Source organism: Salmo salar, chromosome 04, assembly GCF_965601325.2.
Source record: "Salmo salar chromosome 04, fSalSal1, whole genome shotgun sequence".
In the NCBI taxonomy this organism is placed as follows: Eukaryota; Metazoa; Chordata; class Actinopteri; order Salmoniformes; family Salmonidae; genus Salmo; species Salmo salar.
In genome coordinates, this window is record NC_138294.1 from 25,154,370 (window position 1) to 25,212,206 (window position 57,837).

At 42.0% G+C, this 57,837-nt stretch overlaps 3 protein-coding genes and 1 long non-coding RNA gene across 9 annotated transcripts; 3 read left to right on the plus strand and 1 right to left on the minus strand.

The window, feature by feature from the left end:
* The first annotated feature begins 11,105 nt into the window (after nt 1-11,105).
* Nucleotides 11,106-37,380, plus strand: LOC106602423 (uncharacterized). 5 transcript variants are annotated; one of them, XR_014391973.1, is made up of 5 exons: nt 11,106-13,022; nt 16,567-16,697; nt 16,901-19,616; nt 20,177-20,328; nt 20,525-23,630. XR_014391973.1 is itself a non-coding variant. In XM_082973876.1 (5 exons), exons 1-5 carry the CDS (start codon nt 11,336-11,338, stop codon nt 26,340-26,342), a joined length of 816 nt encoding a protein of 271 aa, XP_082830002.1. In that variant the 5' UTR covers nt 11,108-11,335; the 3' UTR covers nt 26,343-37,380. The 5 variants fall into 5 exon arrangements, 2 of the variants coding, with proteins under 2 accessions (XP_082830001.1, XP_082830002.1); XR_014391972.1 differs by having other exon boundaries at nt 11,106-11,609; XM_082973876.1 differs by lacking the exons at nt 20,177-20,328; nt 20,525-23,630 and adding exons at nt 24,713-24,865; nt 26,253-37,380 and having other exon boundaries at nt 11,108-11,609; nt 16,901-17,068.
* Nucleotides 37,381-41,581: 4,201 nt separating this feature from the next.
* On the minus strand, nt 41,582-43,243 carry LOC123742535 (uncharacterized). The gene is made up of 2 exons (XR_006769713.2): nt 42,980-43,243; nt 41,582-42,250 (listed from the first exon to the last, which is right to left on the minus strand). It is a non-coding gene; the product is annotated as an uncharacterized LOC123742535 (long non-coding RNA).
* LOC106602454 (uncharacterized) lies at nt 43,072-55,799 on the plus strand. Its single transcript, XM_014195116.3, has 3 exons — nt 43,072-43,357; nt 44,180-44,310; nt 46,176-55,799. The coding sequence occupies exons 1-3, from the start codon at nt 43,072-43,074 to the stop codon at nt 47,337-47,339; spliced, it is 1,581 nt and encodes a 526-aa protein (XP_014050591.2). The 3' UTR covers nt 47,340-55,799.
* Nucleotides 52,060-55,799, plus strand: LOC123742529 (uncharacterized). Of its 2 annotated transcripts, XM_045717588.2 has the most exons (4): nt 52,264-52,551; nt 53,814-53,944; nt 54,148-54,276; nt 54,353-55,799. In XM_045717588.2, the coding sequence occupies exons 1-4, from the start codon at nt 52,284-52,286 to the stop codon at nt 54,473-54,475; spliced, it is 651 nt and encodes a 216-aa protein (XP_045573544.1). In that variant the 5' UTR covers nt 52,264-52,283; the 3' UTR covers nt 54,476-55,799. The 2 variants fall into 2 exon arrangements, with proteins under 2 accessions (XP_045573543.1, XP_045573544.1); XM_045717587.2 differs by having other exon boundaries at nt 52,060-52,551; nt 54,148-55,799.
* Nucleotides 55,800-57,837: the final 2,038 nt, after the last annotated feature.

Sequence of the window (57,837 nt, forward strand, 5' to 3'; positions counted from 1 at the left end):
CCAAATACTTTACTAAATTAAACAAATGGTTTGAACAACAATGTGCAGAAAGTGTGGTGTCAAAACAATACTCACCGGGATTCAAATAAAATAAAATAAAATGTTATTGGTCACATACACATGATTAGCAGATGTTATTGCAGGTGTAGCGAAATGCTTGTGTTTCTAGCTCCAACAGTGCAGTAATATTTAACAAGTAATATCTAACAATTTCACAACAATACACACAAATATAAAGTAAAGGAATGGAATTAAGAATATATAAATATTTGGACGAGCAATGTCGGAGCAGCATAAAATACAATAGAATATATACTGTAGCAGGCTCAAGGGTGTGGGTTTTCCACGTCACCAAGTTCAATAACAAAATATGAACCAGTAGTACAACTAGAATGCAAATGGAGAGTTTATTAGGGATTTTGGTACACTGGGGGAGAAGGGGGAATTCACCAATTACTTTACAGTCCACAAGCTGTTCTCATTGTCCATTCCGTTCTCCAGGGGTAATCCTCACACTCGGGTCCTCAGCCAATCCGGTTCGGTACACAAAGGGGGTAATCCGACAGTCCAGTCCGGGTAATCTCACAGATCTTGTTGTATAAGATTTCAAACATGAAATCTTTAAAAAGACTTGCATCAACAAATTTCCTTTTTAGGCATTAATAACAAGGTCTGATGTGTTTGTGAGCATTAATTTAAAAACATTTACTGACAATTTAACACCTTTTTGAACATATTTTCCAAAACAAGTCCTTAAAATTCTCATTACCGCAACGGTCTGAAAACGTCAAGACGATTAGGAAAGTTAATACATTTTTTTTAAATGTTAAATTGATTATTAACAGTCATGCACAGTTACTTGAAACTCTGAAATAGTATATTTTTTAATTAACATTTGTATGTTATTTTGACTGATTTCTCTCATTACCGCAACACCTTCCGCAATCTACAACCTAATATTTTTGATATTTCATTGAAACCTGACATATTTTCAAAAGGATGTGGCAAGCCTGAAAGAACGTAACGTATAGATTATGCACATGCATTTAAAAGCAAACCACTATTTTTCCATTCATAAAATTAACATTAAATGAACACCTGTTGTGGTAATGATACATAGGTTTCGAAAATGAGGTTGATGATTTCGGTAATGATAATAAGACTGAGATATGGTTAAAAACATAACATTTTATGTAGAAAATAAATGACACAATATTGGCACGATCATGGATTCAAGTTCAATCAATTTCATTTTACAGTGCTTCAAAAGTATATAACATACATAGGCTAAAAACAGAGAAGACAAAAACAGCACGTACAAAAACATTAGAACAGCACATGTCATCGTCACTACACACACTGGCCTGTACAGTGTCCCTTGGGGATGATGTTTCTATGACCCCAAGCTGATGCAGCTTCTTTATCTTCAAGCCAAAGTTTTCATGCGTTTTGCAAGCACATGTTTCTCTGTCTGTGACTCTTCGCTGGCCAATCCAAAATGGCTTAAGTTTAAAGAATTGAGCCTAAGAAAGGTTGTGCCTTGGATTCTCAGACAGAAATCTTCTATGAAGATTTGCCATAGTGTCCGTTAAGGCTCTCTTACGGAATATCTGGCCCTTTTTCCGAATGTCTCCGGATTTCCCATTTATTACAGTGGAGACTTCATCTGACGAAGGAAGTGGCTAACAAGTTTGCGCATTAGTCTTCTCTGGCTGTTATTGGGTAATGTTCTCTGATGACCTATCTTTGTAGTTTTATTCTGGACCTCTCTACATTCAATGTTGACAATTACCTGCTTCCTCTTGGCCATCATCTCAAGTCTTTTCAGTCTTTTCTTTAGGTTGACCATCTCTTTGGTCCTCTCCAGCAAGTTCTCTTCTGTGTAGCGCAACTTTGACCTCAATTTTGATAGTGTTTTCTTTCTTCTGTTCCTCTTTTGGGGTGATTCCTTTGGGGTAGATGTCTTCATTGGTCCTGGTGTCTGTAGAGATGTCGCTCTTCTTTTAGGAGTTGAGTTGATGGCAGGGACATTTACCTGCTGAGGTGAGAATGGCTGTTCTGTTGGGGGAGGCTGTGTCTTCTTGAAGATTTTGAATAACTTCTTCATTTTGCTTCTTGAACATGTTGAAGTGTATCATCTTCCTGGCTTGCTGTTATGTCCAATACGGCTTTTAGCTGTTTCTTTCTTCTGTAATACCTTTTTGAGTTTTCCCACCACTGTTTTTTCTCCTTTTCCTGTTGCTTTTTTGTCAAATCTTGAGTTTTGATTTTACAATTTTGCTTTTGTTTTTGATATCTGGAAATGGAAAGGAAGCATGACATGAAATGAACATGTCTCAAAACATGGGAAAAATCTTACTGTTATGGACACGTCATCCAATAGTAGAGACTGAATGGCTTATTGACTGTGTGTGCGCATCCTATAGAAGGGACTGAATGGCTTACAGACTGTGTGTGCGTGCATCCTACAGTAGGGATTGAATGGCTTACAGACTGTGTGTGTGTGTGTGTGTGTTCACATCCTATAGTAGGGACTGAATGGCTTACAGACTGTGTGTGGACATCCTGTAGTATAAACTACATGTCTTACTGATTGTGTGTGTGTGGTGGATGTGTGCGCGCGCATGTGTAGACTTCCTAACACTGTTGGGTATTGACTTCCTTTAGACACTGTATGAGGGCATAGGCTTCCTATAGACTATATGTATGCTAATTACTCTTGCTGTAACCTCTCCAACCCCTAACCTCTCTCTCTCCTTCCTTCTGTACACTTCCAGCAGTTCTGGGTTGGTGTAAACCTTTTCTCTGAATTTTGTCAGCCTTCGCTAAAGCATTCTTTTTGTTACTTGCTGACTGTCTGCAATTAAACAGGACATAAAGCCAAATATCAACAGTTAGTAAATAATATTTAAATTAATAGTTCATTATATATATTTAAAAATATAGTCTGTATGATTAAATTCTCATTACCAAAACAGAAGTTATTTTATTTAACCTTTATTTAACTAGGCAAGTCAGTTAAGAACACATTTTTATTAACAATGACGGCCTACCAAAAGGCAAAAGGACCTCCTGCGGGGACAGGGACTGGGATTAAAAATAATGTTTTTAAATAACATATAAATATAGGACAAAACACACATCACGACAAGAGAGACAACACAACACTACATAAAGACAGACCTAAGACAACATAGCAAGGCAGCAACACATGACAACACAGCATGGTAGCAACACAACATGGTAGCAGCACAAAACATGGTACAAACATTATTGGGCACAGACAACAGCACAAAGGGCAAGAAGGTAGAGACAACAATACATCACGCAAAGCAGCCACAACTGTCAGTAAGAGTGTCCATGATAGAGTCTTTGAATGAAGAGATTGAGATAAAACAGTCCAGTTTGAGTGTTTGTTGCAGCTCGTTCCAGTCGCTAGCTGCAGCGAACTGAAAAGACAAGCGACCCAGGGATGTGTGTGCTTTGGGGACCTTTAACAGAATGTGACTGACAAACGGGTGTTGTATGTGGAGGATCAGGGCTGCAGTAGATATCTCAGATAGGGGGAGTGAGGCCTAAGAGGGTTTTATAAATAAGCATCAACCAGTGGGTCTTGCGACGGGTATACAGAGATGACCAGTTTACAGAGGAGTATAGAGTGCAGTGATGTGTCCTATAAGGAGCATTGGTGGCAAATCTGATGGCCGAATGGTTAAGAACATCTAGCCGCTCGAGAACACCCTTACCTGCCGATCTGTAAATCATGTCTCCGTAATCTAGCATTGGTAGGATGGTCATCTGAATCAAGGTTAGTTTGGCAGCTGGGGTGAAAGAGGAGTGATTACGATAGAGTCTAGATTTAAACCAAGTCTAGATTCAAAGCCTGCAGCTTTGATATGTGCTGAGAGAAGGACAGTGTACCGTCTAGACATACTCCCAAGTACTTGTATGAGGTGACTACCTCAAGCGGTAAACCCTCAGAGGTAGTAATCACACCTGTTGGGAGAGGGGCATTCTTCTTACAAAACCAAATTACCTTTGTTTTGGAGGTGTTCAGAATAAGGTTAAGGGCAGAGAAAGCTTGTTGGACACTAAGAAAGCTTTGTTGTAGAGCGTTTAACACTAAATCTGGGGAGGGGCCAGCTGAGTATAAGTCTGTATCATCTGCATATAAATGGATGAGAGCTTCCTACTGCATGAGCTATGTTGTTGATGTAAATTGAGAAGAGCGTGGGGCCTAGGATCGAGCCTTGGGGTACTCCTTTGGTAACAGGCAGTGAGTGAGACAGCAGATGTTCTGACTTTATACACTGCACTCTTTGAGAGAGGTAGTTAGCAAACCAGGCCAAAGACCCCTCAGAGACACCAATATTCCTTAGCCGGCCCACAAGAATGGAATGGTCTACCATATCAAAAGCGTTGGCCAATCAATAAAAATAGCAGCACAACATTGCTTAGAATCAAGGGCAATGGTGACATCATTGAGGACCTTTAAGGTTGCAGTGACACATCCATAACCAGAGCGGAAACCAGATTCCATACTAGAGTGAACACTATAGACATCAAGAAAGCCAATCAAGTTTTTTCAACACTTTTGATAAACAGGGCAAAATAGAAATTGCCCTATGACAGTTAGGATCAGATTGATCTTCCCCTTTAAATAAAAGGACAAATCGTGGCTGCCTTCCAAGCAACTGGAACCTCCCCAGAGAGTAGAGACAGGTTAAAAAGGTCAGAGATAGGCTTGGCGATGATAGGGGCAGCAACCTTAAAGAATGAAAGGGTCTAGAGCAGGCCTGGGAAAAGGCCGTCTTGGGGACCATATACGGCCTTCGACCTGATTCAATACGGCCCGCGGAATCATGCTCAGATTACACAAAGAATTTGCAATAGTAAAGTTTTGAAAAACGTATTGTTATTCAAATTAAGAGCCCAATGAATATTCGCTTTTGTGTAATGATTTAACTCCCACCGCTTGTGGGACATATATTTTGAAGTCACGTATAAATAACAACTTGCACGAGGACAGACAGTGACTGACAGGCAACTGACTGACAGGCAACTGCCTTAGAATTATGGATTCTCAATGAAAACCCATTGAAAAGAGAGTGACCTAAAAAAAAAGAATCCTGGATGGTTTGTCCTTGGGGTTTCGCCTGCCAAATAAGTTCTGTTATACTCACAGACATCATTCAAACAGTTTTAGAAGCCTTAGAGTGTTTCCTTCCAAATCTACCAATTATATGCATATCCTAGCTTCTGGACCTGAGTAGCAGGCAGTATACTTTGGGCACACTTTTCATCCGGACGTGAAAATAGCGCCCTCAAGCCATAAGAAGGTAAAGGTCTTATTCACGTCGGCTGCGGAGAGCGTGATCACACAGTCTTCCGGAACAGCTGGTGCTCTCATGCATTTTTCAGTGTTAATTGCCTCGAAGCGAGCATAGAAGTAGTTTAGCTCGTCTGGTAGGCTCGTGTCACTGGGCAGCTCTCGGCTGTGCTTCCCTTTGTAGTCTGTAATGGTTTACAAGCCCTACCACATCCGACGAGCGTCAGAGCCAGTGTAGTACGATTCGATCTTAGTCCTGTATTGACGCTTTGCCTGTTTGATGGTTCGTCGGAGGGCATAGCGGGATTTCTTATAAGCTTCCAGGTTAGAGTCCCGCTCCTTGAAAGCGGCAGCTCTAGCCTTTAGCTCAGTGCGGATGTTGCCTGTAATCCATGGTTTTTGGTATGTGCGTACGGTCACTGTGGGGACGACGTCATCGATGCACTTATTGACGAAGCCAATGACTGATGTGGTGTACTCCTCAATGCCGTCGGAGGAATCCCGGAACATATTCCGGTCTGTGCTAGCAAAAGAGTCCTGTAGCTTAGCATCTGCTTCACCTGACCACTTTTTTATTGATCGAGTCACTGGTGCTTCCTGTTTTAATTTTTGCTTGTAAGCAGGAATCAGGAGGATAGAAATATGGTCAGATTTGCCAAATGGAGGGTGAGGGAGAGCTTTGTATGCGTCTCTGTGTGTGGAGTAAAGGTGGTTCGGAGTTTTTTTCCCTCTGGTTGCACATTTAACATGGTAATAGAAATTTGGTAAGACGGATTTAAGTTTCCCTGCATTAAAGTCCCCGGCTAGTAGGAGCGCCGTCCCTGGGTGATCGTTTTCCTGTTTGCTTATGGCGGAATACAGCTCATTCAGTGCGGTCTTAGTGCCAGCATCAGTCTGTGGTGGTATGTAGACAGCTACGAAAAATACAGATGAAAACTCTCTAGGTAGATAGTGTGGTCTACAGTTTATCATGAGATGAGATCATGAGATAGCCTCCCTACACTGACTTCTGTTAAGGCAAGGGCTGATTTCAAGGTTTTACTGCTAACCTACAAAGCATTAGATGGGCTTGCTCCTACCTATCTTTCCGATTTGGTCCTGCCGTCCATACCTACACGTACGCTACGGTCACAAGACGCAGGCCTCCTAATTGTCCCTAGAATTTCTAAGCAAACAGCTGGAGGCAGGGCTTTCTCCTATAGAGCTCCATTTTTATGGAATAGTCTGCCTACCCATGTGAGAGACGCAGACTCGGTCTCAACCTTTAATTCTTTATTGAAGACTCATCTCTTCAGTAGGTCATATGATTGAGTTGCGTCTGGCCCAGGAGTGTGAAGGTGAACGGAAAGGCTCTGAAGCAACGAACCGCCCTTGCTATCTCTGCCTGGCCGGTTCCCCTCTCCACTGGGATTCTCTGCCTCTAACCCTATTACAGGGGCTGAGTCACTGGCTTACTGGTGCTCTTCCATGCCGTCCCTAGGAGGGGTGCGTCACGTGAGTGGGTTGAGTCACTCACGTGGGTGGGTTGGCACCCCCCCTTGGGTTGTGCCGTGGCGGAGATCTTTGTGGGCTATACTCGGCCTTGTCTCAGGATGGTAAGTTGGTGGTTGAAGATATCCCTCTAGTGATGTGGGGGCTGTGCTTTGGCAAAGTGGGTGGGGTTATATCCTGCCTGTTTGGCCCTGTCCGTGGGTGTCATCGGATGGGGCCACAGTGTCTCCTGACCCCTCTTGTCTCAGCCTCCAGTATTTATGCTGCAGTAGTTTATGTGTCGGGGGGCTAGGGTCAGTCTGTTATATCTGGAGTATTTCTCCTGTCTTATCCGATGTCCTGTGTGAATTTAAGTATGCTCTCTCTAAATCTCTCTTTCTTTCTTCATCTCTCTCTTAGGACCTGAGCCCAAGGACCATGCCTCAGGACTACCTGGCATGATGACTCCTTGCTGTCCCCAGTCCACCTGGCCGTGCTGCTGCTCCAGTTTCAACTGTTCTGCCTGCGGCTATGGAACCCTGACCTGTTCACCGGACATGCTACCTGTCCCAGACCTGCTGTTTTCAACTCTCTAGAGACAGCAGGAGCGGTAGAGATACTCTCAATGATCGGCTATGAAAAGCCAACTGACATTTACTCCTGAGGTGCTGACTTGTTGCACCCTCGACAACAACTGTGATTATTATTATTTGACCATGCTGGTCATTTATGAACATTTGAACATCTTGGCCATGTTCTGTTATAATCTCCACCCGGCACAGCCAGAAGAGGACTGGCCACCCCTCATAGCCTGGTTCCTCTCTAGGTTTCTTCCTAGGTTTTGGCCTTTCTAGGGAGTTTTTCCTAGCCACCGTGCTTCTACACCTGCATTGCTTGCTGTTTGGGGTTTTAGGCTGGGTTTGTGTACAGCACTTTGATATATCAACTGATGTAAGAAGGGCTATATAAATACATTTGATTTGATGGTTTTGCTCGCCTGAGGTAGAGTAAAACCTCAAGAATTGCAGTGATGCACGTGACACGGCGCAGTTGTTGATATTCTTACGAGGCATAACCCCAGACTTTGAAATAACAGAGGAGCTTGCTTTAGTGCAGTCAATGAAGAGCACAACCTCAGGGAAATATTTATTGGATGAGGTTAATAAGCTTGTGGAGTTTTGAAAAGTTATCCAGTGTGACCACTGATGGGTGCCCAAACTTGACAGGAAAACATGTTGGCCTTTTGAAAAGGATACAAGATCAGGTAGCTACGCTGAACCCAGATCAAAAAAAATATTTTCCTGCATTGCATTATTCATCAGGAGGTGCTCTGTAAATGTGTTCTGAAAATGAGCCATGTTGCAGATACAGTCACTAAAGTGGTAAACTTCATAAGAGCAAAATCTTTCTTCAATTTTCACGTAAAATGACATACCCAAATCTAACTGCCTGTAGCAAGGATATGCATATTCTTGGTACCATTTGAAAGGAAACACTTTGAAGTTTGTGGAAATGTGAAGGGAATGTAGGAGAATTTAACACATTAGATCTTGTAAAATAATATATATATATTTTTTTATACCGTCATCTATGAAATGCAAGAGAAAGGTCATAATGTATTGTCTCACTGTGAGATGGCCGAGTTTGGGTAAGGTGCTTAAAAGGGTGTGGGACCTGAATTCGGAGATTGCTGAGTTTTTGCAAATGAAAGGAAAATATGTGGATTTCCCTCAACTGCAAGATAAAGAATGGTTGGCTGATTTTGCCTTCACCGTGGGCATCATGGCCCTCATGAATTAACTGAATTCCAGACTACAAGGGAAGGACCTTTTTGCACATCAGATGTATAGCCTTGTCAAAGACTTTAAGGGAAAATGACTCCTCCTGACCCAACAAGTAGAAGCCAACAATCTCACCCACCTTCCGACACTAATAGTCTGTTCCCTATCAGATGACCAGTGGGGGAAGTATACATCGCTACTGCGTGCTTTGAACGGTGAGTTTTCTTGTTGTTTTGTGGCTCAGTTGGTAGAGCATGGTGTTTGCAACGCCAGGGTTGTGGGTTCGATTCCCACGGGGGACCAGTACGGAGAACAAAATGTATGAAATGTATGCATTCACTACTGTAAGTCGCTCTGGATAAGAGCGTCTGCTAAATGACTAAAATGTAAATGTAAAATGATTTCAAAGTTTTGAAAAATGACATGTTGGTGTCCTTTCCTTTCACCTTCAATGTGGATAACGCTCTCACTGACCTGCCACTTGAGCTTATCGATCTTCAGTCTGATGCAGTGATTGGAGAACTATTCAAAAGAATGTCACTGACGAGGTTCTATGCATCTCTCAATGAACAAAACTTTCCAAAGATTGGGAGTCATGCTCAGAAGATGTTTGTACTGTTTGGGTCAACCTATGTATGTGAACAGACATTTTCAGTGATGAAATATAACAAGTCAAGGCACAGATACTCTCTTACTGACTCTCATTTCTCAGCAATCCTGCACATAGCGACGTCAAAAACTATACCTGACTTCACTGCTCTAGTCAATGCCCATCAGAGACTTCACTCCTTACACTGATTGAGTAGTTTAAATGTAATGTTGAGCTCTCTCTTTCTTGTGTTTTGTGCATACCCATTAACAAGAGTTCTGTCCGTGGTGCTGAATGCACAGTGTACTTTTCCCTCTGTGTAGTTCATTATATGCTTAATAATGAAAATACCTACCAAAAGGAGAACATGGATGTGGTTGATTTTTGTGCATGTTAAGAAGTAAAATATGTAGCATATCTGGACGTGATTTACAGTAGATATATCTGTCAACACAGTCATACACATGATGTATAATCCTGTAATATGATTCTGGCCTGCGATGGCAAAAATATATATATATTCTAACTAAGGTAGGTTTTCTGTGGGTCTCAGCTCATGTTGGGGTAGGGAGAAATGAGGCAGCGGATAAGGTAGCTCTGAAAAGGGAGGAGGTAGATGTGGTGGTCCCGTTAGAGGGGATGGAATGTAGGAGCATCATAGCAGAGGGGTAAACCCAGGAGGAAGATCAGTAAGTATCTGGGGAGTGAAAGGAGGGATGGGGTGCTGTTGACAAGGCTGAGGTTGGATCATTATGGATTGGGAAGTGGGTTATTGTTAGTGGGGAAACACCCAGATGGGAAGTATGAGGAATGTGGGAAGGTAGAGACTGTAAAGCATGTCCTGTTATACTGCAAGCAGTATGCTGAGGGTAGCAGGATATCTTTCTGTGAGCTAGCCGAGTTGGGTGTAACCTCATTTTCGCTTGTAACTACACTACATGACTAAAAGTATGTGGACGCCTGCTCGTCGAACATCTCATTCCAAAATCATGGGCATTATATAGTTTTGGTCCCCCCTATAACAGCCTCCTCTCTTCTGGGAAGACTTTCCACTAGATGTTGGAACATTGTTGCGGGGACTTGCTTCCATTCAGCCACAAGAGCATTAGTCAGGTTGGGCACTGATGTTGGGCGATTAGGCCTGGCTTGCAGTCGACGTTCCAATTCATCCCAAAGGTGTTTTGATGGGGTTGAGGTCAGGGCTCAGTGCAAGCCAGTCAAGTTCTTCCATACCAATCTCGACAAACCATTTCTGTATAGACCTCGCTTTATGCACAGGGGGCACTGTCATGCTAAAACTGTTGCAACAAAGTTGGAAGCTCTGAATCGTCTATGTCATTCTATGCTGTAACGTTGAGATTTCCCTTCACCGAAACTAAGGGGCCTATCCTGAACCATGAAAAACAGCCCCAGACCATTATTCCTCTTCGACCAAACTTTACAGTTGTCACTACACATTGGGGCAGGTAGCGTTCTCCTGGCATCCACCAAACCCAGATTTGTCCGTCAGACTGCAAGATGGTGAAGTGTGATTCATCACTCCAGCTACGCGCTTCAGCACTCGGCGGTCCCGTTCTGTGAGCTTTGTGTGGCCTACCACTTCGCGGCTGAGCCGCTGTCGCTCCTAGATGTTTCCACTTCACAATAAAAGCACTTACAGTTGACTTGGGCAGCTCTAGTAGGGTAGAAATTTGACGAACTGACTTGTTGGAAAGGTGGAATCCCAGGACGGTGCCACATTGAAAGTTAGAGTTCTTCAGTAAGGGCATTCTACTGCCAATTTTTGTCTATGGAGATTGCATGGCAGTGTCCACATACTTTTGTATATATAGTGTATATTGGATTATCTAGTCCACCGGGCCTGCACCAATGGGTGTGAGGCTATTGGATATTTAACTGTGTGTTTCACAATCTGACCAGAGAATGGCAACAATACGCAATACAGCGTGTAGTCTGACGGAAACGGACAAGAAGAAGAAGTAAACGGAAGAGAACCATGACGAAAAACAACTTCCACGTTAGCGTTTTTATTTAGACGTTTTAACGTCCTGGAACTCAACATATGATTAATTTAAATGCACATCATCATCCCATGTTGTGTTTATTTCGAGTTGGAAACAGGATTTGTTTGATAGCTAACTAGCTTGCTGCTAAAGTTAGCCAACAATGGCTAACTGTATGATTTTTCACACTCAAATAGCCTCCATCATGGAGGTTCTAGCGAATGCAGCCGTGGCAGAGATCTGTAAACTCGTAGACGACGACTATGCAGTGTTTCGTTTGGAAATAACTCAAAGCCAGAAAGAAAACAGGGCATTGCGGAGAAAACTACTGGAAACGAAGGTGGCACGGGAGCGCGCAGAAAGGACAGCGCGAGAGCGCGTCCTCGCCAGTCCCAGTAGTGTCAAGATCCTCGACCGATACAGAGGAATGGCAAGAGGTACATTTAGACGAAGGACGAGGATGCACGGCCTTTCGCCGTTCATAGCGTAACGTTAGTGCCTGTCAACCCGTTCATCAATGCACATATGTTCAGATGTGTTACCCAGAATTAGGTCTGTATATAGCGCTTTTAATTACAAGTAGAATCGCACAGTCCCTTTAAAAACAATTCAACAAACAAATGTCGGGATCTGGCTGTTCTTGGGCGATGGTGTTCCACAGCTTTGATTATAGGACCAAGTGAAAACAGGTTTTTCATATATTTTGCAAATGTATAAAAATAAAACAGATACCTTATTTATTCAGACCCTTTGCTATGAGACTCGACATTGAGCTGAGGTGTTTCCTGTTTCCAATGGTCATCCTTGAGATGTTTCCACAATTTGATTGGAGCCTACCTGTGGTAAATTCAATTGATTTGACATGATTTGGAAAGGCACACACTTGTATATAAGGTACCACTTGACAGTGCATGTCACAGCAAAAACCAAGCCATGAGGTCGAAGGAATTGTCCGTAGAGCCCCAAGACAGGATTGTGTCGAGACACAGATCTGAGGAAGGGTGCCCAAAAGAATTCTGCAGCGTTGAAGGTCCCAGGAACACAGTGGCCTCCATCATTCTTAAATGGAAGAAGTTTGGAACCACCAAGACTCTTCCTAGAGCTCACCACACGGCCAAACGGAGCAATCAGGGGAGAAAGGCCTTGGTCAGGGAGGTGACCAAGAACCCAATAATCACTCTGACAAAGCTCCAAAGTTCCTCTGTGGAGATGGGAGAACCTCCCAGAAGGACAACCATCTCTGCAGCACTCCATCAATCAGGCCTTTATGGTAGAGTGGCCAGATGGGAGCCACTCCTCAGTAAAAGGCACATGACAGCCTGCTTGGCGTTTTCCAAAAGGCACCTAAAGTCTCTCAGATCATGAGAAACAAGATTCTCTGGTCTGATGAAACCAAGATTGAACTCTTTGGCCTGAATGCCAAGCGTCACTTCTCGAGGAAACCTGGCACGCTCCCTACGGTGAAGCATGGCGGTGGCAGCATTATGCAGTGGGGATGTTTTTCAGCGGCAGGGACTGGGAGACTCGTCAGGATCGAGGGAAAGATGAACGGAGTAAAGTACAGAGAGATCCTTGATGAAAACCTGCTCCAGAGCGTTCAGGACCTCAGACTGGGACGAAGGTCCTGTTGGAAGGTGAACAACGATCCTAAACACTCAGCCAAGACAACGCAGGAGTTGCTTCGGGACAAGTCTCTGAATGTCCTTGAGTGGCCCAGCCAGAGCCCGGACTTAAACCTGATCTAACAACTCTGGAGAGACCTGAAAATAGCTGTGCAGAGATGCTCCCCATCCAACCTGACAGATCTTTAGGATCTGCGGAGAAGAATGGGAGAAACTCCCCAAATACAGGTGTGCCAAGGTTGTAGCGTCATACCCAAGAAGACTCGGGGCTCTAATCACTGCCAAAGGTGCTTCAAAGTACTGAGTAAAGGGTGTGAATACTTATGTTGTAATATTTCAGTTATTTTTTTTTAATATATTTGCAAAAACTTCCCTAAAAATGTTTTGCTTTGTCATTATGGGGTTTTGTGTGTAGATTGATGAGGGGAAAAAACTATTTTATCAATTTTAGAATGTCTGTAAAGTAACAATGTGGAAAAAGTCAAGGGGTCTGAATACTTTCTGAATTTACTGTACTGTAGGTAGTACAGCCAGGCTGGGCAGAGAGGCAGAGACATTGACAGACAGGCCACGGAACTCTTCATCTGGCACCTCGTCTTCAATTGTCACAGCTCCTCCTCCTCCTACTCAATAGGTAGGCTGGATCATCCTACACTGAAATGTAGCACCCACCTGGGTGATGGTTCGGTGACTGTAAATGCGCCAGTAAGACCACCACACCCCCTACAAAGGGAGCCTCTGCATCCCCTCACACGGCTAGGAATGGGGGCAGGGGGCCAAAAAGCGATGCTGTTGATCTGGTGTTGCGGCATCATTCAAATCATATCAATGAGCTAGCTAGCCAAGACAAATACAAACTGACTTGCCATAATCAGTTCTGCAATTCCGTGGGTTACCACCAGATATTTCAGTTAATTTATCAACACATTATCAAAACCAAAAGTTGATTAAAAAAATGCAATAAAAAAACACTTAAACAATACAATATTTACAGAGATCTCTGCCTAGAATGGTCTCAGTTGGAAGGGTTACCTACAGTGCCTTCAAAAAGTATTCAAACCCTTTGACTTATTCCACAATTTGTTGTGTTAAAGGGCGGATTCAAAATTGATTTTAATAACTTTTTTCTCAACCATCTACACACAATACCCAGTAATGATAAAGTGAAAATATGTTCTTTGAAATGTTTTGCTAATTTATTGATAATGAAATACAGACATTTCTAATTTACATAAGTATTCACACCTCTGAGTCACCTTTGGTCGCGATTACAGCTGTGGGTCTTTCTAGGTACACTACCGTTCAAAAGTTTGGGGTCACTTAGAAATGTCCTTGTTTTTGAAAGAAAAACACATTTTTTGTCCATTAAAATAACATCAAATTGATCAGAAATACAATGTAGGCATTGTTAATGTTGTAAATGACTATTGTAGCTGGAAACTACTGATTTTTAATCGAATATCTACATAGGTGTACAAGGCCCATTATCAGCAACCATCACTCCTGTGTTCCAATGGCACGTTGTGTTAGCTAATCCAAGTTTATCATTTAAAAAGGCTAATTTATCATTAGAAAACCCTTTAGTTATTATGTTAGCACAGCTGACAACTGTTGTTCTAAAACTGGCCTTCTTTAGACTAGTTGAGTATCTGGAGCATCAGCATTTGTGGGTTTGATTACAGGCTCAAAATGTCCAGAAACAAAGAATTTTATTCTGAAACTCGTCAGTCTATTCTTGTTCTGAGAAATGAAGGCTATTCCATGCGAAAAATTGCCAAGAAACTGAAGATCTTGTAAAACGCGGTGTACTACACCCTTCACAGAACAGCGCAAACTGGCTCTAACCAGAATAGAAAGAGGACTGGGAGGCCCCGGTGCACAACTGAGCAAGAGAGATATTCAATGTCTGCTTTTTAAATGTTTTACCTATATACCAATAGGTGCTCTTAGCGAGGCATTGGAATACCTCTCTGGTCTTTGTGGTTGAATCTGTGTTTGAAATTCACTGCTCGACTTATGGACCTTACAGATAATTTTATGGGTACAAAGATGAGGTAGTCATTCAAAAATCATGTTAAATACTATTATTGCACACAAAGTGAGTCATTTCAACTCATTGTGACTTGTTAAGCAAATCTTTACTCCAGAACTTATTTAGGCTTGCCATAAGAGGGGTTGAATACATTGACTCAAGACATTTCAGCTTTTAATTTTAATTTATTTGTAAAAAAAAAAAATAAAAAAAAAATAACATAATTCCAATTTAACATTATGATACACTATGTGTAGGCCAGTGACCCAAAAAAATGTATTTTATAAATTTTAAATACAGGCTGTAACACAATGTGAAAAAAGACCATGGGTGTGAACGCTTGCTTATCAGGCCGTGAAAATACTGCCCCCATCCCTAACAGGTTAAGGCGCTTGTAGGTTACCCCATTGACTCACAGCAAAAACCTGACCCTTTTCAAACACAATTTTCTTGTCTGCAGTTTTAGTAAATTACAAAACTACATTAAAGAAAAGTGCATTTAATTTTTTTTTTTTTTTACATTGCCTGCTTCAGAGTGTTCTCACTATGTAATGTTGTAGGGCTTCCATCATGCCCCTTTTCATGACGGCGCTTGCAGCTACGTCAGTGGAGTGAGCGCTAGCTAGTTACCGACCGGAACATTAAGCTAGCCAAGACCAACAACACAAGAAAATGTACTATACAGCTACAAGTCGTGAGTGGAGTTACAAATGGACTATACTAAACAAGTTAAATGTCTTACATGTGATTAAATGTTTTCCACACAAATAGCTACCACGTGTAACCCTACTTGAGCACCGGGTCCCCACATTTCCCACGCCGAATAGCCTGAAGCCACAGGGTTCTTTTCGCAGGCTCTATTTTCCTACGTGGCGATCCGTAAGTCAGGATTTTTTTAACCTGTTTACATGTGTATTGAACAACACAGAAGCTTTTCGGCATGTTTTGTTATTTCTGTATAACAAAAAAATCGACTACGAAGTTTTCTCTTTTACAATAAAGGTGAATGGGAAAGAATGTTTGTTTTCTCAAATTTGTGGGCGTGGTCGAGGGGAATTCCTTAATACGTGAATATCGACTTTGAGTATACCTCACAGCGCCATGGCAATTACGGAGCAGTATTCGTATGCAGTAACTCCCCCGATTAGATTACTTACTTAACTAGCTAGCTATCTTGTAGCCTGGTTGCTGTCTCTGTTCATCTACTTAATTCCACTCCTTGGGCTCCATAGATGTGACAAGGAGTGTAATGTTAGCTAAAACAACTGGTACGCAGACTAACTCTCTTGCACAAAGAAACAATATCATATTCTAACCAGATTCTTGATTTACTGCATTTTCTGTTATTTACTAAATGAAAACAATATGATACATGGAACATAATACAGAAATCAATAAATAGTATAGCAAGAAGTTATGAGAATCCTTGCTAATTGTTGCTAATTGTAGACAGTGTCAATAGTGTACAATATACCGTTGACAGTGCTTGACTTAAATAGGTACCAGTACTCATTTTGGGTGCAGGTACTGTTTTATATATATATGTATGTATGTATGTGTGTGTGTGTGTGTGTGTGTGCAGGATTTCCACAATACTTTTGAGCTAATATTCTATAAGAGGAACAGGAGTTCAAGCAGTAGAAAATTTGATGTGCCGGTTCTCAGCTCCGGTCAAGCACTGATGTTGAGCATTGACAGTAGTTAACCTAACCACCGCTTTTCCCCCAATCACTCTCTCAGGTGAAGGACATCTCACTGGAGGCTACAGGACCTTTGTGAAGCCAGTGGGACACAATGAATGGAGAGATGACCAACCAATCACTGTTGATGAGGGGAGTAGAACCTCATCCCAGCACGTTATTGTAACAGAGGTTAGTATAATAGTGTTGCATAAAAAATGTGTTACTTTGTAAATTAAATGTGGCCCGTTTATTTCAGAACGCTCTCCTCAGCTATTCACTTGCTTACATGTACAGTATATCCTCATTTATCTGCCATAGGTGAGCTTTGTGAGACTTCACATTGTTATCCAATTCAACTAATGTACCGGTAATAACCTCTCTTCTTGTGTCAGTCTGCAGAGACTGCTGGTCCTGGTGTCAAGCTAGAGAGGTCTGAAGGAGAGGAGGACCCACGGCACAGCAGAGACATCCAGACTGGAACGGCTGACGCGCCTTCTGTAGCCAGAGAGGACCCCACCACCGCCCAAGCACAGCCAAGGAACCGTCGCAGCATCACGGAGGTCAGTGGAATGCGGAACACCGTCCTCAAGTCAGAGACAGACACCAAGACTTTAACTGTAACACACAGTCTCTTACAAACAGGATCTGACCACAGATCAGACCCAAAGAGACTGGGGCCGGGGAGACTGGGCTGTCTTCCTGCTCCCGGCTCAGAGTACTTACCAGTATTTCACCAGAGCCAGAGAACGGTTAATTCCCGTGGGGATGGTGATGGTAATGCTTTAGACACTGGCGGTGATGATTCATCTTGTTCTTACGCTACAGAGATGGACCCTGGCAACATATCCTTGGGTTTAGAGACACAAACTGATCTATCTAGAGGGGACTGGAACCAGTACAGTAGTAGTGTATACTCTGAAGGGTGCCTAGATAAGAAAGGGGAGGGTCTGGTCGTAGATGAAGTGACTGTGAAAGTGGAGGGCGATGTTCCTCCCACATGGAATGCAAATAGTCACGTAGGAGACGGAAACTCACAGGGCAGAGATGTCTTAGATTACAGGGAAAGCTTAGAGACAAATCTAAATGTCACGACCCACTCCCCTTTACACACATTCAGGGATTGTGACCCAGTGTCCACATTGATGGGGCCTTCCGATTTACACAGCCGTGTCCTTTTCGATCAGGTATTGAACTCAAACGACAGGGCTAGAGCCCAGGCTCAGGGAGGGGGAGCCACATCAGGCAATATTAAAGAGAAACGGTTCCTCTGCATGTTCTGTAAGAAAGGCTTCAGCTGCCTCCAAAAGGTGGAGGTCCACCAGAGGATCCACACAGGGGTGAAACCCTTCAGCTGTACCCAGTGTCACATGCGCTTTGCCCAGGCTGGCACTCTGAAGAGGCACCAGAGGGTTCACACAGGTGTGAAACCCTTCAGCTGTACCCAGTGTCACATGCGCTTTGCCCAAGCTGGTGACCTGAAGAGACACCAGAGGGTCCACACGGGTGAGAAACCCTACAGCTGCCCCCAGTGTGAGAAGAGATTCACCCGCCAGCACCAGCTGAAGATGCACATGAAGGTCCACACAGGAGAGAGGCCATTTGCCTGTACGCACTGCGGGAAGAGATTCTCAGAGAGGAGCTACCTCAGGATACACCAGCAGAAAAAACATTCCACTCAATAGCTTCAGATGTTTAGATGTATTAAATATAAAGATTCATTTTCATTGTTGTCAGCAGAAAAAGACTCACATGCATTTGGAATAATGAGAGTAACAGATTTCAGTGTTTAATATTTCTGGGTAGAATATTGCATCCAGACATTATATATAAAAGCAAGTAAAGCATATATAAGGCATGTTTGTGCATAAAAAGTTTGTTACATATTGTGTTTGTACTGTGCAGGCCAGGGTTGGGCAACTTTGATGGGGATGGGGGCCACAAAATATCAGAACTCAGTCAGAGCTGGCCCTAGCCTTTTGGGGGCCCTAAGCTACATTTAGCAAGTAAAGCATTTTAGCGGCCCCCTTCTTGACAGCAAAGAGAACATTTTTTAGTTTTAGAGTTCATTTCCTGCAATTCTACACATTTTGCAATGGGGTTGAAGAGAAAATGTTTCAATTTTCTCTACGGGGTTAATCCACAGACAAAAGGGGCGCTGCCAGTTGCCCATCCCTGGTGTAGGCTATATGTGGCGCGCTCTGTTTTAACCAGTCGGAAGTCGCAATGACAAATTTGCATATGAATTGTGTTTTTGTCAAAATGTAAATTTTGCTATTTGGGGGTTTCATCTGGTTTTAACAAAACAATGTCTTTGCTTTCATCATCTGTATGTATTATTGCCAAATTCAGTATAAATATAGTTTTAAACTTATAAACGTAGGATGAAACGTAGCACTTTCCCATCTGTTTGGTGGTTGCTAGCTTGTAACACACCAGGCTTTCGCGGCACTAGATAATCTGCACTATCAAATGCCTCCTCTATTCCGAAATCATGAATGAATTACAAACTAGCAAGCTATATGTTTTGAATCAAGCAACAATAGGCTATTAAATCGGATGATTTTCCTGTTTTCCCAATCAAACCTACTGTATTGTATCATCCTCGGAAAAGCAAAGTGTACCTCAGGCTACACTCTCTTGCACTTCAAAACCCATCATACATAGTTACACTGTCACTACTGCCTACACTTTAGCTAGCTAGCTTAGCTTTCTACTGCGTTGATGGATTCCCGGGAGAGTGAAATCGCTAGATTAAAAAAAAAAAAATAGTAATGTTGTGCTGGGAGCTGGTTCATACGATCAGTGGCATTAACGTATTGCCGACTACTTTTTGACCCTACGCTACAGAGCAACGTCATAAGCGACTCTGACAAGCTCACTGAAGTCGAGGGCGAGTACCTTGAGGAGGCAACCCATTAATGGTGGATCCGTCAATTACGGTGCTTCAGTCGGTTGAGGGTAAATATGTCAGTGGTGCTGGGCAAGAAATTGAAAAGGCTTGCGAGTTCAATAAAGGGAATCCGTGATATTTGTTTAATTTTTATTTTTTTTTACCCCCGAGGAGATGGTCAAGAGACGTGACCAGATGAATTAGCTAACTCAACAATGGTAAGTTCTTGCCATTCAACTATTAGTCAAGTTTATATGACTGAGTGTAATGTGTGCGTGTTTTCTGTGTCTGCCTGTCAGTGTGACGAGGCACACGTAGACTGACTAGCTAACTGTTAGTGTATTAAATCCAACTGTGAGTGAGTGAGTGTGTGGCTTGGAAGGGAGAGTGTGAAGTGGGGGATGTGTAGCCCATGCAACCTAAATATCTAGATAGTATCGTATGGGACCTGTGTGTGGTGTGGGCGAGAATGTGTAACCCATAAAACATTTGCAGTAACTTATGGGACCTGTGTGTGGTGTTTATTTGTCCTAAAGACAGGTTACATAAATGCATGAAATGGCCATCTATAAAGTTATGACATTACTTTATATCAAACCTGACCCATTTACACTACTAGTAAAAGTGTGTGTGTGATTCACGCATGCATTTCAAGCTGTGCAAGTTGCATAGTGTGTTTTATTGAACGTGTTTATATTACTTTAACATGTATTGGCTAGAATAGATGACGATGACTGAATGTTAAAGAATTATATATTGTTATTGTCTTATTTTTCAGATGGAAAAACATCTAGTGCTCATTGGCGAGATCTCTGGTTCCATGAACTTCTGCAGGGAAATGGTCACCTCGAACAGGAACTAACAAAAAGGAAACATCAGAGGACATATTTCTTTGATAGCCAGCTAATCTGCAGAGAAACCTTCCGACACGTAAGTTTTCATTAGAGTAATACAACTTAATGTTTTCTGTTCTCATTGGGGCTGCAACAATATTAAGTTCATGAGGTATTTAAGAAAAAAAGTGGTAAGCTGTACCATGAATAGAAATAAAACAGCGGAGAATACATTGTGCCTTTCAGCACATATTAAAAGGCATGTTTAATAACGATTTATTTTCTGATTTCAGAATTTCTACAAAAAGCTGACTGCAGTGATAAAGTTCTACAAGGAACATGGCGAGGCTCAAAGGAAGAAGAGGTTTGGTGGTCGTCTCGCCAGAACAGGTGCTGTCCTACGAGGACACTCAGCGAATCGTCCACTATGTCAACAACGTCGCCGATGTCCATGCGATGCCGCTCCCAGGACAGATCTCTGGATTTAAGAGGGCAGACATCCTGGTGCTTCTGACATTTGAGACCAAGTCCTGTGTGTGTTGCTAGTACAAAAATGTTAGTGTTTTCCTAAATCTTGATACTTATATTTGTACCAAACGTTTATCAGCTCAAGCCAGCGGCAAAGACTAACCAAAGCCCACATGAACCGGATCCAAAGAGACTGTCAGACCTTACTCTCTGGTGACGCGTGTATGTTGTCAGATTTTCTTTAACGTTTCTCATTTTAGTTGTTGCTTAGAGACCAGAGCTTACTCGGACCATTTTTAGCTCATTCTGTTGCTTGTATACTACATGAACAAAAGTTTGTGGACACCTGCTTGTCGAACATCTCATTCCAAAACCACGGGCATTAATATGGAGTTGGTCCCCCCCCCCCCCCCTTTTGCTGCTATAACAGCCTCCACTCTTCCGGGAAGGCTTTCCACTAGATCAGTGGTCGCCAACCGGTCGATCTTCAAGGCATTCCTAGTCGATCACCATATATTTCTGTAGAAAAGCCAATGAACGATAAAGGCTTTGCACTCCTTTTTTTAAAATCGTGTTGAGCTGTTGCCGGTAGGTGCACTTGATTCAAAAGTCCTGCGCACCGGGTAAGCAAAGTGTTCCCGCGAGACAAACTCCGCCTACCCAGCTGACCGGCAAATCTGTGACTAAATCGGGTGCACCTACTGCGCTGCTCAATCGGATAGGGTCATGGCTACAGAGCTTCCATGACCCTGGCCACAGCCAAGTTTAATAGGCTACTAGCCTACGTAAGATTTAATAACTTTTAAAACCATGACCACAGAGAGACTGTCAACGAATACAGCAAAGAGCTGCTGTTTTCGAGAGTGAGTTCATGTTTAAGTTTATATTCAGTACTGGCACTGTTTTTATTCAACACTATTACAAAACGTGCTTCTCCGTACTTCCGCTCGGGCTGCAGCTGCAATGAATGAGAAGCCAAGTATCGATAGCCCTGCATTTTATTATTATTAGCAGCTCGTTGTGTCGATTTTAGTATTAAGGAATATTTAACTTTCTCTGGTCATAGGAACAACATGAATTTGTGCATGTGGCAGATGCGGTGCAACTCGAGTTTCGCCATCAGGTGGAAGACGGTGTCCCCTCTGGTCATCAGTCTCACCGGAGGAAAGGACGGAGAGAGCAGGGACCGTGAGAGGCGGTTGGGAAAAATACTTTTGAATGGTCATCCAACTCGGAATTCCAAGTCGAAAACTCAGGCATCTTTCTAGAGCTCCCAACTTTGACCTGAAGATCACTGATGTCTGATTTGACCTCGTTGACCATCAGCTGCAGGTACCATCAGTCCAATAAAATAAAAAATAAACGAATTATTTCAATTCATGCTCCACAGTGCCTCACAAGTGCTAAACCAACTGATCTATTTTGAAATATAATATGGTCTGATTAACAATATTGACAGGCCAATCATATAGACAAAATGCTGTGATAATGTATTAGGCCTACTGCCCAAACCTCATTCCTACAATACTGTTTGTGTGAGGTTAATGTAAAAAAAAAAAAAGCCTGAGCAGTAGATCTCAGCTTGCTTTTTGACTGCGAAAGTGATCTTGACTCAAAGATTGGTGACCACTACACTAGATGTTGTAACATTGCTGCGGGGACTTGCTTCCATTCAGCCACGAGCATTAGTGAGGTCAGGCACCGATGTTAAACGATTAGGCCTGGCTCGCAGTTGGCGTTTTAATTCAGACCAAAGGTGTTTTGATGGGGTTGAGGTCAGGGCTCAGTGCAAGCCAGTCAAGTTCTTCCACACCAATCTCAAAAAAACATTTCTGTATGGACCTCGCTTTGTGCACGTGGGACATTGTCATGCTGAAACAGGAAAGGGTCTTTCCCAAACTGTTGCCACAAAGTTGGAAGCACAGAATCGTCTAGAATGTCATTGTATGCTGCAGCGTTAAGATATCCCTTCACTGGAACTAAGGGGCCTAGCCCGAACCATGAAATACAGCCCCAGACCATTATTCCTCCTCCACCAAACTTTACAGTTGGCACTATGCATTGGGGCAGGTAGCATTCTCCTGGCGTCCACCAAACCCAGATGCGTCCGTCGGACTGCCAGATGGTTAAGTGTTTCCATTGCTCCAGAGTCCAATGGCGCTGCGCTTTACACCACTCCAGCCGACGCTTGGTGATCTTAGGCTTGTGTGCGGCTGCTCGGCCATGGAAACCCATTTCATGAAGCTCCCAACAAACAATTCTTGTGCTGATGTTGCTTCCAGAGGCAGTTTGGAACTCAATAGTGAGTTCTGCAACTAAGGACAGACGATTTGAGGTTCTCGTTCTTTGAGCTTGTGTGGCCTACCACTTTGCGGGTGAGCTGCTGCTGTTGCTGCTGCTAGACGTTTCCACTTCACAATAACAGCACTTACAGTTGACCGGGGCAGCTATTTCAGTTGACTGGGGCAGCTCTAGCAGGGCAGAAATTGTATAAACTGACATGTTAGAAGTGTGGCATCCTATGACTGTGCCGTATTGAAAGTCACTGAGCTCTTCAGTAAGGCCATTCTACTGCCAATGTTTGTCTATGGAGATTGCATGGCTGTGTGCTCTTTTATACACCCGTCAGTAACAGGTGTGGCTGAAATAGCCAAATCCATTCATTTGAAGGGGGTGTCCACATACTTTTGTATATGAAGTTTGTTTACAATTGTGTGCACATATACATGTGCACGTGTGTCCATATACGTGCACGTGTGTGCGCAACAACAATGTAGACAGACACTATCTGTATAGTTGGAGCAAGATGCAATTTAAATCTGTGTGTGTGAGCATAAGAGAAAAATAACATGGGCACTCATGTCAATGGATTTTATGTGTTGTATTAAGTAAATAGTTATTCATTATTTGAATAAATGTCTTTAAAAGTAACTGCAAACTGACTGCGTTTTTCTCAACATGGCTTGGTGATACTCTGCATGTAATGGCACGTCATTTTCTTGTAATTTGGAGTAGAGTTCAAATCAAATTTATCATCAAATCAAATTTATTTTTATATAGCCCTTCGTACATCAGCTGATATTCTCAAAGTGCTGTACAGAAACCCAGCCTAAAACCCCAAACAGCAAGCAAAGCATGTGAAAGAAGCACGGTGGCTAGGAAAAACTCCCTAGGAAAAACTCCCTAGAAAGGCCAAAAACCTAGGAAGAAACCTAGAGAGGAACCAGGCTATGAGGGGTGGCCAGTCCTCTTCTGGCTGTGCAGGGTGGATATTATAACAGAACATGGTCAAAATGTTAAAATGTTCATAAATGACCAGCATGGTCAAATAATAATAATCATAGTAGTTGTCGAGGGTGCAACAAGCACGAGTTGATCATGTTGTTCATGATGGTCTAATCAGAAAGCTAACATTCTCCCATTTCCAGCACTGTATAACACTCCAAATGTGTTTTGTGGTTAATGGGACTGATTATGATAAAGCAAGTCACATATCATGTTCACAAATGCCTACTTCGTTATTTCCGTTTAACAAAATTATTTTCCCACAACACTTTGAGAAAATGAATGCAGTTCATGACGATATATATTTTTTTAAATCATGGTTGTGTAATAAAACAATTTGACTTTTTATTCTAAGACTTTCATTGAGACTCTCTTTAGTATACATCACATCTGATCTCACCCTGTTCTACATACATACATACAACAGCTCTTTATAACTAATATACACTTACTAAATATACCTACATACTAACAAACACCTACTGTACATGTCAAAATAGTTTAGTCAGGTTTGTCTGATGATGACTTGACTTATCATAGCTGACTATTTACCCACATCATATTTATGTCCACCATGATGGGTTCAACAACAAAGTCATTCTGTAACTACAGTACAGGACTCATGTAGTGGGGATGGGTAAACACTCCATGTTGAAAGTGTGTTTATCTGTGTGTACGTACCTGAGGGAGTGTATGTCTGTGTAATCTGTATCTCCTGTCTCTTCCAGGAGGAGGAGGGTCTGGAGGTGCTGCTGGTGGAGGAGGAGGGTCTGGGGAACGCTGAGAGGACCATGGTCATGGAGGACAACCAGACTACATCTCCTCCTGAACCCACAGAGGAACCAACTGAGCAGCACAGGACCACACACAGTCTCACTGAGGTGAGCCCACTGAACTACTGTCTGAATGGTATTAGGTCTCCCGAGTGGCGCGGTGGTCTAAGACGGCATCTCAGTACAAGAGGCGTCACTGCAGTTCCGGGTTCGAATCCAGGCTGCATCACATCCGGCTGTGATTGGGAGTCCCATAGGGCGGCGCACATTTGGCCCAGCGTCGTCCGGGTTTGGCCGTCATTGTAAATAAGAATTTGTTCGTAACTGACTTGCCTAGTTAAATAAAGGTTCAATAAAGAAAATAAAAGGTCAGATCCTATATCCACAAAGTATCTTAGAGTAGGAGTGCTGATCAGTTTCGCCTTTTAAAGACTATGTAGGCAGGTGGGGACCTGATCCTAGATCAGTACTCTTACTATGTGGATTCAGGCCCAGGTATTGATTCATTTTGTTTTAAGTGTCGGACCATACCTTTGAATGATCAAACCAATAAAGAGTGTCAAGTAATCAAATCAACTAACACATTTGAATAATACTCATCGAAATCCCTGGTGAAGGAGGAGGGTCTGGGGCAGCTCGGGGATTCAAGGTCATGGAAGACAACCCGACTACACCTCGTCTGAACCCACAGAGGTTTAGCCCACTGAACTACTGTCTGAATGGTATTGGGTCAGAGCCAATACAGGTTAATACAGTAAAGACAGGTGGGGATCCTAGATCAGCGCTCTTTTTTTTTTTTTACCAGTTTTTTCTCCCCAATTTCGTGGTATCAAATTGGTAGTTACAGTCTTGTCTCATCGCTGCAACTCCTGTACGGACTCGGGAGAGGCAAAGGTCGAGAGCCATGCGTCCTCCAAAACACAACCCAACCAAGCCGGACTGCTTCTTGACACAATGCACATCCAACCCGGAAGCCAGCCGCACCAATGTGTCGGAGGAAACAGCGTACACCTGGCGACTTGGTCAGTGTGCACTGTGCCAGGCCCGCCACAGGAGTCGCTAGTGTGCGATGAGATAAGGATATCCCTGCCGGCCAAACCCTCCCTAACCCGGACGACGCTGGGCCAATTGTGCGCCGCCCCATGGGCCTTCCCAGTCACGGCCGGCTGCGACAGAGCCTGGGCTCGAACCCAGAATCTCTGGTGGCACAGCTAGCACTGCGATGCAGTGCCTTAGACCACTGCACCACCCGGGAGGCCTAGATCAGCGCTCTTACTCTGAGACTGTGGATACGGGCCCAGGTCTTGATTCATTTGTTTTTAAGTGTGGGATAATGCCTTTGAATTATCAAAACCATTAAATAGTATCAAGTAATCAAATCAAATAATTTGTTTGCATAAAACTCATAGCAATCCCTCATTGCCCATTCAGAAGATGCATGGTCCTCATATCAGATTTATTGATCCAACATCCTCTCACTCTGTATCTCTTACAGTCAGTAGACATGGAGTGTGCAAAGCTGTCATCAAGGCAAAGGGTCGCTACTTTGAAGAATCTCAAATATAAAATAGATTTATTTGTTTAACACTTTTTTGGTTACTACATGATTCCAAATGTGTTATTTCATAGTTTTGATGTCTTCACTATTGTTCTACAATGTAGAAAAATAAAGAAAAACCTTGAATGAGTAGGTGTGGCCAAACTTGTGACTGGTACTGTAAAGTATAATGAGGCAGAGTAGATGATATGATGGTGGTTGGTGTGATGGTGTCTGTAAAAATGGTTCACTGATGAAAAGTGACAACCCTGTCCTGTTGTTTGATGCTGGTAGTTTATGAGGAAATTATAGTGCCTTAAAACCTTAGGGATAGGCGTCCCGTTAACGGGTGATAAGAGAATTATCTAATAAAGGTAAATGAATCAATAAACCATGATGAATTATTAGTCATACAGCATGGTTAATGAATAATCAATGTAGTGATCGATTGATCTGATTAGTTCCAGAAAGTCCAGGAACCACTGGAGAGGGAAAGAAATGTGTGTGTGTGCAATTAGTATTAGAGAGCAGGGGACAGATGGTAAAGGGAGTAAAACTTCAAAGGATTCCTAACCTTGAGGGAAAGGAACAGGCTGAGCCAGAATGTGATAAGCAGCGTGAGAAGTCAAGGGGGGTTGCAGGTCACCAACAGTTTGTGTGTAAATGCATGTGCGTAAGTAAGCAAGAACTATAAAATGACTGTTTTGTTATCCTGACGCCAGAACGTTCTCATGAATAAAGCTACAGAAACCTTTTGCAGAAAGCTGAGTCCTTGCCTAATTATTTAACCCATTGTCTTACAAACCTTGGTCATTAGTCAAGGCGAATTGATTATTTTCATCGAGATATAAAATTCCTTTAACAATTGGTCCTTCGACCGGGATCTCAAAAACTGCCGCTGTCGTTCCAAAGAGACACTGAAACCGTGCACGGGCGGATTAAATATCCGTAAATCAAAGACCTGGCCCTTTTCTGTGGGTTCTTTACAGGCCGGTGGCAAACTGGTACGCGACAGAGGTGGTGACGAGATTCAACGAACATTGAAAAACTCAGCTGCAAATAACAAGGTTAGTAAGCTTTATTCATTGTTTTGGGGAATAGCACCTGTATGATTACATTAAATAAGGAATGAGTGGTAGCACCTGAATGTCTGCGTTGCATGATGAAATGAGTGATTCACCTGTAGGTCTGCATTACATGATGAAATGAGTAATGCACCTGTGTGTCTGCATTGCATGATGGAATGAAGGATACAACGGTGTGTTGGCATTAAATGAGGAAACGATTGATGTGAGAGTGAAAGGCAAAAGCGATTGAGGTGAGAGTGAAAGGCAAAAGCGATTGATGTGAGAGTGAAAGGCGGGAGCAAGTAGAGGTTTTAATGTACTCTAGGTGTTAGACGCTGGAACTATCCGGAAGGGAGTTTGTATCTGGTGACCTGTCTAAGTTTGTGTGGAGAAAAATGTTTTAAAGGGAACCAAGTATTCTGTGCAAATGGAAGATAGGAATCGGGTATAAGTTCAAACAGGAGGAGGAGGGGTCTGAAATGACTCCATGGTATCTGTGGCCACTACCAATATAAACTAGCTAAATGTTGAGTACCTAAAACGTAAAATTGGTGGAAAGACATTGGCCGGAAACGTAAATTGGAAGGCGAAATATAGTAATATAATAATGAGGGAGGAGAACAGAGACATGATTACATTAATATAGGTCGCCTGTCTAAATACGTCTAGGAGGGGATGGTCAGATCTTCCGATGGTCAACCTAGGTCTGATTATCCATTGAAGAAGGGAAACCTAATATGGCGGAGTGAGATACAGATATTATTGTCAAAAGTTACATGAAGCAACAGATAAATAGGCTGTTAACTAGGGCTTTACAACCCCTGGAAAATAGTTTATAGTTGCATACGTATGCGACCTAATGTCCGATCAAAAATCACCGCTATAGATAAAGTTTCAAGAAAGAGATACACATAGATTGTACAACACATAGACACATTGGGAAGTTTCCACAGGGGTAAGAGGATAATTACGTGTGAGATGGATAATGGATCTATCAAAAGTCATGAAAGAAATTATTCTGGGACCCTAGAGGAAATTACCAATAGGACATGGACACAGGAATATACAGCACACACATAGAGATTAATAGCAAGTACATACCGATTGTAATTGAATCAGAGTTTAAAAAAAAGCACATAGAATAAAAGATCATTCAGGAATTAAAGAGATACACATTGGGAAGTTTCCACAGGGGTAAGAGGATAATTGCGTGTGAGATAGACAAGAGGGTCAAAAGCCATATACATGTGAGACCTAATGGATCTATCAAAAGTCATAAAATAAATTATTATTCTGGGATCCTAGAGGAAATTACCAGTAGGACATGGACAAAGGAAAATACAGCACACACAGAGATCAATAGCAAGTACACACAGATTGTAATTGAATCAGAGTTTTTTAAATTAAAGCACATAGGTTAAGGTTCTTACGAATAATCCTTCTAAAATTCTAGATTGGGAGAAGAAGCAGAATAAATACGAGTGTACTTTAACAACATGGGTAGTAAATCCTCTAAGGAGATCCCAGTATTGACGGGAGATGAACGTTTTATGCTGGGAAAAGATAAGAGGAACATTTATTTTGGGCCGAAATGGAGGAATAAATACGATTTTGATGGATGTTTAAATGTTGAAAGATTGGAATTAATGGTAAAACAAATACATAGGGTCTGTGGGGATAAGACAGAAAAGCAGCGCACAGAAGGCCTTGACACTGTTCGGGTATGGCTGGCAGAAGCTAGAAAGAGAGCGGAGGGGGCCAGGGTTAAGGGCGTTACTAACAAGGATTTGGGTAGCCAGGAGCAGACAGAGAGGACTCCCACGGCTCCCACAGAGACACCATCTAAACCCAAATTATACCCCTCCATGGCTGACCAGGGGTGGCGGGAGAACCCAGATAACGAGGTGGTAGTGAGACGGAGGCAACCACATCAAGTGCCGCCCGTACCGTTACCCCCTCCCCCATATGCTGGTCCTCAGGGAGCCGAGGGAGGTAGAGAGGAAGAGATACAGAAAGGAGAACAGGTTTTAACAAACTTATGTAGAAAGTGGATAGAACCCGAGGACAGAAAGTGCAACGACTGCAATATAACCGGCCACATGGCAGAGGATTGTAAGGCCCCACCAAGGAACCGTAGACAGAGACAGTTTAGGGATAGACAGAGAGGAGAACAGGATTTAGCAAACTTATTGAGAAAAGTGGATAGAGACAGTCACTGTAGACAGAAGGGGAAAAACAGGGAGACGCGCTGACAAAGATGGAGAGAAGCGGTGTTTTAATTGAGATAGAACAGGACATTTCGCCAGAAACTGTAAAACACCCTGTAAACATTGTGACTGAGTAGGACACAACTACAAAAATTGCAGTTCGAAGCAATAGCCTGAGTGGTTAAGTGGTAAAATTCTTGCTTGCCATGCGGGGGGCCCGGGTTCGGTACCCAGCCCATGCACCATGGGACTAAAATGTAATTTAATTATTGTTATGTTATGACTGGAACCATACGGTTGTTAGTGTTTGTTTAAGATAGAAACCGAACGTTTTGATAGCATGTTTAGTTTAAATGGAAAGGCGAATTCGATAAAGTACGTTTTTGTGGTCTAAATGGCCTGCTTAAAGGATTTATAGAGAATGGGAGTTGTATTGGAATGACGGAATCAAGGAAAAGGCAGTTACCTAAATCTAATGAATTATAAGGAGCGGAAATTAATAATTGCGACAGAATTGTGGCGATATACATGATATTTTTTTAAACCCTTGGACATTTCATAAGACTATAAGCCAATACCTAGAGAGTTTAAAGGACGTGTTCACGCAAATAGTGGGTTAATAGAACCCCCGGTAGTGGATGGATTTGATTATTGATGTATTATCAGCAATTGAAATTTGCTTTCCTCAGTGGAATGCGTCCCGAGATAAGTCGTGCCATCAAACAGAACCTCGTAGGGTGGGGGCTAGCAGATCTGAGGGAAGTAAGAGATGCCAGAGAGGGGGTTGAGACAAATACAGAGAGAAGAAACGCTGACCAAGTGGTTATTTTATGGGAAAAGGAGCGCTTAGCTCTCTTTGGGAAAAAAAATCCTAGGGACAGGATATCTTAAAGGGGTATACACACATGGCATTTTGGAAGTTTTGTTTTCTGAGTTTTAATAAACACATTAAATTCTTTTGATAGGGAATGTTCTGGTAACCTGGGATACAAAATGTGAATAAAGTTCTTAGCCTTTATTTGTCTAATGTAGTAAGAAACACGGTTCTGAAAGGGTGGTATGACTTTTGACCCCTCTAGTGGCTCCCCTGTGTGGTCTGATCAGCCACATTGAAAAGCCATTTGGATGGTGAATTTAAGGTCATTGGTGATATTGATTTTAAGGGAATTTGTAGAACTGATAATTATTGAGTTAAAGTTCTTAGACACAATTGATAATTTGAACCAATGAGAAGACTAAAAGGGCAAAGCCTTAGACTAAGGGTAGGCTTCCTTAAGTCTATTTTCCTAGAACAATAAGGGTAAAATAATTTTTCTTGGTGGAGTAAATTAGATTAGTCGTTTTGATCTGATTATGTTATTTGAAAATATTTTGACCAGTAGCAGGGGTATTTTATTTATTTTTTTACATGATCTAGATTTTCCCTTAGGAAGTCAGCTGTTGTTGAATTCAGTGTAAGAGATTTAACACAAGGCTGTGGAATTGATATAATAGTATTACCATATTTTGTTGTGAATACGTTTAATAATGGTAGACTTAGGTCAACAGGACAGAAATATATGACATCTGTACGTGATCTAGGATCATTGAGGGTATTGTGATAAATTTAATTAGATATGCAATATCTAGACAGGTTTATTTTTCTAAAACTCAGGAGTGCAACCAAGGAGACAATGAGACATTTAGTCAATATTTGGAAACAACCCATATTATGAGAAAAAGCTGGAGACAGATAAATAGAAGGGCAGACAGAGAAATCCTCCCCTACACTGCTGAAACCTTGAGGGTTGGGGAGTAGCAGGAAGAAAGGTGGGGGGCCAGCAGGAGTAGATAGGAAGAGAATTTGGTTCATTTAGCTCTAGGATATTAATTCATGGAGAGACTATCGGCTCCGTTGGCAGGTATATATTTTAGTTTTGATTTTAAGTTTATGTTTGGTAAATTCGCTAGGAGGAGATTAGTATCATTTTGTTGAAAGTAATTGTTACCCTAACTAAAAGGGCTTAGTTGGTTTCAGGTGTTAGACACTGAACCATTGCCCAGACACTATTCTGCACAGTAGGCCGAAATAGTAACATTGACTAGAACCGGTGAAATAAGAAAGGAGAGAAAGTTACTATTTACACAGATAAGCACATAGACATTTAAAACCATACAAAACAGCACAGATAAATCTTAAAGAAGATAAAACACTTGGCAGAGAATTGTTACAGAATAGCCGAGGATGAAGGCCCCAGGGAGAATTGGACATGTGGAAAATGAAAGGGGGCATCCTACAAGAGAAGGTCTGACATAAGGATAATTTACTTATCCTACCAAAGACATTGTATGGATACGCAGCAATATTGATACATAGGCTAAGCAATGTATGAAGGGGAGGGAAGTATAGTAGAGTAGTTAGGAAAGAGTGATGGCCTAGAGGATAATTACTTAAACAATTTTTTTGTAAGAAGATCCATTCCAACATTTGGAATTGGACTTATTGAACTATTCCGAAATGAGGGGAAAAAGGGGTGTTTAACAATAATAGATAAGTATAGCAAATGGGTAGAAGCGTTACCAACTTACTTGGTGGACATGATTATGGTAGCTAAAATATTAAGTCAAGATATGATCTTGAGAGTTGGTTTACTAGGAGCCATCTTTTTAAATGATGGATGACATTTTAGCTAATGAGGTAAAGCCTATAGAATGCCAGAGTTAGGGAGAATAGAGATACCAGAACAGGTAGACATAGAAGTTGAAGAAATACTAACAGAACTAGTGAGAAGACTGTTTTTTAACCAAACCCGTATGTCCAAGATTTTGTGTCCAACAGGTGAATTACAGGAGAAGGTGACTCACTCAGTACAACCAGGAGACTGGGTGTGGATCCAGTCCCCGAGGAGAAAAAACTGGAAGCAACACCGTTGGAAAGGCCCATACCAGGTTCTGTTAAACCACTGCCTTTGCCATTAGAAAAGCTGAAAGAGTCATTTGGGTCCACGTTACCCACTGCAAGAAGGTATGTACACATATGAGCACTGCTGATCACACACAGAGTTAGGAGAAGAACCGAGTACCAACAGGGTCCGGGGGTTACCTCCTTAACGAAGATTTCCTATCCCGACCGTTCATCACTGTGTGTGCTCCTAGAGGTGTGAGTATGGGGTGGTACCTAGCAGAGAGACTAAGGGCAGGAGAGGGTTGGCGGTTTTTGGGAAGAGTAGAGACTCCGAGCTGCATCATAGTTTTGGTAACCTTTCTGATACATTCAGATCCACCACCTTCCGGTACTAATCATACGATACCGTTGTCATTGAGAAGACGTAAAAGATAAACTATATAATACACTGATGAGTGACATACAGAATAAGGAATCAAAGAAGATCAAGATGTAGAATTTAAGGTAAACATTAAACAATTTCCTGGGGAAGCAGACAACTGTACAGGAATTGGGGTTGGCCAGATTGAAGTACTCAGCCAACCCACCTCGGGTTCACCTTAACTCCTGATGAGCACCAGTGTTATAGATACAAGAATGGCACCGAGAACTAAGATGATTTTAATGGCTGAAAGGTAATCGTTAATGTGACTGACTTAGGTTTGAAAGCACAGGAGAAAATTCTTAACCTCTATGGGCTAGGTGGGACGCTTGCCAGCAGAGTACCCAGCCAGAAATAATCAGACACCCATTTTTCAAGCTAGCATATAATGTCACATAAACCCAAACCACAGCTAAATGCAGCACTAACCTTTGATAATCTTCATCAGATGACAACCCTAGGACATTATGTTATACAATACATGCATGTTTTGTTCAATCAAGTTCATATTTATATCAAAAACCAGCTTTTTACATTAGCATGTGACTAGCATGTGACTAGCATTCCGACCGAACACTGCCGGTGAATTTACTAAATTACTCACGATAAACGTTCACAAAGAACATAACAATTATTTTAAGAATTATAGATACAGAACTCCTCTATGCACTCGATATGTCCGATTTTAAAATAGCTTTTCGGTGAAAGCACATTTTGCAATATTCTAAGTAGATAGCCCGGCATCACAGGGCTAGCTATTTAGACACCCAGCAAGTTTAGCACTCACCAAAGTCAGATTTACTATAAGAAATTTTTTATTACCTTTGCTGTTCTTCGTCAGAATGCACTCCCAGGACTTCTACTTCAACAACAAATGTTGGTTTGGTCCCAAATAATCCATTGTTATATCCAAATAGCGGCGTTTTGTTCGTGCTTTCAAGACACTATCCGAAAGGGTAAATAAGGGTGACGAGCATGGCGCATTTCGTGACAAAAAAATTGTAAATATTTCATTACCGTACTTCGAAGCATGTCAACCGCTGTTTAAAAACAATTTTTATGCCATTTTTCTCGTAAAAAAGCGATAATATTCCGACCGGGAATCTGCATTTAGGTAAACAGACGAAAGAAAATAAAGCATGGGGTCGACTCGTGAAAGCGCCTAAGCCTATTGTCCTCTGATCGGCCACTTGCCAAAAGTGATAATGTGTTTCAGCCTGGGGCTGCCTCGATATCATTCAGCTTTTTCCCGGGCTCTGAGAGCCTATGGGAGCCGTAGGAAGTGTCACGTTACAGCAAAGATCCTCAGTCTTCAATAAAAAGAGCCAAGATGAACAACAACTTGTCAGACAGGCCACTTCCTGTTCAGAATCTTCTCAGGTTTTTGCCTGCCATATGAGTTCTGTTATACTCACAGACACCATTCAAACAGTTTTAGAAACTTTAGGGTGTTTTCTATCCAAAGCCAATAATTATATGCATATTCTAGTTACTGGGCAGGAGTAGTAACCAGATTAAATCGGGTACGTTTTTTATCCGGCCGTGTCAATACGGCCCCCTAGCCCTAACAGGTTAACCTCATAGCACCTATAACTGATGTAGGGTGGGCCAGTACCAGTAAAGGACGCATACGACAGAAATTACCACAAAGGGTGGTTAGGAACTTGCGCCCTGGGGTTATTGGTCCAACCAGTTCGAGTTAGTTATCAGAGGCCAGTTATAGGAGGCTAAAGTAGGCACAGGAGGAGTTTTGACCAGGATGGGAGTATCTTTGTCTAGATGGATGCTATTGGCATCCTCAGGGAAGTTCCAGATGAATACAAAGCTATGAATCAAATATGTGAAGGCTTTAACACTACATTATTTTGGTGGTTGACAATAAATAAAAATGTGGATGGGATTAATGACATCTTTTATAATCAACAGAGATTCATGAATGAAAACGGGGATGCAGTAAAGAGGTTCTCTGACCAATTATCCGCCACCTCCCTCATGACCTGGTAAAATAGACTGACTCTCGATATGTTATTGGCAGAAGAGGGCGGTGTAGGTAGAATGATTAGGTTCATTGCTGTACGTACATTCCTGATAACACAGCCCATGTTTGGGAAATGGAAAAGTGTTGTAAGAACTGTATTATGGGCTGCTTTCACCTGTATGAGTGTGTTTGTGTTGTGTGGATGTTGTCTCGTCCCATGTGTGAGAGGTTTAATCACCAGGACTCTAGAGAGATCGATGACGCAGCAGTTGGTGAGATATGGACCGATTCCGAGCTCCGATCAGTGGGATGGCGAATGCAGGCCTCCAGGCCAGGACGATGGCTCTGTTTTATTTTTGAGATGCCAATGTTTGATGAAACAATTTAACGTTTAGATTGAATTTTCAACGTTTTGATAGACTGTTCCTTTAATGAAAATGATGATGAAAATCCTGAATCAAAGTGTCATAATTGGAAATAGGCCTAGGACTGTCATTGATGAGTATAGGAGGAATATTCATGTATTGGTCTTGTTTAACCTCTTACATCTAGATGTTCCGCTAGCGGAACACCGCTCCAATATCCAATGATAGGGCGTGGCGCGAATTACAAATTCCTCGAAAATCCAAAAACTTCCATTTTTCAAACGTATGACTATTTTACACCATTTTAGAGACAAGACTCTTCTTTATCTAACCACACTGTCCGATTTCAAAAAGGCTTTACAACGAAAGCAAAACATTAGATTATGTCAGGAGAGTATACAGCCAGAAATAATCAGACACCCATTTTTCAAGCTAGCGTATAATGTCACAAAAACCAAAACCACAGCTAAATGCAGCACTAACCTTTGATGATCTTCATCAGATGACACTCCTAGGACATTATGTTATACAATACATGCATGTTTTGTTCAATCAAGTTCATATTTATATCAAAAACCAGCTTTTTACATTAGCATGTGACATTCAGAACTAGCATTCCCACCGAACACTTCCGGTGAATTTACTAAATTACTCACGATAAACATTCACAAAAAACATAATTATTTTAAGAATTATAGATACAGAACTCCTTTATGCAATCGCGGTGTCCGATTTTAAAATAGCTTTTCGGTGAAAGCACATTTTGCAATATTCTGAGAAGATAGCCCGGCCATCACAGGCTAGCTATTTTGACACCCACCAAGTTTACTATAAGAAAAATTGGATTACCTTTGCTGTTCTTCGTCAGAATGCACTCCCAGGACTTCTACTTCAACAACAAATGTTGGTTTGGTTCCAAATAACCCATAGTTATATCCAAATAGCGGCGTTTTGTTTGTGCGTTCAAGACACTATCCGAAGGGTAACGCGCCGGCGCGTATCGTGACAAAAAATGTCAAAATATTCCATTACCGTACTTCGAAGCATGTCAAACGCTGTTTAAAATCAATTTTTATGCGATTTTTCTCGTAAAATAGCGATAATATTCCGACCGGGAGACGTCGTTTTCGTTCAAAGACTGAAAATGTAAAATGGACTTTTCACGTGCACACCCATCTCATTGTTCTCAGATCGACCACTATCCAAATGCGCTACTGTTTTTCAGCCAGGGACTGCAGAGTCATCATTCAACGTTCTGGCGCCTTCTGAGAGCCTATGGGAGCCTTAGAAAGTGTCACGTTACAGAAGAGATCCTCTGTTTTCAATAAAGAGGCTAAAGAAGGCCAAGAAATGGTCTGAGAGGGCACTTCCTGTTTGGAATTTCTCAGGTTTTGGCCTGCCATATGAGTTCTGTTATACTCACAGACACCATTCAAACAGTTTTAGAAACTTTAGGCTGTTTTCTATCCAAATCAAACAATTATATGCATATTCTAGTTTCTGGGCAGGAGTAATAAACAGATTAAATCGGGTATGTTTTTTATCCGGCCGTGAAAATACTGCCCCCTATCCATAACAGGTTAATCCTTGTATCACAATTAAGTTACATATAGCGTGTGATTATTTGTGTTTCCATATAGCGTGTGATTATTTGTGTTTACATAAAGCATGTGATTAGTAGGGTTCTCATATAGTATTTGATCATCATGGTGAATTATTGAATCATTTAAGGGTGGAATTGATAAGATAATTATCTAATAAAGGTAAATGAATCAATAAACCATGATGAATTATTAGTCATACAGCATGGTTAATGAATAATCAATGTAATGATCAATGTAGTGATCGATTGATCTGATTAGTTCCAGAAAGTCCAGGAACCACTGGAGAGGGAAAGAAATGTGTGTGTATGTAATTAGTATTAGAGAGCAGGGGACAGATGGTAAAGGTAGTAAAACTTCAAATGGTTCCTAACCTTGAGGGAAAGGAAGAGGCTGAGCTAGAATGTGATAAGCAGCGTGAGAAGTCAAGGGGGGTTGCAGGTCACCAACAGTTTGTGTGTAAATGCATGTGCGTAAGTAAGCAAGAACTATAAAATGACTGTTTTGTTATCCTGACGCCAGAACGTTCTCATGAATAAAGCTACAGAAACCTTTTGCAGAAAGCTGAGTCCTTGCGTAATTATTTAACCCATTGTCTTACAAACCTTGGGCATTAGTCAAGGCGAATTGATTATTTTCATCGAGATATAAAATTCCTTTAACAACGGGACAGTTGTAAATCATGCAGCGCCTTGTGTCACGATTGCAGATTTTAGAGAAACAACAAAGCTCGATACATATGCGTTTTATATCGGCTGAAAGCTTAGATTCTTGTTAATATAACTGCACTGTCCAAGTTACAGTAGCTATTACTGTAAAAAAAAAAAGTGCCATGCTATTGTTTGTGGGGAGCTCCTAACAAAACACTTTTTTCACCGCGATTGGTTTGATAAATTCACCTCTGAAGGTGAAATGTGTACTCACATTCTGAAATCTTGCTCTGATTTATCATCCAAAGGATCCCAGAGATAACATGAAGTGTCGCTTTTTCATGTTCTAAAAAGGTCCATATAGCATGCACGATCAATTTTGTATTTCTACTCGTTCAATTTGCAAAGAAAGGAATCCGTGAAAATCTAACCCTAAACATTGTTTCAACCGGTCAAATCACATTTGTATGCATTCCTCAGAGAACCTAGAACGTAACCAGACTTCACTATTTCATTAGGGGTATAGTATATCCTATAGGACACCAAATTTGGTCAGAGAGCGACGCCTTCATGCCACGCCGATGACGCGGCCGGTCTTCATTTGATTGACTATCTTTGTCAAATAAGCACTAATCGGGGTCAAACAAAGCTACATAGACAGCCAGTGAGCTGGGCTTTACGGGAGTATCCAGAAACCCTGTATATGTCGTAAAATGTAGGTGCTAACCTTTTGCGACAGCATGCCTTATCCTTTCGGACAAAAATTAAGAATATTCAGAGTTATGAAGTTATGAAAACAGGTTGTTTTGCAAATGTTGGAAAAGCTAAATCAAAGTCCAAGTATACAGATTTTATGATAATCTTGCAGAAAAATGTAATATGAATGCAAATGTCTCCTTTACGATTTGCCCAAATGTAACCTGGATGGCTTCACAGTAAATATCATGTAGTTCGCTCATACTTCAAGTTATCCATTTGCACATACACTGCTTCCATCTTGTGGACACCATCGGAATTACAACCAGAGTGATGGCTCGAACAGGGACCTTTCTGTTGCATTTCAAAGATGGTGGTAGAAAAAAAATGTTTTTTTCTTTATATTTTCTTCTACCAGATCTATTGTGTTATATTCTCCTACATTCAATTCACATTTCCACAAACTTCAAAGTGTTTCCTTTCAAATGGTACCAAGAATATGCATATCCTTGCTTCTTCAGGGCCTGAGCTCAGGCAGTTAGATTAGGTATGTCATTTTAGGCGAACATTTTTTTTAAAAGGGGGCTATCCCTAAGTTCATGTTTACTTGACATGCAGTAGTGAAGCTGTGTGTAATTTAATGTTGAACCTTTTCCAGTGTATTCTAACATTCATTTTATCAAAGTGAGTGTACCAGATTTACAAAAGATAGTGTTACCATAGTGAGAAAATGTATACTTCTTTTCACATATCATTTTGTGAAATAAAAGTACTGCACTTCAAGTCCCTAATGTTAGAGTATGACCATTTTGTTGAAATTAAATACAAAATCGAATCTGGGCTGATAATAAATAAAAAATACATAAAAAAATAAAACTCTGAGGGATTGAGTTTCCCTTATCTCAGGCAAACCAAAACATTATACTTCATTCATGAATCAACACATAAGGACATTTTTTATAATAAACTCCAATGGCTCCATATTGTTAGGTACTTCAATCCCAGTGTTAGCAATGGGCTTAACTGTGGTTAACATTTTATAATGTCATGTTTCTGTGTGTACAGCAAAGAGTTTCTTATATAAACCGTCATGCTTTTCTGTTCAATGTGTGTTTACAGTCTGCATTCCATGAGGACCTGCTGATATCTGGTGTTGCTGACGGGAGAGACTGGACCTCTGAGGTGGCTGGTCACAAACCCTGGCCCCGGATCAGAACCCTGGATCCGGAGCCGTCGCTCTTCCTTCCCGAGTCGGAACCAGGACCGAACCAAGAGGGACAAAAACTCCACCACCACACAGAACACAATCAGTGGACAGGTGGACTGAACAACCTCAGTCCTGGTGGTCATCAGAGAGACAGAAGCTCCAGTCAGGGATCCAGTCTGCAGCCCAGACCCTTCTCTTCACAGTCTCAGTGCAGGGATGAAGCAGGGCCTGGGACTGATAGAGATAGACCCTCCTGTTCCTATGATACAAACACCACAGTATCCATTATGAATAGAGCAGGTCACCCTGGGCTTCAGCCTTCACAGTGAGTGGTGGGACCCCCCCTGGTGGTAGTCTGTCTTCTCCTTCAGGGTCTCGTCTAATGCCTGGTGACTGGGTTCATAGAAAGCCTGGACCTGGGTCTAGCCTTCCATCGTTACCCAACCAATACAGACAGGGTCAGGATGGGTGTTCACCACAAGATGTACCTAGCCTATAACACAGCATACAATCCCAACAACACCCAAACAATGGCTAGAGGTCAAGGAGGTAGCTCAAATACTACACCTGAGGGTGTAGTATAGTATAGCTTCAGTCCCTCTCCTCGCCCCTACCTCAAACCAGGGACCCTCTGTACACATCGACAACAGCCACCCTCGAAGCATCGTTACCCATCGCGCCCCAAAAGCCGCGGCCCTTGCAGAGCAAGGGGAACAACTACTTCAAGGTCTCAGAGCGAGTGACGTCACCGATTGAAACGCTATTAGCGCGCACCACCGCTAACTACCGTAAATTCCGGACTATAAGCCGCAACTTTTTTCCCACGCTTTGAACATCGCGGCTTAAACAATGACGCGGCTAATATATGGATTTTCCCGCTTTCAATTTATTTATTTTTTAAACACATTCTGTGACGTGCTCAGTTTTTTGGCGGCATGAAGCTTTCATTAGACCAATGAAATTGCCGAACGGGTTAAGGTCAAACAACTTTTTTGTTTACTGTTTAGATTAAATCGAGCGCTCTCAAACTTCCCATCATTCTGATTACGGTAGTCATTTTGTCACCCTCATCATGGCAAAGACACGGAGAAATGCATATGATGCAGCTTTCAAGTTGAAGGCGATTGATCTGGCTGTTGGAAAAGGAAATAGAGCTGCTGCACGGGAGCTTGGTCTTAATGAGTCGATGATAAGACGTTAGAAACAGCAGCGTGAGGAATTGACTCAGTGGAAAAAGACAACTAAAGCTTACTGCTAATTTTTTATATTTGTTACAAGCCGTTTCGTTAAAGCCTATTTATTTTTGTTACAAGCCGTGTTTCGTTAAAGCCTGTGTAAAGTTAATTTTTTCAATGTACCGGTAGGCACCTGCGGCTTATAGACATGTACGGCTTATTTATGTTCAAAATAATATAGATTTTTTAATTCAGTGGGCGCGGCTTATATTCAAGTGCGCTTATGTAACCGATGTGAAATGGCTAGTTAGTTAGCGGTGGTGCGCGCTAATAGCGTTTCAATCAGTGACGCTACTCGCTCTGAGACTTGAAGTAGGGTTTCCCCTTGCGTTGCAAGGGCCGCGGCTTTTGTGGCGTGATGGGTAACGATGCTTCGTGGGGTGTCAGTTGTTGATGTGTGCAAGGGCCCCTGGTTCGAGCCCAGGTTGGGGCGAAGAGAGGGACGGAACCTACAGTTACACTTAATAGTCCGGAAATTACGGTAGTTAGCCATTTCACATCGGTTACATGGGCACTATTCATTAGCTGACATATTATAGTTATCATGTGAAGTTTAAGGTAATTAACCACATACCCCTCATTAACCCTTTATTAACTTGTCATTTGAAACAGGGTTGTGTAAATAACTTTTTAGAATGACAGTAAACCTAGGGTAGAACAAGGACAGTTGAATATTTACCTTACTGTGGTGATGTAGATGGAATTAAGTCATTATAATATTTTCTACTCTAGTATTGCTAACACACTGTTTTTTCTAAACAATTCTGCTCTCAGCTTGAAAGATAGCAATCATAGGGGATTTTGTGTAAAAACTCTCTGAATTTGGCATTCCAGATTGTAATTTCAATCCACTGTTTATATTTTTTAATCCCCTTAAAAACCAAGTTAGGAATAGGCTACCTCATTTCAAAATAGGCCATCACTGTCAACCATGTATGATAATTTGTCACGTTATACCAAATGTCCAAACTGCATCTCCATGACAATAATTTAATTAATCTCAATCAATTTAATGGGAATATGCATTTACACCGAACAGAAATATAAAACGCAACATGTAAAGTGTTGGTCCCATGTTTCATGAGCTGAAAAATATCCCAGAAATGTTCAATATGCACAAAAAGCTTATTTCTCTAAAATGTTGTGCACAAATTTGTTTACTTCCGTTAGTGAGCATTTCTACTTAGCCAAGATAATCCAGCCACATGTCCAGTGATCATCACACAGGTGATGAGTGGCATTTTATTGTCTCCACAGACCACGTAAAATGCCACTCTAAAATGTGCAGTTTTGTCACACAACACAATTCCACATATGCCTCAAGTTAAGGGAGTTTGTGTGGGTGCGTGGTTTGCTGATTCAACGTTGTGAACAGAGTGCCCCATGGTGGCAGTGGGGTTATGGTATGGGCAGGCATAAGCTATGGACAAGGAACAGAATTGCATTTTATCGTGACTTGAATGCCCAGAGATACCGTAGGATCTGTACACAATTCCTGGAAGCTGAAATGTCCCAGTTCTTCCATGGCCTGCATACTCACCAGACAGTTACATTAGACGTTATTGTTGTCATATCGTTTTCTTCACTGCATTGCAGGCATTAGCAGGCAAAAGACCATGTCCATAATCATCATCGTTGCCACTGTCTAATAACGATGTAAAAAAAAAAAAGAACATAGCAAAAATTAGTTCTGTAAAAATTATTTCATACGCCACATTTAGGGGGGCCACAAGGGTATCCAAAATCGTTGTCACAGGGGCACTGCCCCCCCCCCAGAACCGCTAGTGTAAGCATGCTCTGGATCGACATGTATGACAGCGTGTTCCAGTTCCCGCCAATATCCAGAAACTTCGCACAGCCATTGAAGAGTGGGACAACATTCCACAGGGCCCAATCAACATCCTGATCAACTCTATGTAAAGGAGATATCGCGCTGCAGTAGGCAAATGGTAGTCACACCAGATACTGACTGGTTTTCTGATTTACGCCCCTACCTTTTTTAATGTGACCAACAGATCTGTATTCCAAGTCATGTGAAATCCTTAGATTAGGGCCTAATGAATTCATTTCAATTAACTAATGTCTTTATATGAACTGTAACTCAGTAAAATATTTTTAAATTGTTTCATGTTGCGTTTATATTTTTGTTCAGGATAAAAAGCAGTGCCGTGTTTCAAAGAACATTGCGCGTACCTTTTTCATTTAACCACACCCTTTGAGCTATGACGCCAACCAATAAGATAATTTCATTTCAAGTGTAAACGGAAGTGAACAGTGACCAAGAACAATTCCCCGTTAGCGTTTTTATTTCGATGTTTATTAACACGCTGGAACTCAAAATATGACAAATGTAAATGCACAGCATCAAACTTACCACAGGTAGTGTGTAATTCACGTTGGAGACAGGACTTTGTTCATATGTTATCTTCGTAACGCTAGCTTGCTAGTTGCTGACGTTAACTAACAATGGCAACCTGTGACGGTGTGGTTTTTCACACTCAAATAGCCTCCATCATGGAGGTGCTAGCGAATGCAGCCGTGGCAGAGATCTGTAAAGTCGTAGACGACGAGTATGCAGTGTTTCGTTTGGAAATAACTCAAAGCCAGAAAGAAAACAGGGCATTGCAGAGGAAACTACAGCTACTGGAACTGAAGGTGGCACGGGAGCGCGCAGAGAGGACAATTCGAGAGCGCGTCCTCGCCAGTCCCAGTAGTGTCAAGATCGTCGACCGATACAGAGGAATGGCAAGAGGTACATTTGCATGCTGCCTGACGCGGTTCATATATAACTCAGTGCCTGTCGCCCCCATCCTCTGCACACATGTTCAGATGTGTTACCCAGAATTGGGTCTTAGTTAGCCCATTCAAATAGACGATAAAGGTTATTTAAGCAATAAGGCCCGAAGATGTGTGGTATATGGCCAATATACAACGGAGTGCCAGGATACGGCCCTTAGCCGTGGTATATTGGCCATATATATCACAAACCCCCGAGGAGCCTTAATGCTATTATAAACTGGTTACCAACGTAATTAGAGCAGTAAAACTAAATGTTTCATATAACCAATACATTATTTTTCAAATATAAAATGTACACTTGCAAAGTTGCACCCGGATGTATTTTGAGAAACACAGTAAATGTGGAATGGAACGGTCCAATGGAAATGCTAGCGCAAGGTGAGAGGATGTGTCGTAGCCGAGGCAGTGTTTGAAAACAGCCAGGTGCAACTTGCTAAACTGTGCACAGTAAGTGTATATTTTTTATTTGAAATATTATTTCTCGCTTATATGAAAGTTAAGTTAAAGGTTTCCAAAACTATAGCAAGTGAGGTGCATTTGCATTTAGAGTGTCTGGATTAAACAGCATCGAGATTGTAGTTCACGTGGGAGCAAGCTGGGATCAGTACCATCAACTGAGAACGGGGGCGGCTGTAAACTGGGTATACCCCACTTGGGTTCTTGAGAGCTTGTTATTGGATAGTAGGCAATAATTTACCTGATTTAACTTACTTAGCTATCTTGCGCATATCAGTCGGGCTCTACTAAGCACCTCTTTTCCCACAATAACTCTCAGGTGAAGGACATCTCACTGGAGGCCACAGGAGCTTTGTGAAGCGAGTGGGACACAATACATGGAGAGATGACCAATCAATCACTGTTGATGAGGGGAGTGGAACCTCAACCCAGCACGTTATCTTGATCGAGGTTAGTGTAAAAGAGTTGCATAAAAAAATGCAACTCTGTGGCCAGTTTATTTCAGAAAGGCGACCCTCAGCTAGGGATGGGCATGGTTATTTGAATATCCAAACGGATGTTAGTATTCGATTACTAGGGAGAGTATTCATTTAAGATTTTTTTTTAAGGCAGTGTCTATAATTAAATAATTATCTATGTGTCACTGCTACATAGCCTACAAGGATGGAGCATTACATTCAACGTTTTAATAAAACTGTTACATGACAGAGTGCCTCATAAAAAAAGACTGCACCGGTAGCTTACACACGTTTCACACTGGTGTAGCTTGTTATTGTCGGTCAATCAAGAGGAACCATGTGTAGCAAGTGAAGTGGGAGCGTTCTACTCAATGCAAAAGGGAATTAAAGTTACGGAATTAAGCTGGTTAAATGAGGAGTAGGCTACAATGATCAACCAACAGATGCTGTTTCATATGAATGGAGTTGTAAACGAGGATGGGAAGCACAGCAAAATAGCCTCAATTAGCCTTGCTACTTTAGCTAGCTGGCTGGCTAATTTAGCTGGCTACTGTAGCTAGCTAGCTTCTTTACAATGATGCAGTCATTACATGCACTACAGGATGGCATGACAGATAAACTATGGCAGCAACAAGTTTGTCTAACTAGCTGAGTTGGTTTGGCTACTTTCTCTTTCTTCCTCAGTGCTACACACACCGGTCCCTGCTCCTCTCTCAACCCTCCCCCACCCTTAGCATAGCGCACCTTCTCTCAAATCTCCATTGAAGTAAACCAATAAAAATACCTTTTTTAAAACGCATGAATCCGGATATCCTAAAAATATCATGATATTATTAAAATAGTGAAATCATTTCAAATGCCCATCACTACCCTAAGCTATTCATATATATATATATATATAAATAAATAAATAACTAGGCAAGTTAAGAACAAATTCTTATTTACAATGACGGCCTACCAAAAGGCCTCCTGCGGGGAAGGGGGCTGGGATATAAAATAAATATAGGACAAAATACACATCACGACAAGAGACTACATAAAGAGAGACCTAAGACAAAAACACAGCATGGCAGCAACACAACACAACACAGCATGGCAGCAACACAACACAGCATGGTAGCAACACAACATGGCAGCAGCACAAAACATGGTACAAACATTATTGGGCACAGACAACAGCACAAAGGGCAAGAAGGTACAGACAACAATACATCATGCAAAGCAGCCACAACTGTCAGTAAGAGTGTCCATGATGGTGTCTTTGAATGAAGAATTGAGTTAAAACTGTCCAGTTTGAATATTTGTTGCAGCTCGTTCCAGTCAGTAGCTGCAGCGAACTGAACTGTACATCCACATTTATCTGCCATAGCCTCCAGAGACCCATAAAGTTTGGATGTAAAAAATACATACAATTTTTTTGCACCCCAAATGCATTTTATGTGATCTGTAGTGGCCATTTATGACTCAATTGATAGGAAATATAAACAGACATTTATTACCAGGCTCTTATTTCATGTGAAAATTATTCCACTGCTCTGAAAACTCACACTATTCTTGAGATATTTACCTGTTAGAAACAATTTGAATATCAAACTCAAAAATTATAATTACACACAAGAAAGAACTATGAAGGTAACACCGTTACACGTGATATAATTGAAAATCCCAAAATGTCCTCTCATAGGTACAACAGGACCTAACACAGTGGCATGTATGGCCTTAGCGATATGATCAGAAACTAATGTCCATTAAAGAACATAAAAATGTATTGCTGGGTCTCAGGAGGATATGGGTGCTTGTGAGACTTTCCTACGACGTTGTTATCCAATTAGACTCCTGTACCACCTCTCTTGTCAGTCTGCAGAGGCTGCAGGTCCTGGAGGATCGTCTCTGGTCAAGCAGGAGAAGACTGAAAGAGAGGACCCACCACACAGCAGAGAGACCCAGACTAGAGTGGCCCCTGTAGCCACGGAGGACCCAGCGCTGCCCAGGATCCGATGCAGCATCGGGTCAGTGGAACACCGAACACCGTCAGAGATCAACACTGAGATTTTAACTGAAACTCACAGGCTCTTACACACAGGATATGACCACAGATCAGACCCAGAGAGACTGGGCTGTCCTCCTGCTCCCGGCTCAGAGTACTTACCGGTATTTCGCCAGAGGACAGTTTATTCCCATGGAGATGTTGGTGACGCACTAGACACTGGCGGTGATGACCTGTCTTGTTCTTACACTACAGAGATGGACGCTGGCAATATATCCTTGGGCTTAGAGACACAGACTGATCTGTCTAGAGGGGACTGGAACCGGTACAGTAGTAGTGTATATTCTGAAGGGTGCCAGGAGGAGAAAGTGGAGGTTATGGTGGTAGATGAGGTGACTGTGAAAGTGGAGGGCGACGTTCCTCCCACATGGAATACAGATAGTCACCTAGGAGACGGACAGTCCCAGGGTAGAGATTTCTTAGATTACAGGGAAAGCTTAGAGACCAATCCAAATGTCGCGATCCAATCCCCTTTACATTCGCTCAGGGATCGTGACCCAGTGTCCACTTCGATGGGGCCTTCCGATTCACAAGGCTGCGTCATTTTCGATCAGGTATTGAACTCAAACGACAGGGCTAGAGCCCAGGCTCAGGGAGGGGGAGCCACATCAGGCAATGGTAAAGAGAAACGGTTCCTCTGCATGTTCTGTAATAAAGGATTCAGCTGCCTCCAGAAGGTGGAGATCCACCAGAGGGTCCACACAGGGGTAAAACCCTACAGCTGTACCCAGTGTCATATGCGCTTCGCCCAGGCTCGTGACCTCAAGAGGCACCAGAGGGTCCACACAGGGGAGAAACCTTACAGCTGCCCCCAGTGTGAGAAGAGGTTCTCCCGCCAGGACAATCTGAAGATACACCTGAAGGTCCACACAGGAGAGAGGCAGTTCGCCTGTACGCAATGCGGGAAGAAGTTCACAGAGAGGAGCTACCTCAGGATACACCAGCAGAAAAACCATCCCACTCTATTAACATAGAAAGTAGCCATACCACTTGATAGCTTCTGAGGTTTAGATCAAAACCTGCATTAAAGGGTAGGTAGCATAAACATAACTGAATATAACATGAATTTGCATTAGTATACGCATCAAAAGTCCCAATGCAAAGTTACCTCACTTTTCAATTTTTCGAGTTATTACATAAAACCCATAAAACTGCTGAAGTCATCCTGGAAGATGTTTTTGCGGGGTGTGACGTAATATGGAGGCCCCAGGAAAGCCAGCCTATTCCCCATAAATGTAAACTCCAACAGAAGTAACTTTATATTAAACAATATTGTTTACACTCATTACTACTGGTTTCAATTACATTTACTTTATGAATGTATTGTTACAAATCAACTTCCAAGGTTGCTAGCCAACTAGCCTGCTAACGTCAGTGGTGAAAGTACTACTTTGGTAGTTTTTGGGGTAACTGTACTTTACATTTTGGACAACTTATAATTTACTTTTTACTCCAAACATTTTCACTGACAGCAAAAAGTGTGTTACATTTTGAATACTTAGCAGGAGAGGAAAATGGTCCAGTTCACACACTTATCAAGAGAACATCCCTGGTCATCCCTACTGCTTCTGATCTGGTGGACTCACTAAACACGAATGCTTCGTTTGTGAATTATGTCTTATAAAGAGTGCCCCTGGCTATCCGTAAAACATTTTTTTTAAATGCTGTCTGGTTTGCTTAATACTTTGATACTTAAGTATATTTCAGCAATTACATTTACTTTTGATACTAAAGTATATTTAATACCAAATACTTTTAGACTTTTACTCAGTAGTATTTTACTGGGTAACCTTGACTTTTACTTGAGTCATTTTCTATTAAGGTATCTTTACTTTTACTCAAGTGTGACAATTGGTTACTTATTCCACTACTGGCTAATGTTAGCACTGCGTGAGTCAGCCAGTTGCTATCAACACTTAACTTCCAGCTACATTAATGTAGACCAAAGTTTTGGGAAAGCATAATGCCATCTAACCAGTTATCAAATAATGTTACCAGTTTATGCAGCAGTGGATGCTCGTCTGAGGAGGAAGTGGAGGACCATCCTCAGTGAAATTTCATAAAAATACAAATAGTGAAACATGAAGTTTTTTTTTTTTAGATAAAACTATACTAAATATATTGAAATAACTTGCACTAACTGGACAAAAATAAAGTGTTAAAACCAAGAAAACTATTTATAAATCTACCTCCTCCTCCTGTAATTTGAAGGCCAGCATCCCGTAGTCGCCTCTTCACTGTTGACGTTGAGACTAGTGTTTTGCGGATACTATTTAATGAAGCTGCCAGTTGAAGACTTGTGAGGCTTCTGTTTCTCGACACTCTAATGTACTTGTCCTCTTGCTCAGTTGTGCACCGGGGCCTCCCACTCCTTTTTCTATTCTATTTAGAGCCAGTCTGCTGTTCTGTGAAGGGAGTAGTACACAGCGTTGTACGAGATCTTCCGTTTCTTGGCAATTTCTCGCATGGAATTGCCTTAATTTCTCAGAACAAGAATAGACTTATGAGTTTCAGAAGAAAGTTCTTTGTTTCTGGACGTTTTGATCCTGTAATCGAACCCACAAATGCTGATGCTCCAGATACTCAACTAGTCTAAAGAAGGCCAGTTTTATTGCTTCTTTAATCAGAACAACAGTTTTCAGCTGTGCTAACATAATTGCAAAAGGGTTTTCTAATGATCAATTGCATTTTTAAGATGATAAACTTGGATTAGCTAACACATCGTGCCATTGGAACACAGAAGTGATGGTTGCTAATAATGGTCCTCTGTACACCTATGTAGATATTCCATTAAAAATCATCCGTCTCCAGCAACAAAAGTCATTTACAACATTAACAATGTCTACACTGTATTTCTGATCAATTTGATGTTATTTTAATGGACAAAAATGTGCTTTTCTTTCAAAAACAAGGACATTTCTAAGTGACCCAAAACTTTTGAAAAGTAGTGTACTTTCTTCCTCCTACCCCCATAATGTCAAGCTTGATTATCAACCCCTCCTTCCACATATCATACGCTTTCTCCACATCAAAAAAGACAGCTACTACAGTCTCCTTGTTCACCTGAGCGTTCCTGACCTCTGCTTCTAAGCAGAGCACTGGATCCATAGTTCCCCTTCCCTTCCTGAACCCACTCTGATGTGGCGATAGTAGCCCCCTGCTCTCCCGGAAGTAAGTTAGCCTCTCTAATCATACGTTCCATTATCTTACATGCATGTGATGTTAAAGCTATTGGCCGATAGCTTGTTGGGTCCTTCCCTGGCTTCCGGATTGGTACCACTACTGCCTCCTTCCAACTGCCTGGTAGTTTCCCCTCCTCCCACACTGTGAAGAGGGCACAACAAAACCTATTCCCCCTCAGGAGACTGAAAAGATTTGGCATGGGTCCTCAGATCCTCAAAAGCTTTTACAGCTGCACCATCGAGAGCATCCTGACGGGTTGCATCACTGCCTGGTATGGCAACTGCTTAGCCTCCGACCACAAGGCACTACAGAAGGTAGCGCGTACAGCCCAGTACATCACCAGGGCCAAGCTTCCGGCAAACCAGGACCTCTACCAGGCGGTGTCAGATGAAGGCCCTAAAAATTGTCAGACTCCAGCCAACCTAGTCATAGACTCTCTCTGCTACCGCACGGCAAGCGGTACCGGAGCGCCAAGTCCATGTCCAAGAGGCTCCTCAATAGCTTCTACCCCCAAGCCATAAGACTCATGAACAGCTAATCAGATGGCTACCAAGACTATTGGCATTGCCCCCCCCCCCCCCCGGAACGCTGCTGCTACTCTGTTATTCTCTATGCATAGTCACTTTAATAACTCTACCTACATGTACATGTTACCTCGACACCGGTGTCCCCGCACATTGACTCTGTACCGGTACCCCCTGTAAATAGCCCCGCTATGGTTATTTACTGCTGCTCTTTAATCATTTGTTATTCTTATCTCTTTTTTGTGGGTATTTTCTTAACTGCATTGTTGGTTAAGGGCTTGTAAGGTATCTGTTGTATTCAGCGCATGTGACAAATAAAATTTGATTTTGTTGTACAACACCAAAACCTTACCCAGTGCCTCATCACTAAAATGGGACAAGATAACATAGCATACCTCATCTTTCCCAGGTGAAGTTAACCCAACCTTACCTATTGTCCTTTTCATCTCTGCCATTGTAAATGGTGCATTCAATGCATCCTTTACAACCTCCCTCATATCCAGCACTCCAGGATATTCCTCTCTCATTCTCTCTATCTGCCCATCCTCTGACAAATTTGCCTAGCTAAGTGGAAACTCCTCGGGAAAGCATGGAGTTTATTAGGCTACAGATTAAATAAATTATGAACTTCATATGGTGGTGAATGTGCAAGATACTCCTTTCCAATACATATCGAGGGTCTTATTCTGGTGACATGATTGATGCTTTGCTGCCGTTTGACAAATAATATCGCTCTTATCCATAAGGATCTGATAATGTAGATAGCCAACCTCCACTGTATGTGTGAGGTGTTAGCTAGAGCGCATGTGCCAAGACCAGAGTGGGCACATTTGCTATTTAACGCAACAGTTGTGACAAAACCATCAGATTTATTTTTATTCGGTACATGGGAATTTAACAGCAAAAGTTATTTTTTTTTATCTGCAAAAAGTCTGTTTGATGGAAACATATCGCCGGTGGGAAAATGCGCATATTGTTTTATGCATATTTTGTTATATTCGTAATGAAAATCTGTCGCAAATTGAATGGAAACCTACCTAATGTCTAGGAGTGTGCAGTGATGCGTAACATATTTTGGAATGCTGTTCCTTTCATTCAAGGTTTACAAATGCGATCTAATTTCAGCACCAATCTTCCTATGCCGATCCACTATTTAAACTTACAAGTAAATGAAGGACTTTCTGGTCTCATTGAAGCTGGGTCGGGAATGTCTTCCTGCCTAGCTGATAGACTGGCAGAAGTCTTAAAGCGATGTCACCTTGTGTATCTGGAGAGAAGAATGTTTAGTGAATAAGTTGATTGTTTCAGGCAAAAAAATGAATGAGCATCTGACGCACCACCAGCTGGGTATTTTCAAACTTGACTTGCACTTCGAAGAGAAGATCTTGGGCCTGCTTCTCTCGGTTGGCGAAGCAAAGTTTTTTTTGTCCTTGAAGATCGCTACTACTTATGAATGGACGGAATAGCAGCGAAATAGCCTCAATTAGCCTTGCTACTTTTCCCACTTAGGTGTCTACTGTAGCTAGATAGCTAGCTAGCTTTACAACGATGTAGTCAAGACATGCACTACAGGATGCCAAATCTTTCCAGCGGATGAGTTTTAGTTAGGTAAGATTTAATGTTTTTTTTTTTGTTGCTATGGTTATTAATTATACTGCACTGATGGAGCGTAAATCCCAGAAAACAGATTTGATAGTGGCAGCAGCAGAGATATTTTTGAGTGTAAGAGATTTTAGAGCAGAAGATCTAAAGGGGGTTTTAAGAGAAGGGGTCTGTCCCATCCTCCCAGTTGGCCTGTAGTAAGATCTGGGAGGACTAGAGTACTGGGATGGGGTGGTGAGTTTTTTGGATATAGTGGTGTATACAATGTGTGGGTTAGATGGTGGTGCAATTTATTTTCTCCATTTCCCCATATTTTTTTGTGACAAAATGTGCAATTCACACTCCGACCTGTGAAAGGAAACAATAACCAACACAGCGTCCAGTCTACCGGAAACTCACACGAAGAAGTAAACAGAAAGTGAACAGTGACTAAGAACAATTTCCACTTTAGCATTCATTGTTATTTAGACGTTTATTAACACCCTGGAACTCAAAATATGACTAATTTAACTGGATAGCATCACATACTTTCAGCGTGTAGTGTTTAATAAGCGCTGGAGACAGGACTTGATTGATTGATAGGCGTTATCTCGGTAACGCTAGTGAACAATGGCTAACTGTATAGTTTTTCACACTCAAATAGCCTCCATCATGGAGGTGCTAGCGAATGCAGCTGTAGCTGAGATCTGTAAACTCGTAGACGACGACTATGCAGTGTTTCGTTTGGAAATAACGCAAAGCCAGAAAGAAAACAGGGTTTTGCGAAGGAAACTACTGGAACTGAAGGTGGCAAGGGAGCGCGCAGAGAGGACAACGCGAGAGCGCGTCCTCGCCAGTCGTGTCAAGATCCCCGACCGAAACAGAGAAGTGTCAAGAGGTACAGTTTGCATACCAATGTGTGGTGCACAACAATAGTGGAATCGGCGGATCGCATTCAAAATAAAAGTAACCCATTGAAACTGATTCAAACGGATAAAAATAGTGGAATCATGCCACAATAGATCATTTTGCAGGGCTCTGGCAGTGCTCCTCCTGCTCCTCCTTGCACAAAGGCGGAGGTAGCGGTCCTGCTGCTGGGTTGTTGTCCTCCTACGGCTTCCTCCACGTCTCCTGATGTACTGGCCTGTCTCCTGGTAGCGCCTCCATGCTCTGGACACTACGCTGACAGACACAGCAAACCTTCTTGCCACAGCTCGCATTGATGTGCCATCCTGGATGAGCTGCACTACCTGAGCCACTTGTGTGGGTTGTAGACTCCGTCTCATGCTACCACTAGAGTGAAAGCACCGCCAGCATTCAAAAGTGACCAAAACATCAGCCAGGAAGCATAGGAACTGAGAAGTGGTCTGTGTTCCCCACCTGCAGAACCACTCCTTTATTGGGGGTGTCTTGCTAATTGCCTATAATTTCCACCTGTTGTCTATTCCATTTGCACAACAGCATGTGAAATTTATTGTCAATCAGTGTTGCTTCCTAAGTGAACAGTTTGATTTCACAGAAGTGTGATTCACTTGGAGTTACATTGTGTTGTTTAAGTGTTCCCTTTATTTTTTTGAGCAGTGTAGTTTAAACAAATATTATTATTATTATTTTTTTCTTTAAACTACATTTTTGTCTTTTGTTGAATTTGAATAACAACATTCCAACCTTGTGTAGAATTATTTTGTCCAATTGTGGCATGATTCCACAATTTTTATCCGTATGCATCAATGGGGGACTTTTAGTTTGAAGGCAAATCATTCAGCTATTGTTGTTCATGACACACACACATTTTACAGAAGGCTGAGCAGCCTGTCATATATAGTGGCACTGCCTCTCCCCTGTTGCCTTCTGCATGTGTTCAGATGTGTTACCTAGAATTGGGTCTTGCTGGTCACTTTTTGGATAGTATGCAATAATTCCCCTGATTACTTATCTATCTTGGACAAAGACACTATTCTAACCAGATTGTTCATGTGCTGCATTTCCTATTATTTACTCAATGAAAACAATGTGATGCATGGAACATAATACATTGATCAATAATTAGTATTTCAGGAAGTTATGAAAAGTGTTACCTTACATCCCTGCCAATTCTAGACCGTATCAATTAGTGTACAAAATACCGTTGACAGTACCTAACCACCTCTTTTCCCCCAGTCACTGTCTCAGGTGAAGGACATCTCACTGGAGGCCACAGGAGCTTTGTGAAGCCAGCGAAACACAATACATGGAGAGATGACCAACCAATCACTGTTGAGGGGAGTGGAACCTCAACCCAGCACATTATCGTAATAGAGTTGCATAAAAAAATGACAATCACTTTGTAAATCAAATGTGGCCGTTTACTACCGGAAGGCTCCCCTCAGCTATTCACTTGCTTACATGTACATCCTTCTTTATCTGCCATAGGGGAGCTTGTGAGACTTTCCTACGACATTGTTATCCAATTCAACCCATGTACCGGTAATAACCTCCTCTCTTCTTGTGTCAGTCTGCAGATGCAGAGGCTGCAGGTCCTGGGGTCAAGCAGGAGAGGACCGAAGGAGAGAAGGACCCTGTAAGCATAGAGGACCCCACCACCGCCCCAACGCCTCCCAGGACCCAACCCAGCATCAGGGAGGTCAGTGGAACGCAGAACGCCGTCCTCAAGTCAGAGACCGACACCAAGACTTTAACACACAGGCTCTTACACACAGGTTCTGACTACAGATCAGACCCAGAGAGACTGGGCTGTCCTCCTGCTCCCGGTTCAGAGTACTTACCGGTATTTCACCAGAGCCAGAGGATGGTTCATTGCTGTGGAGATGATGATGCGATAGACACTAGTGGTGATGATCCGTCTTGTTCTTACGCTACAGAGATGGACCCTGGCAGCATGCCCTTGGGTTTAGAGACACAGACTGATCTGTCTAGAGGGGACTGGAACCGGTACAGTAGTGGTGTATACTCTGAAGGGTGCCTAGATAAGAAAGGGGAGGTGATAGATGAGGTGACTGTGAAAGTGGAGGGTGTCGTTCCTCCCACATGGAATGCAGATAGTCACCTAGGAAACAGACACTCACAAGGCAGAGATTTCTTAGATTACAGGGAAAGCTTAGAGACAAATCCAAATGTTGAGACCCACTCCCCTACACACGCATTCAGGGAATGCGACCCAGTGTCCACATCGATGGGGCCATCCGATTCACACGGCCGCGTCCTTTTCGATCAGGTATTGAACTCAAAGGACCAAAGGGCCAAGGCTCGGGGAGCAACAACAGGCAATAGTAAAGAGAAACGGTTCCTCTGTATGTTCTGTAACAAAGGCTTCAGCTGCTCCCAGAATGTGGAGATCCACCAGAGGATCCACACAGGAGAGAAACCCTACAGCTGCCCCCAGTGTCACATGTGCTTCGCTCAGTCTGGCAGCCTAAAGAGGCACCAAAGGGTCCACACAGGGGAGAAACCCTACAGCTGCCCACAGTGCGAGAAGAGGTTCTCCCGCCAACACCTGCTGAAGACACACCTGAAGATCCACACAGGAGAGAGGCCATAACGCCTGTACGCACTGCGGGAAGAGGTTCTCAGAGAGGAGCTACCTCAGGATACACCAGAAGAAAAACCATTCCACTCTATGACATAGAAAGTTTGTTTAGATCAAACCCTGCAATAAAGGTAGACTCAGCGAGATGACTTAGATGCACAAAGGAAACAGCAGTAGTGGGTACATTTCTACAACTAAGAGCGTTGAAGCACGAGGCTAAACGTCTGATGTTTTGGTCCTGTGGCTACCATGTTGTAGCAGCGTGAAGCGAACTCATGTACATGCGCAGATACTGTGTGAGAGCAAAATCTAGCATCACGCTCATCACAATATCTGGGGTTCTGCTCGTGGCAATCTCATAACACTGAGTCTTCCTTTAAAGACAAAGGTTAATTTTCATTGTTGTCAGAATAACATTTCAGTGTTTAATATTCCTGGGTAGAATATTGCATTTAGGCATTGTGTGATACACATAATTGCAGTGCCTTCAGAAAGTATTCACACCAGTTGATGTTTTCCTCATTTTGTTGTTACTGGCCTACACACAATATCCCATGATGTCAAAGTGGAATTATGTTTTTAGACATTTTTACAAATTAATAAAAAATGAAAAGCTGAAATGTCTTGAGTCAATAAGTATTCAACCCCTTTTTGTTATGGCAAGCCTAAATAAGTTCAGGAGTAAAAATGTGTCACTTAAGTTGCATAGTGTTTAACATGATTTTTGAATGACTACCTCATCTCTGTACCCCACACATACAGATAATTGTAAGGTCGAGCAGTGAATTTCAAACACAGATTCAAGACCAGGTAGGTTTTCCAATGCCTCTGAATGAAGGGCACCTATTGGTAGATGGGTAAAATAAAAAAGCAGGCATTGAATATCCCTTTGAGCATGGTGAAGTTATTAATTACACTTTGGATGGTATATCAATACACTCAGTTACTACAAAGAAACAGATGCCCTTCCTAACTCTGTTGCCGGAAAGGAAGGAAACCACTCAGGGATTTCACCATGAGGCCAATGGTGACTTTAAAACAGTTAGAGTTTAAAGGCTGTGATAGGAGAAAACTCAGGATGGATCAAGAACTTTGTAGTTACTCTACAACACTAACCTAATTGACAGAGTGAAAAGAAGGAAGCCTGTACAGAAGAAAAATATTCAAAAACATGCATCCTGTTTGCAAAAAGGCACTTAAGTAAAACTGCAAAAAAAATGTAGCAAAGAAATTAACTTTGTCCTAAATACAAAGTGTTATGTTTGGGGCAAAAACACATCACTGAGTACCACTCTTCATATTTTCAAGCATGGTGGTGGCTGCATCAATTTCTGGGTGTGCTTGTCATCGGCAAGGACTAGGGATTATATATTTTTTTTAAATCATAAAAATAAACGCAAGCGCTAAGCACAGGCAAAATCCAAGAGGAAAACCTGGGTCAGTCTGCTTTCCAATAGACACTGGGAGATGAAATATGGCCAAATATACAATGCCGTTACATACCAAGACGACATTGAATGTTCCTGAGTGGCTTAGTATCAGTTTTGACTTAAAAACATTTTTTTAATAATAATGTGCAAATATTGTACAATCCAGGTGTGCAAAGCTCTTAAGGACTTACCCAGAAAGACTCACAGCTGTAAATAGCTGCCAAAGGTGATGTTTTGACTCGGGTTGAATACTTATCTAATCAAGATGTTTTTTATTTTTTATTAGTATTATTATTGATTTTTTTACAAATGTAGAATTTTTCTTCCACTTTGACAGTATTTTGTATAGATCGTTGACCAAAAAAAATACAATTAAATCAATTTTAATCCCACTTTGTAACACAACAAAATGTGGAAAAAGTAAAGGGGTGTGAAGGCCGCACTTAATTTTTATATTGTGCTTGCACTGTGTAGACTGATGTTCAAATGCCATTGAAATACCCCAAAAATTCCTGAGACACTTTTAATGACAAAATGAATGCAGATTTGTTGTTGAGACATGTATGTGTGGTTTTCATATGGTGTATTTAAAACTTGTTTCTGTTTAATAAACACAAAATTGGACTTTTCATTCTAAGACTTTAATTGACTCTATAAATCTGATCTCACCCTATTCTGCATACACCCAACATCGCTTTATTACCAATATACACTTACTAAATATACCTACACACCTACTGTACACGTCAAAATAGTTTAGTCAGGTTTGTCTGATGACTTTTCACTTATCATAGCTGACTTTATTTTACCCACATATTTATGTCCACCATGATGGGTTGAAATGAAATTCTGTAACTACAGTATAGGACTCAAACGTAGTGGGGATGGGTAAACACTCCATGTTGAAAGTGTGTTTATTATCTGTGTGTACGTACCTGAGGGAGTGTATGTCTGTGTAATCTGTATCACCTGTCTCTTCCAGGAGGAGGAGGGTCTGGAGGTGCTGCTGGTGAAGGAGGAGGGGTGTGGGGAGGGTCTGGGGAACCCTGAGGGGACCATGGTCATGGAGGACAACCAGACTACACCTCCTGAACCCACAGAGGAACCAGCTGAGCAGCACAGGACCACACACAGTCTCACTGAGGTGAGCCCACTGTAAACTACTGTCTGAATGGTATTAGGTCAGGTCCCGTATCCCCAAAGCCTCTCAGAGGAGGAGTACTGATTT

What these genes read in the sequence shown, in the direction of transcription:
- LOC106602423 (XM_082973875.1), top strand. Translation starts at nt 11,336, where the DNA reads ATGGCTAACTGTATGATTTTTCACACTCAAATAGCCTCCATCATGGAG. An exon ending in AGCACGTTATTGTAACAGAG is followed by an intron (nt 16,698 to 16,900) that starts GTTAGTATAATA and finishes TTCTTGTGTCAG; the next exon opens with TCTGCAGAGACTGCTGGTCC. An exon ending in ACCGTCGCAGCATCACGGAG is followed by an intron (nt 17,069 to 24,712) that starts GTCAGTGGAATG and finishes TGTCTCTTCCAG; the next exon opens with GAGGAGGAGGGTCTGGAGGT.
- LOC123742529 (XM_045717587.2), top strand. Translation starts at nt 52,284, where the DNA reads ATGGCTAACTGTATAGTTTTTCACACTCAAATAGCCTCCATCATGGAG. An exon ending in AAACAGAGAAGTGTCAAGAG is followed by an intron (nt 52,552 to 53,813) that starts GTACAGTTTGCA and finishes CTTTTCCCCCAG; the next exon opens with TCACTGTCTCAGGTGAAGGA. An exon ending in CCTCAACCCAGCACATTATC is followed by an intron (nt 53,945 to 54,147) that starts GTAATAGAGTTG and finishes TTCTTGTGTCAG; the next exon opens with TCTGCAGATGCAGAGGCTGC.
- LOC106602454 (XM_014195116.3), top strand. Translation starts at nt 43,072, where the DNA reads ATGGCAACCTGTGACGGTGTGGTTTTTCACACTCAAATAGCCTCCATC. An exon ending in ATACAGAGGAATGGCAAGAG is followed by an intron (nt 43,358 to 44,179) that starts GTACATTTGCAT and finishes AATAACTCTCAG; the next exon opens with GTGAAGGACATCTCACTGGA. An exon ending in AGCACGTTATCTTGATCGAG is followed by an intron (nt 44,311 to 46,175) that starts GTTAGTGTAAAA and finishes CTCTCTTGTCAG; the next exon opens with TCTGCAGAGGCTGCAGGTCC.